Source organism: Mustelus asterias, unplaced genomic scaffold (genome assembly GCF_964213995.1).
Source record: "Mustelus asterias unplaced genomic scaffold, sMusAst1.hap1.1 HAP1_SCAFFOLD_1023, whole genome shotgun sequence".
Lineage (NCBI taxonomy): Eukaryota > Metazoa > Chordata > Chondrichthyes > Carcharhiniformes > Triakidae > Mustelus > Mustelus asterias.
Window position 1 is genome coordinate 1 of NW_027590968.1, and position 70,000 is coordinate 70,000.

A 70,000-nucleotide genomic window follows, 5' to 3' on the forward strand; every position below is an offset into this window, starting at 1 on the left:
CCTCACACTGTCACTCAGTAACGCCTCTCCACCAGCACCCTGTGTTACTGACTGTGTCTGTACTGATGTTAATCCAGCTCCCTCACACTGTCACTCTGTAACCCCTCTCCCCCAGCACCCTGTGTTCCTGACTGTATCTGTACTGATGTTAATCCAGCTCCCTCACACTGTCACTCTGTAACCCATCTCCCCCAGACCCTGGGTTACTGACTGTATCTGTACTAATGTTAATCCAGCTCCCTCACACTGTCACTCAGTAACCCCTCTCCCCCAGCACCCTGTGTTACTGACTGTGTCTGTACTGATGTTAATCCAGTTCCCTCACACTGTCACTCAGTAACCCCTCTCCCCCAGCACCCTGTGTTACTGACTGTATCTCTACTGATGTTAGTACAGCTCCCTCACACTGACACTCAGTCGCCCCCATACTCCAGCCCCTGTGTTACTGACTGTATCTGTACTGATGTTATTCCAGCTCCCTCACACTGTCACTCAGTAACCCCTCTCCCCCAGCACCCTGTGTTACTGACTGTATCTGTACTGATGTTAATCCCGCTCCCTCACACTGTCACTCTGTAACCCCTCTCCCCCAGCACCCTGTGTTACTGACTGTATCTGTACTAATGTTAATCCAGCTCCCTCACACTGACACTCAGTCACCCCTCTCCCCCCAGCACCTGTGTTACTGACTGTGTCTCTATTGATGTTAATCCCGCTCCCTCACACTGTCACTCTGTAACCCCTCTGCCCCCAGCACCCTGTGTTACTGACTGAATCTGTACTGATGTTAATCCAGATCCCTCACACTGTGACTGAGTAATCCCTCTCCCCCAGCACCCTGTGTTCCTGACTGTATCTCGACTGATGTTAATCCAGCTCCCTCACACTGTCACTGAGTAACCCTCTTCCCCAGCACCCTGTGTGACTGACTGTATCTGTACTGATGTTAATCCAGCTCCCTCACACTGTCACGCAGTAATCCCTCTCCCCCCCAGCACCCTGTGTTCCTGACTGTGTCTGTACTGATGTTAATGCAGCTCCCTCACACTGTCATTCTGTATCCCCTGTCCCCCCAGCACCCTGTGTTACTGACTGTGTCTGTACTGATGTTAATGCAGCTCCCTCACGCTGTCACTCAGTATCCCCTCTCCCCCAGCACCCTGTGTTACTGACTGAATCTGTACTGATGTTAATCCAGCTCCCTCACACTGTCACTCTGTCACCCCTCTCCCCCAGCACCCTGTGTTACTGACTGTATCTGTACGGATGTTAATCCAGCTCCCTCACACTGTCACTCAGTAACCCGTCTCACCCAGCACACTGTGTTACTGACTGTATCTGTACTGATGTTAATCCAGCTCCCTCACACTGTCAGTCAGTAACTTCTCTCCCCCAGCACCCTGTGTTACTGACTGTGTCTGTACTGATGTTAATCCAGCTCCCTCACACTGTCACTCTGTAACCCCTCTCCCCCAGCACCCTGTGTTCCTGACTGTATCTGTACTGATGTTAATCCAGCTCCCTCACACTGTCACTCTGTAACCCCTCTCCCCCAGCACCCTGTGTTACTGACTGTATCTGTACTAATGTTAATCCAGCTCCCTCACACTGTCACTCAGTAACCCCTCTCCCCCAGCACCCTGTGTTACTGACTGTGTCTGTACTGATGTTAATCCAACTCCCTCACACTGTCACTCAGTAACCCCTCTCCCCCAGCACCCTGTGTTACTGACTGTATCTTGACTGATGTTAGTCCAGCTCCCTCACACTGTCACTCAGTAACCCCTTTTCCCAGCACCCTGTGTTACTGACTGTATCTCTACTGATGTTAGTACAGCTCCCTCACACTGTCACTCAGTCACCCCTCTCCCCGCCAGCACCTGTGTTACTGACTGTGTCTCTAATGATGTTAATCCAGCTCCAACACATTGTCACTCAGTAACCCCTCTCCCCCAGCACCCTGTGTTACTGACTGTATCTTGACTGATGTTAGTCCAGCTCCCTCACACTGTCACTCAGTAACCCCTTTTCCCAGCACCCTGTGTTACTGACTGTATCTCTACTGATGTTAGTACAGCTCCCTCACACTGTCACTCAGTCACCCCGCTCCCCTCCAGCACCTGTGTTACTGACTGTGTCTCTAATGATGTTAATCCAGCTCCCTCACACTGTCACTCAGTAACCCCTCTCCCCCCAGCACCCAGTGTTACTGACTGTATCTGCACTGATGTTAATCCAGCTCCCTCACACTGTCACTCAGTATCCCCTCTCCCCCCCAGCACCCTGTGTTACTGACTGAATCTGTACTGATGTTAATGCAGCTCCCTCACACTGTCATTCAGTAACCCCTCTCCCCGCAGCACCCTGTGTTACTGACTGAGTCTGTACCGATGTTAATGCAGCTCCCTCACACTGTAATTCAGTAACCCCTGTCCCCCAGCACCCTGTGTTACTGACTGTGTCTGTACTGATGTTAATGCAGCTCCCTCACACTGTCACTCAGTATCCCATCTCCCCAGACCCCTGTGTTACTGACTGAATCGGTACTGATGTTAATCCAGCTCCCTCACGCTGTGACTGAGTAATCCCTCTCCCCCAGCACCCTGTGTTACTGACTGTATCTCTACTGATGTTAATCCAGCTCCCTCACACTGTCACTCTGTAACCCTCTTCCCCAGCACCCTGTGTTACTGACTGTATCTGTACTGATGTTAATCCAGCTCCCTCACACTGTGACTGAGTAAACCCTCTCCCCCAGCACCCTGTGTTACTGACTGTATCTGTACTGATGTTAATCCAGCTCCCTCACACTGTCACTCAGTAACCCCTCTCCCCCAGCACCCTGTGTTACTGACTGTGTCTGTACTGATGTTAATCCAGCTCCCTCACACTGTCACTCAGTAACCCCTCTCCCCCAGCACCCTGTGTTACTGACTGTGTCTGTACTGATGTTAATCCAGCTCCCTCACACTGTCACTCAGTAACCCCTCTCCCCCAGCACACTGTGTTACTGACTGTATCTGTACTGATGTTAATCCAGCTCCCTCACACTGTCATTCAGTAACCCCTCTCCCCCAGCACCCTGTGTTACTGACAGTGTCTGTACTGATGTTAATCCAGCTCCCTCACACTGTCACTCTGTAACCCCTCTCCCCAGCACCCTGTGTTCCTGACTGTGTCTGTACTGATGTTAATCCAGCTCCCTCACACTGTCACTCAGTAACCCCTCTCCCCCAGCACACTGTGTTACTGACTGTATCTGTACTGATGTTAATCCAGCTCCCCCACACGGTCACTCAGTAACCCCTCTCCCCCAGCACCCTGTGTTACTGCCTGTGTCTGTACTGATGTTAATCCAGCTCCCTCACACTTTCACTCTGTAACCCCTCTCCCCCAGCACCCTGTGTTCCTGACTGTGTCTGTACTGATGTTAATCCAGCTCCCTCACACTGTCACTCATTAACCCCTCTCCCCCAGCACACTGTGTTACTGACTGTATCTGTACTGATGTTAATCCAGCTCCCTCACACTGTCACTCAGTAACGCCTCTCCCCCAGCACCCTGTGTTACTGACTGTGTCTGTACTGATGTTAATCCAGCTCCCTCACACTGTCACTCTGTAACCCCTCTCCCCCAGCACCCTGTGTTCCTGACTGTATCTGTACTGATGTTAATCCAGCTCTCTCACACTGTCACTCTGTAACCCATCTCCCCCAGCACCCTGTGTTACTGACTGTATCTGTACTAATGTTAATCCAGCTCCCTCACACTGTCACTCAGTAACCCCTCTCCCCCAGCACCCTGTGTTACTGACTGTGTCTGTACTGATGTTAATCCAGCTCCCTCACACTGTCACTCAGTAACCCCTCTCCCCCAGCACCCTGTGTTACTGACTGTATCTTGACTGATGTTAGTCCAGCTCCCTCACACTGTCACTCAGTAACCCCTCTCCCCCAGCACTCTGTGTTACTGACTGTATCTGTACTGATGTTAATCCAGCTCCCTCACACTGTCACTCTGTAACCCCTCTCCCCCAGCACCCTGTGTTACTGACTGTATCTGTGCTAATGTTAATCCAGCTCCCTCACACTGTCACTCTGTAACCCCTCTCCCCCAGCACCGTGTGTTACTGTCTGTATCTGTACTCATGTTAATCCAGCGCCCTCACACTGTCACTCAGTCACCCCTCTCCCCCCAGCACCTGTGTTACTGACTGTGTCTCTATTGATGTTAATCCAGCTCCCACACATTGTCACTCAGTAACCCCTCTCCCCCCCAGCACGCTGTGTTACTGACTGTATCTGCACTGATGTTAAACCAGCTCCCTCACACTCACTCAGTAACCCCTCTCCCCCCAGCACCCTGTGTTACTGACTGTATCTGCACTGATGTTAAACCAGCTCTCTCACACTGTCACTCAGTATCCCCTCTCCCCCAGCACCCTGTGTTACTGACTGAATCTGCACTGATGTTAATCCAGATCCCTCACACTGCGACTGAGTAATCCCTCTCCCCCAGCACCCTGTGTTCCTGACTGTATCTCGACTGATGTCAATCCAGCTCCCTCACACTGTCACTCAGTAACCCTCTTCCCCAGCACCCTGTGTTACTGACTGTATCTGTACTGATGTTAATGCAGCTCCCTCACACTGTCACTCAGTAACCCCTCCCCCCAGCACCCTATGTTACTGACTGTATCTTGACTGATGTTAGTCCAGCTCCCTCACATTGTCACTCAGTAACCCCTTTTCCCAGCACCCTGTGTTACTGACTGTATCTCTACTGATGTTAGTACAGCTCCCTCACACTGTCACTCAGTCACCCCGCTCCCCCCAGCACCTGTGTTACTGACTGTGTCTCTAATGATGTTAATCCAGCTCCAACACATTGTCACTCAGTAACCCCTCTCCCCCCAGCACCCTGTGTTGCTGACTGTATCTGCACTGATGTTAAACCAGCTCCCTCACACTGTCACTCAGTATCCCCTCTCCCCCAGCACCCTGTGTTACTGACTGAATCTGTACTGATGATAATGCAGCTCCCTCACACTGTAATTCAGTAACCCCTGTCCCCCCAGCACCCTGTGTTACTGACTGTGTCTGTACTGATGTTAATGCAGCTCCCTCACACCGTCACTCAGTATCCCATCTCCCCCAGACCCCTGTGTTACTGACTGTATCTGCACTGATGTTAATCCAGCTCCCTCACACTGTCACTCAGTAACCCCTCTCCCCCAGCACCCTGTGTTACTGACTGTGTCTGTACTGATGTTAATCCAGCTCCCACACACTGTCACTCTGTAGCCCCTCTCCCCCAGCACCCTGTTTTCCTGACTGTATCTGTACTGATGTTAATCCAGCTCCCTCACACTGTCACTCTGTAACCCATCTCCCCCAGCACCCTGTGTTCCTGACTGTGTCTGTACTAATGTTAATCCAGCTCCCTCACACTGACACTCAGTCGCCCCCCTACTCCAGCCCCTGTGTTACTGACTGTATCTGTACTGATGTTAATCCAGCTCCCTCACACTGTCACTCAGTAACCCCTCTCCCCCAGCACCCTGTGTTACTGACTGTATCTGTACTAATGTTAATCCAGCTCCCTCACACTGTCACTCAGTCACCCCTCTCCCCCCAGCACCTGTGTTACTGACTGTGTCTCTATTGATGTTAATCCAGCGCCCTCACACTGTCACTCAGCAACCCCTCTCCCCCCAGCACCCTGTGTTACTGACTGTATCTGCACTGATGTTAAACCAGCTCCCTCACACTGTCACTCAGCAACCCCTCTCCCCCCAGCACCCTGTGTTACTGACTGTATCTGCACTGATGTTAAACCAGCTCCCTCACACTGTCACTCAGTAACCCCTCGCCCCCAGCACACTGTGTTACTGACTGTATCTGTACTGATGTTAATCCAGCTCCCTCACACTGTCACTCAGTAACCCCTCTCCCCCAGCACCCTGTGTTACTGACTGTGTCTTCACTGATGTTAATCCAGCTCCCTCACACTGTCACTCTGTAACCCCTGTCCGCCAGCACCCTGTGTTCCTGACTGTATCTGTACTGATGTTAATCCAGCTCCCTCACACTGGCACTCTGTAACCCCTCTCCCCCAGCACCCTTTGTTACTGACTGTATCTGTACTAATGTTAATCCAGCTCCCTCACACTGTCACTCAGTAACCCCTCTCCCCCAGCACCCTGTGTTACTGACTGTGTCTGTACTGATGTTAGTCCAGCTCCCTCACACTGTCACTCAGTAACCCCTTTTCCCAGCACCCTGTGTTACTGACTGTATCTCTGCTGATGTTAGTAGAGCTCCCTCACACTGTCACCCAGTCAGCCCTCTCCCCCAGCACCTGTGTTACTGACTGTGTATCTAATGATGTTAATCCAGCTCCCACACATTGTCACTCAGTAACCCCTCTCCCCCCAGCACCCTGTGTTACTGACTGTATCGGCACTGATGTTAAACCAGCTCCCTTACACTGTCACTCAGTATCCCCTCTCCCCCAGCACCCTGTGTTACTGACTGAATCTGCACTGATGTTAATGCAGCTCCCTCACACTGTCATTCAGTAACCCCTCTCCCCCCAGCACCCTGTGTTACTGACTGTGTCTGTACTGATGTTAATGCAGCTCCCTCACACTGTAATTCAGTAACCCATGTCCCCCCAGCACCCTGTGTTACTGACTGTTTCTCTCCTCATGTTTATGCACTTCAGCAGTCACGGGCATTCAGCCTTGGATCTTCAGGTTAGCGTTCTCCAAGGCGGCCTTCACGACACACGACAGCGCAGAGTCGCTGAGCAGAAAACGATAGCCAAGTTCCGCTCACACGAGGACGGTCTCAACCGGGATATTGGGTTCATGTCACACTATTTGTAACCCCCACAGCTTGCCTGGACCTGCAACGTTTCACTGGCTGTCTTGTCTGGAGACAATACACATCTTTTTAGCCTGTCTTAATGCTCTCTCCACTCTCGTCCTTTGTATCTTAAAGACTTGATTCGCTGTAAGTATTCGCATTCCAACCATTATTCATGTAAATAGAGTCTGTGTCTTTATAAGCCCTGTCTGTGAACAGAATTCCCACTCACCTGAAGAAGGGGCTTGGAGCTCCGAAAGCTTGTGTGGCTTTTGCTACCAAATAAACCTGTTGGACTTTAACCTGGTGTTGTTAAACTTCTTACTGTGTTTGGCTTTAGCCAGTGCATTATAACGGTTGGAATGCGAGTCTTTACAGGTAAGCAAGTCTGAAAGGTACAGACAATGTGAGTGGAGAGAGGGTAGAGCAGCGGTGAAAGATGTGTATTGTCTCCAGACAGGACAGTTAGTGAGATTCTGCAAGGCCAGGCAAGTCGTGGGGGTTAAAGATAGAAACATCGAAAACTACAGCACAAAACAGGCCCTTCGGCCCCACAAGTTTTGCCGAACATAACCCTACCTTTTAGGCCTACCTATAACCCTCCATCCTATTAAGTCCCATGGACTCAACCAGGAGTCTCTTAAAAGACCCTATTGAGTTTGCCTCCATCACCACTGACGGCAGCCGATTCCACTCACCCACCACCCTCTGTGTGAAAAACTTCCCCCTAACATTTCCCCAGTACCTACCCCCCCCCCCCCCCCCAGCAACTTAAACCTGTGTCCTCTCATAGCAGCCATTTCCACCCTGGGAAAAAGCCTCTCAACATCTTATATACCTCTATTAGGTCTTCTCTCATCCTACGTCTCTCCAAGGAGAAAAGACCGAGCTCCCTCAGCCTATCCTCATAAGGCATGCCACTCAATCCAGGCAACATCCTTGTAAATCTCCTCTGCACCCTTTCAATCTTTTCCACATCCTTCGTGTAATGAGGCGACCAGAACTGAGCACAGTACTCCAAGTGGGGTCTGACGAGGGTCTTATATAGCTGCATCATTATCCCCGGACTCCTGAACTCAATCCCTCGATTGATAAAGGCCAGCACACCATACGCCTTCTTAACCACCTCCTCCACCTGCAGGGCCAATTTTAGAGTCCTATGGACCCGGACCCCAAGGTCCTTCTGATCCTCTACAGTACTAAGAGTCTTTCCCTTAATATTGTACTCCTTCATCCCATTCGACCTGCTAAAATGGACCACGACGCATTTATCTGGGTTGAAGTCCATCTGCCACTTGTCCGCCCAGTCTTGCATCCTATCTATGTCCCTCTGTAACTTCTGACATCCCTCCAGACTATCCACAACCCCACCAACCTTCGTGTCGTCGGCAAACTTACCAACCCATCCCTCCACTTCCTCATCCAGGTCATCCAGATAGTGTGACATGAACCCAAGATGGCGGTTGGGGCCGTCCTCATGTGTGTGGAACTTGACTATCAGTCTCTGCTCAGTGACTCTGCGCTGTCGTGTGTGGTGAAGGCAGCCGTGGAGAACGCTTCCCCGAAGACTCACATTCCAACCGTTATTGTGTAAATTGAGTTAGTGTCTCTGTCGGCCCTGTTTGTGAACACATCTCCCACTCCCCTGATCAAGGAGCAGTGCTCCGAAAGCTCGTGTCTTGTGCTGCCAAATAGACCTGTTGACCTTTAACCTGGTGCTGTGGCCCCGCCCACCATCTCACACAGTCACAATGCCCGGCTGATTGACGGCAGCTCCGGACCAATAGGAGGAGAAGGGGGCGGGACTGGATTACCGAGCAGGAGGGGCTGGTCCTCCAACCAATCGGAGTGAATGAGAGGCGGGGCTGGGAGTGGAGCATGCGCAGTGTGCGGGATAGCGATGGGTGATTTGATGTGCAGTCAGTCAGTGGAATGGCGGCTCGGGGGGAGCGATGGATCCGGCGGGTGGGCGGAGAGGATTCATAACCAGGTTTGTGTACAGCGGAAACTCAGAGAATGAAATCGCCGGTTCCCCGTTTGGACCCAGCGGGAGCCCAGGATTGTTCCCCGTTTCTGCCCTGAGTTCACCGCCGCCATGTTTCCAGCGGGGCTGTGCGCCTGTGCTGCCGCCATCTTTGTGAGGGGCAATGTGAAGTGAGCGTATGCCCAGTGCCATGTTTGTGAGGGGCAATGTCAGGAGAGCGCATGCCCAGTGCCATCTTGGTCTGGGTTTGACCAAAGGGCAGAGGTTAAAGGTGAGAGTGTTTCAGAGGGGATGTGGGGACAATGTTGACGGGGGCTGAAGAAGGGGCTTGCAGCTCCGAAAGCTTGTGTGGCTTTTGCTACCAAATAAACCTGTTGGACTTTAACCTGGTGTTGTTAAACTTCTTACTGTGTTTTCCCCAGTCCAACGCCGGCATCTCCACATCATGACAGATTGTTGAGCAGACTGTGTTGCAAATCTGGAACTCGCTGCCTGAGTGGCTGCTGGAGGCAGGGACTCTCTGATTGAAGAAGCTTCTGGACAAACACATCAATACACAAGGTATCGTCGCTGATAGTCCAAGTACATTGATTGGACTCAATTGGTATTGAGGGGGCGAGTTGTGGGGGGAAGTGGGGCAAGGGGGAGGGGTTGAAGGGTGCGAGAGGTTGTGGGGAGGGGATGAGGGGTTGTGGGGGGGGGGTTGAAGGGTGTGAGAGGTTGTGGGGAGGGGGTGAGGGGTTGCGGGGGGGCAAGGGATGAGGGGTGGTGGGGGAAGGTAAGTTTGCTGATGACACAAAGGTTGGTGGATTTGTGGATAGCGATGAGGACCATCAGAGGATACAGCAGGATATCGATCAGTCCAAGACTTGGGCAGAGAGGTGGCAGATGGAGTTTCGTCCGGACAAATGTGAAGTAATGCATTTTGGAAGGTCTAACACAGATAGGAAACTTACAGTAAATGGCAGAAACCTTCAGAGTATTGATAGGGAGAGGGATCTGGGTGTACAGGTACACAGGTCACTGAAAGTGGCAATGCAGCTGGAGAAGGTAGTCAAGAAGGCATACGGCATGCTTGCCTTCATCGGCCGGGACATTGAGTTTAAAAATTGGCAAGTCGTGTTGCAGCTTTATAGAAGCTTAGTTCGACCGCACTTGGAATATAGTGTTCAATTCTGGTCGCCACACTGCCAGAAGGGTGTGGAGGCTTTGGAGAGGGAATAGAAAAGATTTACCAGGATGTGGTCTGGTCTGGAAATCAGCCTCCCACCATTCATTTGTTTATTTCTATGATTCAGGAATCCCAGTGGGTTGTGGCTGAGGCTTTTTTCCAAAGAGTGGGAGCTGAGAACTGAGCTCACACTGGAGACTCTGTGTCTTTTTTCACTGCACCCCCCCCCCCCTTGCATTGCTTTGCTTTGCTTTCAATCAATTTCTTGTGTTCCCTCGCACTCTTTCCTGTCCCCACCACTCTCTTCACTATCACTCCCACGCACTCTCAATTTCTCTCTCCACACCTTCATCCTCCCCCTGCTTCACTCATGCCCTTCAGAGACGGAAATCTGCCGTCCTTACCTGGTCTGGTCTACATGCCATTCCAGAGCCACAGCAACATGTCTGACTCTTAACTGTCCTCCCAAATTGCATAGCAAGCCATTTTGTTCAAGGGCACAGTGGGTTAACTCTGCTGCCTCACAGTGGCATGGTGACACAGTGGGTTAACACTGCTGCCTCACGGTGGCACAGTGGGTTAACACTGCTGCCTCACAGTGACACGGTGACACAGTGGGTTAACACTGCTGTCTCACAGTGACACGGTGACACAGTGGGTTAACACTGCTGCCTCACAGTGACACGGTGGCACAGTGGGTTAACACTGCTGTCTCACAGTGACACGGTGACACAGTGGGTTAACACTGCTGTCTCACTGTGACACGGTGACACAGTGGGTTAACACTGCTGCCTCACAGTGACACGGTGACACAGTGGGTTAACACTGCTGTCTCACAGTGACACGGTGACACAGTGGGTTAACACTGCTGCCTCACAGTGACACGGTGACACAGTGGGTTAACACTGCTGCCTCACAGTGACACGGTGACACAGTGGGTTAACACTGCTGTCTCACAGTGACACGGTGACACAGTGGGTTAACACTGCTGCCTCTCAGTGACACGGTGACACAGTGGGTTAACACTGCTGTCTCACAGTGACACGGTGACACAGTGGGTTAACACTGCTGTCTCACAGTGACACGGTGACACAGTGGGTTAACACTGCTGCCTCACAGTGACACGGTGACACAGTGGGTTAACACTGCTGTCTCACAGTGACACGGTGACACAGTGGGTTAACACTGCTGCCTCACAGTGACACGGTGACACAGTGGGTTAACACTGCTGCCTCACAGTGACACGGTGACACAGTGGGTTAACACTGCTGCCTCACAGTGACACGGTGGCACAGTGGGTTAACACTGCTGTCTCACAGCGACACAGTGGGTTAACACTGCTGCCTCACAGTGACACGGTGACACAGTGGGTTAACACTGCTGCCTCACAGCGACACGGTGACACAGTGGGTTAACACTGCTGTCTCACAGTGACACAGTGGGTTAACACTGCTGCCTCACAGTGACACAGTGGGTTAACACTGCTGCCTCACAGTGACACGGTGACACAGTGGGTTAACACTGCTGCCTCTCAGTGACACGGTGACACAGTGGGTTAACACTGTTGCCTCACAGTGACACGGTGACACAGTGGGTTAACACTGCTGTCTCACAGCGACACGGTGACACAGTGGGTTAACACTGCTGCCTCACAGTGACACGGTGACACAGTGGGTTAACACTGCTGTCTCACAGTGACACGGTGACACAGTGGGTTGACACAGTGACACAGTGGGTTAACACTGCTGCCTCACAGCGACACGGTGACACAGTGGGTTAACTCTGCTGCCTCACAGTGACACGGTGACACAGTGGGTTAACACTGCTGCCTCACAGTGACACGGTGACACAGTGGGTTAACACTGCTGCCTCACAGTGACACGGTGACACAGTGGGTTAACACTGCTGCCTCACAGTGACACGGTGACACAGTGGGTTAACACTGCTGCCTCACAGTGACACAGTGACACAGTGGGTTAACACTGCTGCCTCACGGTGACACAGTGGGTTAACACTGCTGTCTCACAGCGACACGGTCACACAGTGGGTTAACACTGCTGTCTCACAGCGACACGGTGACACAGTGGGTTAACACTGCTGCCTCACAGTGACACGGTGACACAGTGGGTTAACACTGCTGCCTCACAGTGACACGGTGACACAGTGGGTTAACACTGCTGCCTCACAGTGACACAGTGGGTTAACTCTGCTGCCTCACAGTGACACGGTGACACAGTGGGTTAACACTGCTGCCTCACAGCGACACGGTGACACAGTGGGTTAACACTGCTGCCTCACAGTGACACGGTGACACAGTGGGTTAACACTGCTGCCTCACAGTGACATAGTGGATTAACACTGCTGTCTCACAGCGACACGGTGACACAGTGGGTTAACACTGCTGTCTCACAGTGACACGGTGACACAGTGGGTTAACACTGCTGTCTCACAGTGACACGGTGACACAGTGGGTTAACACTGCACCCTCACAGTGACACGGTGACACAGTGGGTTAACACTGCTGTCTCACAGTGACACGGTGACACAGTGGGTTAACACTGCTGCCTCACAGTGACACGGTGACACAGTGGGTTAACACTGCTGCCTCACAGCGACACAGTGGGTTAACACTGCTGCCTCACAGTGACACGGTGACACAGTGGGTTAACACTGCTGCCTCACAGCGACACGGTGACACAGTGGGTTAACACTGCTGTCTCACAGTGACACAGTGGGTTAACACTGCTGCCTCACAGTGACACGGTGACACAGTGGGTTAACACTGCTGCCTCACAGCGACACGGTGACACAGTGGGTTAACACTGCTGTCTCACAGTGACACAGTGGGTTAACACTGCTGCCTCACAGTGACACGGTGAGACAGTGGGTTAACACTGCTGCCTCACAGCGACACGGTGACACAGTGGGTTAACACTGCTGTCTCACAGTGACACAGTGGGTTAACACTGCTGCCTCACAGTGACACGGTGACACAGTGGGTTAACACTGCTGCCTCACAGCGTCACGGTGACACAGTGGGTTAACACTGCTGTCTCACAGTGACACAGTGGGTTAACACTGCTGCCTCACAGTGACACAGTGGGTTAACACTGCTGCCTCACAGTGACACAGTGGGTTAACACTGCTGCCTCACAGTGACACGGTGACACAGTGGGTTAACACTGCTGCCTCTCAGTGACACGGTGACACAGTGGGTTAACACTGCTGCCTCACAGTGACACGGTGACACAGTGGGTTAACACTGCTGCCTCTCAGTGACACGGTGACACAGTGGGTTAACACTGCTGTCTCACAGTGACACGGTGACACAGTGGGTTAACACTGCTGCCACACAGTGACACGGTGTTACAGTGGGTTAACACTGCTGTCTCACAGCGACACGGTGACACAGTGGGTTAACACTGCTGCCTCACAGTGACACGGTGACACAGTGGGTTAACACTGCTGTCTCACAGTGACACGGTGACACAGTGGGTTGACACAGTGACACAGTGGGTTAACACTGCTGCCTCTCAGCGACACGGTGACACAGTGGGTTAACTCTGCTGCCTCACAGTGACACGGTGACACAGTGGGTTAACACTGCTGCCTCACAGTGACACGGTGACACAGTGGGTTAACACTGCTGTCTCACAGTGACACGGTGACACAGTGGGTTAACACTGCTCCCTCACAGTGACACGGTGACACAGTGGGTTAACACTGCTGCCTCACAGTGACACGGTGACACAGTGGGTTAACACTGCTGTCTCACAGTGACACGGTGACACAGTGGGTTAACACTGCTGCCTCACAGTGACACGGTGACACAGTGGGTTAACACTGCTGCCTCACAGTGACACGGTGGCACAGTGGGTTAACACTGCTGCCTCTCAGTGACACGGTGACACAGTGGGTTAAAACTGCTGCCTTACAGTGACACGGTGACGCAGTGGGTTAACACTGCTGCCTCACAGCGACACGGTGACACAGTGGGTTAACACTGCTGCCTCACAGTGACACGGTGACACAGTGGGTTAACACTGCTGTCTCACAGCGACACGGTCACACAGTGGGTTAACACTGCTGTCTCACAGTGACACGGTGACACAGTGGGTTAACACTGCTGCCTCACAGTGACACGGTGACACAGTGGGTTAACACTGCTGCCTCACAGTGACATAGTGACACAGTGGGTTAACACTGCTGCCTCACAGTGACACGGTGACACAGTGGGTTAACACTGCTGCCTCACAGTGACACGGTGACACAGTGGGTTAACACTGCTGCCTCACAGTGACACGGTGACACAGTGGGTTAACACTGCTGCCTCACAGCGACACGGTGACACAGTGGGTTAACACTGCTGTCTCACAGCGACACGGTGACACAGTGGGTTAACACTGCTGTCTCACAGTGACACGGTGAAACAGTGGGTTAACACTGCTGTCTCACAGCGACACGGTGACACAGTGGGTTAACACTGCTGCCTCACAGTGACACGGTGACACAGTGGGTTAACACTGCTGCCTCACAGCGACACGGTGACACAGTGGGTTAACACTGCTGCCTCACAGTGACACGGTGACACAGTGGGTTAACACTGCTGTCTCACAGTGACACGGTGACACAGTGGGTTACCACTGCTGTCTCACAGTGACACGGTGACACAGTGGGTTAACACTGCTGCCTCACAGTGACACGGTGACACAGTGGGTTAACACTGCTGTCTCACAGTGACACGGTGACACAGTGGGTTAACACTGCTGTCTCACAGTGACACGGTGACACAGTGGGTTAACACTGCTGTCTCACAGTGACACGGTGACACAGTGGGTTAACACTGCTGCCTCACAGTGACACGGTGACACAGTGGGTTAACACTGCTGCCTCACAGCGACACGGTGACACAGTGGGTTAACACTGCTGCCTCACAGTGACACGGTGACACAGTGGGTTAACACTGCTGTCTCACAGCGACACGGTGACACAGTGGGTTAACACTGCTGCCTCACAGTGACACGGTGACACAGTGGGTTAACACTGCTGCCTCACAGTGACACGGTGACACAGTGGGTTAACCCTGCTGCCTCCCAGTGACACGGTGACACAGTGGTTAACAGAGCTGCCTCACAGTGACACGGTGACACAGTGGGTTAACACTGCTGTCTCACAGTGACACGGTGGCACAGTGGGTTAACACTGCTGCCTCACAGTGACACGGTGACACAGTGGGTTAACACTGCTGCCTCACAGTGACACGGTGGCACAGTGGGTTAACACTGCTGCCTCACAGTGACACGGTGACACAGTGGTTAACACAGCTGCCTCACAGTGACACGGTGACACAGTGGGTTAACACTGCTGTCTCACAGCGACACGGTGACACAGTGGGTTAACACTGCTGTCTCACAGTGACACGTTGACACAGTGGGTTAACACTGCTGTCTCACAGCGACACGGTGACACAGTGGGTTAACACTGCTGCCTCCCAGTGACACAGTGACACAGTGGGTTAACACTGCTGCCTCACAGTGACATGGGGACACAGTGGGTTAACACTGCTGTCTCACAGTGACACGGTGACACAGTGGGTTAACACTGCTGTCTCACAGTGACACGGTGACACAGTGGGTTAACACTGCTGCCTCACAGTGACACGGTGACACAGTGGGTTAACACTGCTGCCTCACAGTGACACGGTGACACAGTGGGTTAACACTGCTGCCTCACAGTGACACGGTGACACAGTGGGTTAACACTGCTGCCTCACAGTGACACGGTGACACAGTGGGTTAACACTGCTGTCTCACAGTGACACGGTGACACAGTGGGTTAACACTGCTGTCTCACAGTGACACGGTGACACAGTGGGTTAACACTGCTGCCTCACAGTGACACGGTGACACAGTGGGTTAACACTGCTGTCTCACAGTGACACGGTGACACAGTGGGTTAACACTGCTGTCTCACAGTGACACGGTGACACAGTGGGTTAACACTGCTGCCTCACAGTGACACGGTGACACAGTGGGTTAACACTGCTGCCTCACAGTGACACGGTGACACAGTGGGTTAACACTGCTGTCTCACAGTGACACGGTGACACAGTGGGTTAACACTGCTGCCTCACAGTGACACGGTGACACAGTGGGTTAACACTGCTGCCTCACAGTGACACGGTGACACAGTGGGTTAACACTGCTGTCTCACATTGGCACAGTGGGTTAACACTGCTGCCTCACAGTGACACGGTGACACAGTGGGTTAACACTGCTGCCTCACAGTGACACGGTGACACAGTGGGTTAACACTGCTGTCTCACATTGGCACAGTGGGTTAACACTGCTGCCTCACAGTGACACGGTGACACAGTGGGTTAACACTGCTGCCTCACAGTGACACGGTGACACAGTGGGTTAACACTGCTCCCTCACAGTGACACGGTGACACAGTGGGTTAACACTGCTGCCTCACAGTGACACGGTGACACAGTGTGTTAAAACTGCTGCCTCACAGTGACACGGTGACACAGTGGGTTAACACTGCTGCCTCACAGTGACACGGTGACACAGTGGGTTCACACTGCTGTCTCACAGCGACACGGTGACACAGTGGGTTAACACTGCTGCCTCACAGTGACACGGTGACACAGTGGGTTTACACTGCTGCCTCACAGTGACACGGTGACACAGTGGGTTAACACTGCTGTCTCACAGTGACACGGTGACACAGTGGGTTAACACTGCTGCCTCACAGTGACACAGTGGGTTAACACTGCTGCCTCACGGTGACACAGTGGATTAACACTGCTGTCTCACAGTGACACGGTGACACAGTGGGTTAACACTGCTGCCTCACAGTGACACGGTGACACAGTGGGTTAACACTGCTGCCTCACAGTGACACGGTGACACAGTGGGTTAACACTGCTGCCTCACAGTGACACGGTGACACAGTGGTTAACACTGCTGTCTGACAGTGACACAGTGACACAGTGGGTTAACACTGCTGTCTCACAGCGGCACGGTGACACAGTGGGTTAACACTGCTGCCTCACAGTGACACGGTGACACAGTGGGTTAACACTGCTGTCTCACAGTGACACGGTGACAGTGGGTTAACACTGCTGCCTCACAGTGACACGGTGACACAGTGGGTTAACACTGCTGCCTCACAGTGACACGGTGACACAGTGGGTTAACACTGCTGTCTCACAGTGACACAGTGGGTTAACACTGCTGCCTCACAGTGACACGGTGAGACAGTGGGTTAACACTGCTGTCTCACAGTGACACGGTGACACAGTGGGTTAACACTGCTGCCTCACAGTGACACGGTGACACAGTGGGTTAACACTGCTGCCTCACAGTGACACGGTGACACAGTGGGTTAACACTGCTGTCTCACAGTGACACGGTGACACAGTGGGTTAACACTGCTGCCTCACAGCGACACGGTGACACAGTGGTTAACACTGCTGCCTCACAGTGACACGGTGACACAGTGGGTTAACACTGCTCCCTCACAGTGACACGGTGACACAGTGGGTTAACACTGCTGTCTCACAGTGACACGGTGACACAGTGGGTTAACACTGCTGCCTCACAGTGACACGGTGACACAGTGGGTTAACACTGCTGCCTCACAGCGACACGGTGACACAGTGGGTTAACACTGCTGTCTCACAGTGATACGGTGACACAGTGGGTTAACACTGCTGTCTCACAGTGACACGGTGACACAGTGGTTAACACTGCTGCCTCACAGTGACACGGTGACACAGTGGGTTAACACTGCTGCCTCACAGTGACACGGTGACACAGTGGGTTAACACTGCTGTCTCACAGTGACACGGTGACACAGTGGTTAACACTGCTGTCTCACAGTGACACGGTGGCACAGTGGGTTAACACTGCTGTCTCACAGTGACACGGTGACAGTGGGTTAACACTGCTGTCTCACAGTGACACGGTGACACAGTGGGTTAACACTGCTGCCTCACAGTGACACGGTGACACAGTGGGTTAACACTGCTGCCTCACAGTGACACGGTGACACAGTGGTTAACACTGCTGTCTCACAGTGACACGGTGGCACAGTGGGTTAACACTGCTGCCTCACAGTGACACGGTGACACAGTGGGTTAACACTGCTGCCTCACAGTGACACTGTGACACAGTGGGTTAACACTGCTGTCTCACAGCGACACTGTGACACAGTGGGTTAACACTGCTGTCTCACGGTGACACAGTGGGTTAACACTGCTGTCTCACAGTGACACGGTGACACAGTGGTTAACACTGCTGTCTCACAGCGACACTGTGACACAGTGGGTTAACACTGCTGTCTCACAGTGACACGGTGACACAGTGGGTTAACACTGCTGCCTCACAGTGACACGGTGACACAGTGGGTTAACACTGCTGCCTCACAGTGACACGGTGACACAGTGGGTTAACACTGCTGCCTCACAGTGACACGGTGACACAGTGGGTTAACACTGCTGTCTCACAGTGACACGGTGACACAGTGGGTTAACACTGCTGTCTCACAGTGACACGGTGACACAGTGGGTTAACACTGCTGTCTCACAGTGACACGGTGACACAGTGGGTTAACACTGCTGCCTCACAGTGACACGGTGACACAGTGGTTAACACAGCTGCCTCACAGTGACACGGTGACACAGTGGGTTAACACTGCTGTCTCACAGTGACACGGTGACACAGTGGGTTAACACTGCTGCCTCACAGTGACACGGTGACACAGTGGGTTAACACTGCTGTCTCACAGTGACACGGTGACACAGTGGGTTAACACTGCTGCCTCACAGTGACACGGTGACACAGTGGGTTAACACTGCTGTCTCACAGTGACACGGTGACACAGTGGGTTAACACTGCTGTCTCACAGTGACACGGTGACACAGTGGGTTAACACTGCTGCCTCACAGTGACGCGGTGACACAGTGGGTTAACACTGCTGTCTCACAGTGACACGGTGACACAGTGGGTTAACACTGCTGTCTCACAGTGACACGGTGACACAGTGGGTTAACACTGCTGCCTCACAGTGACACGGTGACACAGTGGGTTAACACTGCTGCCTCACAGCGACACGGTGACACAGTGGGTTAACACTGCTCCCTCACGGTGACACGGTGACACAGTGGGTTAACACTGCTGTCTCACAGTGACACGGTGACACAGTGGGTTAACACTGCTCCCTCACGGTGACACAGTGGGTTAACACTGCTGCCTCACAGTGACACGGTGACACAGTGGGTTAACACTGCTGCCTCACAGCGACACGGTGACACAGTGGGTTAACACTGCTGCCTCACAGTGACACGGTGACACAGTGGGTTAACACTGCTGTCTCACAGTGACACGGTGACACAGTGGGTTAACACTGCTGCCTCACAGTGACACGGTGACACAGTGGGTTAACACTGCTGCCTCACAGTGACACGGTGACACAGTGGGTTAACACTGCTGCCTCACAGTGACACGGTGACACAGTGGGTTAACACTGCTGTCTCACAGTGACACGGTGACACAGTGGGTTAACACTGCTGTCTCACAGTGACACGGTGACACAGTGGGTTAACACTGCTGCCTCACAGTGACACGGTGACACAGTGGGTTAACACTGCTGCCTCACAGTGACACGGTGACACAGTGGGTTAACACTGCTGTCTCACAGTGACACGGTGACACAGTGGGTTAACACTGCTGTCTCACAGTGACACGGTGACACAGTGGGTTAACACTGCTGTCTCACAGTGACACGGTGACACAGTGGGTTAACACTGCTGTCTCACATTGGCACAGTGGGTTAACACTGCTGCCTCACAGTGACACGGTGACACAGTGGGTTAACACTGCTGCCTCACAGTGACACGGTGACACAGTGGGTTAACACTGCTGCCTCACAGTGACACGGTGACACAGTGGGTTAACACTGCTGTCTCACATTGGCACAGTGGGTTAACACTGCTGCCTCACAGTGACACGGTGACACAGTGGGTTAACACTGCTGCCTCACAGTGACACGGTGACACAGTGGGTTAACACTGCTGTCTCACATTGGCACAGTGGGTTAACACTGCTGCCTCACAGTGACACGGTGACACAGTGGGTTAACACTGCTGCCTCAGAGTGACACGGTGACACAGTGGGTTAACACTGCTCCCTCACCGTGACACGGTGACACAGTGGGTTAACACTGCTGCCTCACAGTGACACGGTGACACAGTGTGTTAAAACTGCTGCCTCACAGTGACACGGTGACACAGTGGGTTAACACTGCTGCCTCACAGTGACACGGTGACACAGTGGGTTCACACTGCTGTCTCACAGCGACACGGTGACACAGTGGGTTAACACTGCTGCCTCACAGTGACACGGTGACACAGTGGGTTTACACTGCTGCCTCACAGTGACACGGTGACACAGTGGGTTAGCACTGCTGTCTCACAGTGACACGGTGACACAGTGGGTTAACACTGCTGCCTCACAGTGACACAGTGGGTTAACACTGCTGCCTCACGGTGACACAGTGGATTAACACTGCTGTCTCACAGTGACACGGTGACACAGTGGGTTAACACTGCTGCCTCACAGTGACACGGTGACACAGTGGGTTAACACTGCTGCCTCACAGTGACACGGTGACACAGTGGGTTAACACTGCTGCCTCACAGTGACACGGTGACACAGTGGTTAACACTGCTGTCTGACAGTGACACAGTGACACAGTGGGTTAACACTGCTGTCTCACAGCGACACGGTGACACAGTGGGTTAACACTGCTGCCTCACAGTGACACGGTGACACAGTGGGTTAACACTGCTGTCTCACAGTGACACGGTGACAGTGGGTTAACACTGCTGCCTCACAGTGACACGGTGACACAGTGGTTTATCACTGCTGCCTCACAGTGACACGGTGACACAGTGGGTTAACACTGCTGTCTCACAGTGACACAGTGGGTTAACACTGCTGCCTCACAGTGACACGGTGAGACAGTGGGTTAACACTGCTGTCTCACAGTGACACGGTGACACAGTGGGTTAACACTGCTGCCTCACAGTGACACGGTGACACAGTGGGTTAACACTGCTGTCTCACAGTGACACGGTGACACAGTGGGTTAACACTGCTGTCTCACAGTGACACGGTGACACAGTGGGTTAACACTGCTGCCTCACAGCGACACGGTGACACAGTGGTTAACACTGCTGCCTCACAGTGACACGGTGACACAGTGGGTTAACACTGCTCCCTCACAGTGACACGGTGACACAGTGGGTTAACACTGCTGTCTCACAGTGACACGGTGACACAGTGGGTTAACACTGCCGCCTCACAGTGACACGGTGACACAGTGGGTTAACACTGCTGCCTCTCAGTGACACGGTGACACAGTGGGTTAACACTGCTGCCTCACAGTGACACGGTGACACAGTGGGTTAACACTGCTGCCTCACAGTGACACGGTGGCACAGTGGGTTAACACTGCTGTCTCACAGTGACACGGTGGCACAGTGGGTTAACACTGCTGCCTCACAGTGACACGGTGGCACAGTGGGTTAACACTGCTGTCTCACAGTGACACGGTGACACAGTGGTTAACACTGCTGCCTCACAGTGACACGGTGACACAGTGGGTTAACACTGCTGCCTCACAGTGACACGGTGACACAGTGGGTTAACACTGCTGTCTCACAGTGACACGGTGACACAGTGGTTAACACTGCTGTCTCACAGTGACACGGTGGCACAGTGGGTTAACACTGCTGTCTCACAGTGACACGGTGACACAGTGGGTTAACACTGCTGTCTCACAGTGACACGGTGACACAGTGGGTTGACACAGTGACACAGTGGGTTAACACTGCTGCCTCACAGCGACACGGTGACACAGTGGGTTAACTCTGCTGCCTCACAGTGACACGGTAACACAGTGGGTTAACACTGCTGCCTCACAGTGACACGGTGACACAGTGGGTTAACACTGCTGCCTCACAGTGACACGGTGACACAGTGGGTTAACACTGCTGCCTCACAGTGACACGGTGACACAGTGGGTTAACACTGCTGCCTCACAGTGACACGGTGACACAGTGGGTTAACACTGCTGCCTCACAGTGACACAGTGACACAGTGGGTTAACACTGCTGCCTCACGGTGACACAGTGGGTTAACACTGCTGTCTCACAGCGACACGGTCACACAGTGGGTTAACACTGCTGTCTCACAGCGACACGGTGACACAGTGGGTTAACACTGCTGCCTCACAGTGACACGGTGACACAGTGGGTTAACACTGCTGCCTCACAGTGACACGGTGACACAGTGGGTTAACACTGCTGCCTCACAGTGACACAGTGGGTTAACTCTGCTGCCTCACAGTGACACGGTGACACAGTGGGTTAACACTGCTGCCTCACAGCGACACGGTGACACAGTGGGTTAACACTGCTGCCTCACAGTGACACGGTGACACAGTGGGTTAACACTGCTGCCTCACAGTGACATAGTGGATTAACACTGCTGTCTCACAGCGACACGGTGACACAGTGGGTTAACACTGCTGTCTCACAGTGACACGGTGACACAGTGGGTTAACACTGCTGTCTCACAGTGACACGGTGACACAGTGGGTTAACACTGCACCCTCACAGTGACACGGTGACACAGTGGGTTAACACTGCTGTCTCACAGTGACACGGTGACACAGTGGGTTAACACTGCTGCCTCACAGTGACACGGTGACACAGTGGGTTAACACTGCTGCCTCACAGCGACACAGTGGGTTAACACTGCTGCCTCACAGTGACACGGTGACACAGTGGGTTAACACTGCTGCCTCACAGCGACACGGTGACACAGTGGGTTAACACTGCTGTCTCACAGTGACACAGTGGGTTAACACTGCTGCCTCACAGTGACACGGTGACACAGTGGGTTAACACTGCTGCCTCACAGCGACACGGTGACACAGTGGGTTAACACTGCTGTCTCACAGTGACACAGTGGGTTAACACTGCTGCCTCACAGTGACACGGTGACACAGTGGGTTAACACTGCTGCCTCACAGCGACACGGTGACACAGTGGGTTAACACTGCTGTCTCACAGTGACACAGTGGGTTAACACTGCTGCCTCACAGTGACACGGTGACACAGTGGGTTAACACTGCTGCCTCACAGCGACACGGTGACACAGTGGGTTAACACTGCTGTCTCACAGTGACACAGTGGGTTAACACTGCTGCCTCACAGTGACACAGTGGGTTAACACTGCTGCCTCACAGTGACACGGTGATACAGTGGGTTAACACTGCTGCCTCTCAGTGACACGGTGACACAGTGGGTTAACACTGCTGCCTCACAGTGACACGGTGACACAGTGGGTTAACACTGCTGCCTCTCAGTGACACGGTGACACAGTGGGTTAACACTGCTGTCTCACAGTGACACGGTGACACAGTGGGTTAACACTGCTGCCTCACAGTGACACGGTGATACAGTGGGTTAACACTGCTGTCTCACAGCGACACGGTGACACAGTGGGTTAACACTGCTGCCTCACAGTGACACGGTGACACAGTGGGTTAACACTGCTGTCTCACAGTGACACGGTGACACAGTGGGTTGACACAGTGACACAGTGGGTTAACACTGCTGCCTCTCAGCGACACGGTGACACAGTGGGTTAACTCTGCTGCCTCACAGTGACACGGTGACACAGTGGGTTAACACTGCTGCCTCACAGTGACACGGTGACACAGTGGGTTAACACTGCTGTCTCACAGTGACACGGTGACACAGTGGGTTAACACTGCTGCCTCACAGTGACACGGTGACACAGTGGGTTAACACTGCTGCCTCACAGTGACACGGTGGCACAGTGGGTTAACACTGCTGCCTCTCAGTGACACGGTGACACAGTGGGTTAAAACTGCTGCCTTACAGTGACACGGTGACGCAGTGGGTTAACACTGCTGCCTCACAGCGACACGGTGACACAGTGGGTTAACACTGCTGCCTCACAGTGACACGGTGACACAGTGGGTTAACACTGCTGTCTCACAGCGACACGGTCACACAGTGGGTTAACACTGCTGTCTCACAGTGACACGGTGACACAGTGGGTTAACACTGCTGCCTCACAGTGACACGGTGACACAGTGGGTTAACACTGATGCCTCACAGTGACATAGTGACACAGTGGGTTAACACTGCTGCCTCACAGTGACACGGTGACACAGTGGGTTAACACTGCTGCCTCACAGTGACACGGTGACACAGTGGGTTAACACTGCTGCCTCACAGTGACACGGTGACACAGTGGGTTAACACTGCTGCCTCACAGCGACACGGTGACACAGTGGGTTAACACTGCTGTCTCACAGCGACACGGTGACACAGTGGGTTAACACTGCTGTCTCACAGTGACACGGTGAAACAGTGGGTTAACACTGCTGTCTCACAGCGACACGGTGACACAGTGGGTTAACACTGCTGCCTCACAGTGACACGGTGACACAGTGGGTTAACACTGCTGCCTCACAGCGACACGGTGACACAGTGGGTTAACACTGCTGCCTCACAGTGACACGGTGACACAGTGGGTTAACACTGCTGTCTCACAGTGACACGGTGACACAGTGGGTTAACACTGCTGTCTCACAGTGACACGGTGACACAGTGGGTTAACACTGCTGCCTCACAGTGACACGGTGACACAGTGGGTTAACACTGCTGTCTCACAGTGACACGGTGACACAGTGGGTTAACACTGCTGTCTCACAGTGACACGGTGACACAGTGGGTTAACACTGCTGTCTCACAGTGACACGGTGACACAGTGGGTTAACACTGCTGCCTCACAGTGACACGGTGACACAGTGGGTTAACACTGCTGCCTCACAGCGACACGGTGACACAGTGGGTTAACACTGCTGCCTCACAGTGACACGGTGACACAGTGGGTTAACACTGCTGTCTCACAGCGACACGGTGACACAGTGGGTTAACACTGCTGCCTCACAGTGACACGGTGACACAGTGGGTTAACACTGCTGCCTCACAGTGACACGGTGACACAGTGGGTTAACCCTGCTGCCTCCCAGTGACACGGTGACACAGTGGTTAACACAGCTGCCTCACAGTGACACGGTGACACAGTGGGTTAACACTGCTGTCTCACAGTGACACGGTGGCACAGTGGGTTAACACTGCTGCCTCACAGTGACACGGTGACACAGTGGGTTAACACTGCTGCCTCACAGTGACACGGTGGCACAGTGGGTTAACACTGCTGCCTCACAGTGACACGGTGACACAGTGGTTAACACAGCTGCCTCACAGTGACACGGTGACACAGTGGGTTAACACTGCTGTCTCACAGCGACACGGTGACACAGTGGGTTAACACTGCTGTCTCACAGTGACACGTTGACACAGTGGGTTAACACTGCTGTCTCACAGCGACACGGTGACACAGTGGGTTAACACTGCTGCCTCCCAGTGACACAGTGGGTTAACACTGCTGCCTCACAGTGACATGGGGACACAGTGGGTTAACACTGCTGTCTCACAGTGACACGGTGACACAGTGGGTTAACACTGCTGTCTCACAGTGACACGGTGACACAGTGGGTTAACACTGCTGCCTCACAGTGACACGGTGACACAGTGGGTTAACACTGCTGCCTCACAGTGACACGGTGACACAGTGGGTTAACACTGCTGCCTCACAGTGACACGGTGACACAGTGGGTTAACACTGCTGCCTCACAGTGACACGGTGACACAGTGGGTTAACACTGCTGTCTCACAGTGACACGGTGACACAGTGGGTTAACACTGCTGTCTCACAGTGACACGGTGACACAGTGGGTTAACACTGCTGCCTCACAGTGACACGGTGACACAGTGGGTTAACACTGCTGCCTCACAGTGACACGGTGACACAGTGGGTTAACACTGCTGTCTCACAGTGACACGGTGACACAGTGGGTTAACACTGCTGTCTCACAGTGACACGGTGACACAGTGGGTTAACACTGCTGTCTCACAGTGACACGGTGACACAGTGGGTTAACACTGCTGCCTCACAGTGACACGGTGACACAGTGGGTTAACACTGCTGCCTCACAGTGACACGGTGACACAGTGGGTTAACACTGCTGTCTCACAGTGACACGGTGACACAGTGGGTTAACACTGCTGCCTCACAGTGACACGGTGACACAGTGGGTTAACACTGCTGCCTCACAGTGACACGGTGACACAGTGGGTTAACACTGCTGTCTCACATTGGCACAGTGGGTTAACACTGCTGCCTCACAGTGACACGGTGACACAGTGGGTTAACACTGCTGCCTCACAGTGACACGGTGACACAGTGGGTTAACACTGCTGTCTCACATTGGCACAGTGGGTTAACACTGCTGCCTCACGGTGACACAGTGGGTTAACACTGCTGCCTCACAGTGACACGGTGACACAGTGGGTTAACACTGCTCCCTCACAGTGACACGGTGACACAGTGGGTTAACACTGCTGCCTCACAGTGACACGGTGACACAGTGTGTTAAAACTGCTGCCTCACAGTGACACGGTGACACAGTGGGTTAACACTGCTGCCTCACAGTGACACGGTGACACAGTGGGTTCACACTGCTGTCTCACAGCGACACGGTGACACAGTGGGTTAACACTGCTGCCTCACAGTGACACGGTGACACAGTGGGTTTACACTGCTGCCTCACAGTGACACGGTGACACAGTGGGTTAACACTGCTGTCTCACAGTGACACGGTGACACAGTGGGTTAACACTGCTGCCTCACAGTGACACAGTGGGTTAACACTGCTGCCTCACGGTGACACAGTGGATTAACACTGCTGTCTCACAGTGACACGGTGACACAGTGGGTTAACACTGCTGCCTCACAGTGACACGGTGACACAGTGGGTTAACACTGCTGCCTCACAGTGACACGGTGACACAGTGGGTTAACACTGCTGCCTCACAGTGACACGGTGACACAGTGGTTAACACTGCTGTCTGACAGTGACACAGTGACACAGTGGGTTAACACTGCTGTCTCACAGCGACACGGTGACACAGTGGGTTAACACTGCTGCCTCACAGTGACACGGTGACACAGTGGGTTAACACTGCTGTCTCACAGTGACACGGTGACAGTGGGTTAACACTGCTGCCTCACAGTGACACGGTGACACAGTGGGTTAACACTGCTGCCTCACAGTGACACGGTGACACAGTGGGTTAACACTGCTGCCTCACAGTGACACGGTGACACAGTGGGTTAACACTGCTGTCTCACAGTGACACGGTGACACAGTGGGTTAACACTGCTGTCTCACAGTGACACGGTGACACAGTGGGTTAACACTGCTGTCTCACAGTGACACGGTGACACAGTGGGTTAACACTGCTGCCTCACAGTGACACGGTGACACAGTGGGTTAACACTGCTGCCTCACAGTGACACGGTGACACAGTGGGTTAACACTGCTGTCTCACAGTGACACGGTGACACAGTGGGTTAACACTGCTGCCTCACAGTGACACGGTGACACAGTGGGTTAACACTGCTGCCTCACAGTGACACGGTGACACAGTGGGTTAACACTGCTGTCTCACATTGGCACAGTGGGTTAACACTGCTGCCTCACAGTGACACGGTGACACAGTGGGTTAACACTGCTGCCTCACAGTGACACGGTGACACAGTGGGTTAACACTGCTGTCTCACATTGGCACAGTGGGTTAACACTGCTGCCTCACGGTGACACAGTGGGTTAACACTGCTGCCTCACAGTGACACGGTGACACAGTGGGTTAACACTGCTCCCTCACAGTGACACGGTGACACAGTGGGTTAACACTGCTGCCTCACAGTGACACGGTGACACAGTGTGTTAAAACTGCTGCCTCACAGTGACACGGTGACACAGTGGGTTAACACTGCTGCCTCACAGTGACACGGTGACACAGTGGGTTCACACTGCTGTCTCACAGCGACACGGTGACACAGTGGGTTAACACTGCTGCCTCACAGTGACACGGTGACACAGTGGGTTTACACTGCTGCCTCACAGTGACACGGTGACACAGTGGGTTAACACTGCTGTCTCACAGTGACACGGTGACACAGTGGGTTAACACTGCTGCCTCACAGTGACACAGTGGGTTAACACTGCTGCCTCACGGTGACACAGTGGATTAACACTGCTGTCTCACAGTGACACGGTGACACAGTGGGTTAACACTGCTGCCTCACAGTGACACGGTGACACAGTGGGTTAACACTGCTGCCTCACAGTGACACGGTGACACAGTGGGTTAACACTGCTGCCTCACAGTGACACGGTGACACAGTGGTTAACACTGCTGTCTGACAGTGACACAGTGACACAGTGGGTTAACACTGCTGTCTCACAGCGACACGGTGACACAGTGGGTTAACACTGCTGCCTCACAGTGACACGGTGACACAGTGGGTTAACACTGCTGTCTCACAGTGACACGGTGACAGTGGGTTAACACTGCTGCCTCACAGTGACACGGTGACACAGTGGGTTAACACTGCTGCCTCACAGTGACACAGTGGGTTAACACTGCTGTCTCACAGTGACACAGTGACACAGTGGGTTAACACTGCTGCCTCACAGTGACACGGTGAGACAGTGGGTTAACACTGCTGTCTCACAGTGACACGGTGACACAGTGGGTTAACACTGCTGCCTCACAGTGACACGGTGACACAGTGGGTTAACACTGCTGCCTCACAGTGACACGGTGACACAGTGGGTTAACACTGCTGTCTCACAGTGACACGGTGACACAGTGGGTTAACACTGCTGCCTCACAGCGACACGGTGACACAGTGGTTAACACTGCTGCCTCACAGTGACACGGTGACACAGTGGGTTAACACTGCTCCCTCACAGTGACACGGTGACACAGTGGGTTAACACTGCTGTCTCACAGTGACACGGTGACACAGTGGGTTAACACTGCTGCCTCACAGTGACGCAGTGACACAGTGGGTTAACACTGCTGTCTCACAGTGACACGGTGACACAGTGGGTTAACACTGCTGTCTCACAGTGACACGGTGACACAGTGGGTTAACACTGCTGCCTCACAGTGACACGGTGACACAGTGGGTTAACACTGCTGCCTCACAGTGACACGGTGACACAGTGGGTTAACACTGCTGCCTCACAGTGACACGGTTACACAGTGGGTTAACACTGCTGTCTCACAGTGACACGGTGGCACAGTGGTTCGCACTGCTGCCTCACAGTGACACGGTGACACAGTGGGTTAACACTGCTGTCTCACAGTGACACGGTGACACAGTGGGTTAACACTGCTGTCTCACAGTGACACGGTGACACAGTGGGTTAACACTGCTGTCTCACAGTGACACGGTGACACAGTGGGTTAACACTGCTGTCTCACAGTGACACGGTGACACAGTGGGTTAACACTGCTGCCTCACAGTGACACGGTGACACAGTGGGTTAACACTGCTGCCTCACAGTGACACGGTGACACAGTGGGTTAACACTGCTGTCTCACAGTGACACGGTGACACAGTGGGTTAACACTGCTGTCTCACAGTGACACGGTGACACAGTGGGTTAACACTGCTGCCTCACAGTGACACGGTGACACAGTGGGTTAACACTGCTGCCTCACAGTGACACGGTGACACAGTGGGTTAACACTGCTGCCTCACAGTGACACGGTGACACAGTGGGTTAACACTGCTGCCTCACAGCGACACGGTGACACAGTGGGTTAACACTGCTGCCTCACAGTGACACGGTGACACAGTGGGTTAACACTGCTCCCTCACGGTGACACGGTGACACAGTGGGTTAACACTGCTCCCTCACGGTGACACGGTGACACAGTGGGTTAACACTGCTGCCTCACAGTGACACGGTGACACAGTGGGTTAACACTGCTGCCTCACAGTGACACGGTGACACAGTGGGTTAACACTGCTGTCTCACAGTGACACGGTGACACAGTGGGTTAACACTGCTGCCTCACAGCGACACGGTGACACAGTGGGTTAACACTGCTGCCTCACAGTGACACGGTGACACAGTGGGTTAACACTGCTCCCTCACGGTGACACGGTGACACAGTGGGTTAACACTGCTCCCTCACGGTGACACGGTGACACAGTGGGTTAACACTGCTCCCTCACGGTGACACGGTGACACAGTGGGTTAACACTGCTGTCTCACAGTGACACGGTGACACAGTGGGTTAACACTGCTCCCTCACGGTGACACGGTGACACAGTGGGTTAACACTGCTCCCTCACGGTGACACGGTGACACAGTGGGTTAACACTGCTCCCTCACGGTGACACGGTGACACAGTGGGTTAACACTGCTGCCTCACAGTGACACGGTGACACAGTGGGTTAACACTGCTCCCTCACGGTGACACGGTGACACAGTGGGTTAACACTGCTCCCTCACGGTGACACAGTGGGTTAACACTGCTGCCTCACAGTGACACGGTGACACAGTGGGTTAACACTGCTGCCTCACAGCGACACGGTGACACAGTGGGTTAACACTGCTGCCTCACAGTGACACGGTGACACAGTGGGTTAACACTGCTGTCTCACAGTGACACGGTGACACAGTGGGTTAACACTGCTGTCTCACAGTGACACGGTGACACAGTGGGTTAACACTGCTGTCTCACAGTGACACGGTGACACAGTGGGTTAACACTGCTGCCTCACAGTGACACGGTGACACAGTGGGTTAACACTGCTGTCTCACAGTGACACAGTGGCACAGTGGGTTAACACTGCTGCCTCACAGCGCAAGTGAATTGCGTTCGATTCTCGGCTTTGGTCACTGTCTGTGTGGAGTTTTCACGTTCTCCCCGTGTCTGCAGGGGTTTCCTCCGGGTGCAGCGTATAATGTGACCTCAGTATTGTAATTTTGGAATTCTGCAATCACCCTGCGTACACAAAGATCACCAAAATAGTGGGATTATTAAAATTCAGCTTTCTCACAGTGGATCTTTCTCTCTCTCAGTTTCTGCAGGATTGCTCTAATGTCGAAAATGACAGCAGGCATATAAATTGGAAATATTTTATTTTTGAGTAAATGTTTACAGACATCGACAGGCAGAGAGAATGAGGCAGAGAGAAAGAGAATGTGACAGACAGAGATAGAATAAGACTGAGAGAGAGATTGAGACTGACAGAGAATCAGACTGAGAGAGAGATTGAGACTGACAGAGAATCAGACTGAGAGAGAGACTGAGACTGACAGAGAATCAGACTGAGAGAGAGACTGAGACTGACAGAGAATCAGACTGAGAGAGAGAGACTGAGACTGACAGAGAATCAGACTGAGAGAGAGATTGAGACTGACAGAGAATCAGACTGAGAGAGAGACTGAGACTGACAGAGAATCAGACTGAGAGAGAGACTGAGACTGACAGAGAATCAGACTGAGAGAGAGAGACTGAGACTGACAGAGAATCAGTCTGAGAGAGCGTGGGAAAAAGAGACTGAGACTGACAGAGAATCAGACTGAGAGAGAGACTGAGACTGACAGAGAATCAGACTGAGAGAGAGACTGAGACTGACAGAGAATCAGACTGAGAGAGAGACTGAGACTGACAGAGAATCAGACTGAGAGAGAGAGACTGAGACTGACAGAGAATCAGTCTGAGAGAGCGTGGGAAAAAGAGACTGAGACTGACAGAGAATCAGACTGAGAGAGAGACTGAGACTGACAGAGAATCAGACTGAGAGAGAGACTGAGACTGACAGAGAATCAGACTGAGAGAGAGACTGAGACTGACAGAGAATCAGACTGAGAGAGAGACTGAGACTGACAGAGAATCAGACTGAGAGAGAGAGACTGAGACTGACAGAGAATCAGTCTGAGAGAGCGTGGGAAAAAGAGACTGAGACTGACAGAGAATCAGACTGAGAGAGAGACTGAGACTGACAGAGAATCAGACTGAGAGAGAGAGACTGAGACTGACAGAGAATCAGTCTGAGAGAGCGTGGGAAAAAGAGACTGAGACACGATCCCAACACGACCCTCAGAATTAAAATGGAGGGTGTGTCCCTCATTGAAGCCCCCCTCCCACTAACAGCCTCAGTTTCACCCACCACATCCAGCTGTTTCCACATCCGCCTCGTTTCTCCTCTCTCTCTCTCTCTCTCTCCACCTGTTTCTGCTGCATTTGTTGTCATGTTGGAATCTGTGAAGAAACCACATTTCCACCACTGTTTTCACAATCTCTCTCTCTGTCACCTTTCCTTCATTTCCTTCAATCACAAAGATACATAAAGGGACGCAGAGAGAGAGAGAGAGAGAGAGAGTAAAACCCTCAATAACATCCCAAAAGAAGAATTAAAGAGGCTGCTACAGTTTTTATTGAATCATTCATCCCATCCAATTTAGCACAGACACTGTTTGGGGATGAAGCAAATGGAGGAGGCTTCCTGAGGGCCCTGTGAGATTAGGGCTTGAATTGAGGCCTAGTCACAGAGGCTGCATTAAACCTTGGGGCAAAGAGCAGGAATCGTTCCACTCCAGTGAAACACAACAATCCTGAAAGCTGGAGTGACAGAGGCAGTGATATTAAACCCCTGTCCCGACCCCCTGCCCCTGGCCATTCTCCAATTCACACCACCCCATCTAAAAACACAATCCGGACTCTGGAATTGGGGACAAGCCATTTCCAAGGCCGGGGAATTTTAATTTCATCCTTACCTCCTCCTTCCCAAGTGTTTTACAGTCACTGAGCCAGTTCCATTTTAAATTTGCGTGTTTACAAGTTGGAGTTCAGGAAAGGCAGCTGGTTATTGATGCACAGCCAGATCCCATGGGCAATAATTTGACGATATCCGGATGGGACAAAGGGGAGAAATGTAATTCTCCCAGCCTCATGTCTGGTGTAATCCTCCCACCCACACACTGAACGCCACGTATATTCCGAGTCTGAATAGACAACATCTCAGTCACAGAAAGAGATAAACTCCCTTCTTTAAACTGGGAACAAGCTGTGTCCATTCCTTGGAGACTTTTTAAAATCAGCCTCCCAACATTTATTTATTTGTTTATTTAGTTGTTTAATTCTGTAAATCAGGAATCCCACAGGGCTGTGACTGAGACTTTTCTCCAGAGACAGTGAGCTGGGCACTGAGTCCATAACTCCACATGTCCTTAAAGGTGACATCACAGGTGGAGAAGCTAGTGAATAAGGCATATGGCATGCTTGCCTTTATTGGACGGGGCATCGAGTATAAAAGTTGGGGTCTGATGTTGCGGTTATATAGAACGTTGGTTCGGCCACATTTGGAACACTGCGTCCAGTTCTGGTCGCCACACTACCAGAAGGACGTGGAGGCTTTGGACAGAGTACAGAGGAGGTTTACCAGGATGTTGCCTGGGATGGAGGGTATTAGCTATGAGGAGAGATTGAGTAAACTGGGATTGTTCTCCCTGGAAAGACGGAGGTTGAGGAGCGACCTAATAGAAGTTTTCAAAATTATGAAGTGCACAGATAGGGTGAACAGGTGGAAACATTTTCCCAGGTCAGAAATGACAAACACAAGGGGTCACAAGTTCAGGTAAGGGGAGCAAGGTTCAAGACAGATATGCGGGGGATGTATTTTACACAGAGGGTGGTGGGGGCCTGGAATGTTCTACCAAGCAAGTTGGTTGAGGCAGACACGCTAGGATCATTTAAGACTTATCGAGACAGCCACATGAACAGCACCACATGATTGCTACCTGTGCCACGTGCCAGTGAGGGTAAGAGTAGGATGCTCGGACGGATGAACACGTGGCTGAGGAACTGGTGTAGGAGGTAGGGTTCCAGATTTCTAGGTCACTGGGACCTCTTCTGGGGCAGGTGGGACCGGTACAAGAGAGACGGGATGCACCTGAACTACAAGGGGACCAATATACTTGCAGGGTGGTTTGCCAGTGTTATTGGGGAGCGTTTAAACTAGATTTGCAGGGGGATGGGAACCAGAGTGCCAGAACAGATAGTGGAGCAGGGGTGAAAGTAAATGATGTTAATAGTTCATGAAATATCACAAATAGAAGGGTTGTGTGTGGTGGTAATAATCTTCTGAGGTGTGTCTATTTCAATGCCAGGAGTATTGTGGGGAAGGCAGATGAGCTGAGGGCGTGGAATGACACATGGAATTATGACATTATAGCCATTAGTGAAACTTGGCTGCAGGAGGGGCAGGACTGGCAGCTCAATGTTCCAGGGTTCCAATGTTTCAGGCGGGATAGAGGCAGAGGGATGAAGGGTGGGTGGGTGGTATTGCTAGTCAGGGAAACTGTTACAGCAGTGCTCAGGCAGGACAGATTCGAGGGTTTGTCTCCCGAGGCCATATGGGTGGTATGACCACATTAATGGGGTTGTATTATAGACCACCCAATAGTCAGCGAGAATTGGAGGAGCAAATCTGCAGAGAGATAGCAGACAACTGCAGGAAACATAAAGTTGTGATCGGAGGGGATTTTAATTTTCCCCATATAGATTGGGACTCCCATACTGTTAAAGGTCTAGACGGATTAGAGTTTGTAAAACGTGTTCAGGAAAATTTTCTAAATCAATATATAGAGGTGCCAACCAGAGAGGATGCAAAATTAGATTTCCTTTTAGGAAACGAGTTAGGACAAGTGACGGAAGTGTGTGTAGGGGAACACTTTGGTTCCAGTGATCATAACGCCATTAGTTTCAACTTGAGATCCTAAATGAATACTTTGCGTCGGTATTCACAAAGGAGATTGATGTGTTGATTGGGAGTGTCTCGGAGGGGACTGTTGACCCGTTAGAGAAAATCTCCATTACAAGAACATAAGAACATAAGAAATAGGAGCAGGAGTAGGCCATCTAGCCCCTCGAGCCTGCCCCGCCATTCAATAAGATCATGGCTGATCTGACGTGGATCAGTACCACTTACCCGCCTGATCCCCATAACCCTTAATTCCCTTACCGCTCAGGAATCCGTCCATCCGCGCTTTAAACATATTCAGCGAGGTAGCCTCCACCACCTCAGTGGGCAGAGAATTCCAGAGATTCACCACCCTCTGGGAGAAGAAGTTCCTCCTCAATTCTGTCTTAAACCGACCCCCCTTTATTTTGAGGCTGTGTCCTCTAGTTTTAACTTCCTTACTAAGTGGAAAGAATCTCTCCGCCTCCACCCTATCCAGCCCCGCATTATCTTATAAGTCTCCATAAGATCCCCCCTCATCCTTCTAAACTCCAACGAGTACAAACCCAATCTCCTCAGCCTCTCCTCATAATCCAAACCCCTCATCTCCGGTATCAACCTGGTGAACCTTCTCTGCACTCCCTCCAATGCCAATATATCCTTCCTCATATAAGGGGACCAATACTGCACACAGTATTCCAGCTGCGGCCTCACCAATGCCCTGTACAGGTGCATCAAGACATCCCTGCTTTTATATTCTATCCCCCTCGCGATATAGGCCAACATCCCATTTGCCTTCTTGATCACCTGTTGTACCTGCAGACTGGGCTTTTGCGTCTCATGCACAAGGACCCCCAGGTCCCTTTGCACGGTAGCATGTTTTAATTTGTTTCCATTGAGATAGTAATCCCACTTGTTATTATTTCCTCCAAAGTGTATAACCTCGCATTTCTCAACGTTATACTCCATTTGCCATATCCTCGCCCACTCACTCAGCCTGTCCAAATCTCTCTGCAGATCTTCTCCGTCCTCCACACGATTCACTTTTCCACTTATCTTTGTGTCGTCTGCAAACTTCGTTACCCTACACTCCGTCCCCTCCTCCAGATCATCTATATAAATGGTAAACAGTTGCGGCCCGAGTACCGATCCCTGCGGCACGCCACTAGTTACCTTCCTCCAACCGGAAAAACACCCATTTATTCCGACTCTTTGCTTCCTGTCGGATAGCCAGTCCCCAATCCACTTTAACACACTACCCCCAACTCCGTGTGCCCGAATCTTCTTCAGCAGCCTTTTATGGGGCACCTTATCAAACGCCTTTTGGAAATCCAAAAACACCGCATCCACCGGTTCTCCTCCATCAACCGCCCTCGTCACATCTTCATAAAAATCCAACATGTTCGTCAAGCACGACTTTCCCCTCATGAATCCAAGAGAGGAAGTGTTAGGTTTTTTAGGGAACATTAAAACTGACAAAGCCCCAGGGCCTGATGGCATCTATGCTCGACTGCTCAGGGAGACGAGAGATGAAGTAGCTGGGCCTCTGACGGAAATCTTTGTCGCTTCTTTGGACACGGGTGAGGTCCCTGAGGATTGGAGGATAGCGAATGTGGTCCCGTTGTTTAAGAAGGGTAGCAGGGATAACCCAGGAAATTATAGGCCGGTGAGCTTGACGTCCGTGGTAGGGAAGTTGTTGGAGAGGATTCTTAGAGACAGGATGTATGTGCATTTAGAACGGAACAATCTCATTAGTGACAGACAGCATGGTTTTGTAAGAGGGAGGTCGTGCCTTACAAATTTGGTGGAGTGTTTTGCGGAAGTGACAAAAACGGTTGATGAAGGAAGGGCCGTGGATGTCGTCTATATGGATTTCAGTAAGGCATTTGACAAAGTTCCACATGGCAGGTTGGTTAAGAAGGTTAGGGCTCATGGGATACAAGGAGAAGTGGCGAGATGGGTGGAGAACTGGCTTGGCCACAGGAGACAGAGGGTAGTGGTCGAAGGGTCTTTTTCCGGCTGGAGATCTGTGACCAGTGGTGTTCCGCAGGGCTCTGTACTGGGGCCTCTGCTATTTGTGATAAAAATAAATGATTTGGAAGAAGGTGTAACTGGTGTAATCAGCAAGTTTGCGGATGACACGAAGATGGCTGGACTTGCGGACAGCGAAGAGCATTGTCGGGCAATACAGCAGGACTTATCTAGACAGCTATATGAATGGAGTGGGAATGGAGGGATACAAAAGAGTGGTCTAGTTTGGACCAGGGAGCGGCGCGGGCTAATTGTTCCTGGTTTCTCGTTTCAAGGCTTCATTCTATGATCATCTTGCTGGTGCCAGTACAGAGTGAGACTGCGGATAGTTGGGAACCTGTCTCGGGGGCAGGGAATTCATATGGTGTTCGTGGAAGTGGAAATGACTAGGGTTGGGAAGCATTTTCCGATCGGGGCCATTGTGATCTCCTGGACTCGTTTCGATCGCCTCAGGGGGTCGGAGAGGAATTTCCCAGATTTTCTTTCCCCATATTGGCCCTGGGGTTTTTCACTCTGGGTTTTCGCCTCTCCCTGGAGATCACATGGTCTGGAATGGGGGGGTGGGGGTGAGTTAATAGGTTGTAATGAACAAAGCATCGTAGCTGTGAGGGACAGCTCGGTGGATAGGATATTGGTATGTAGATAGGCTGGAAAATTGGGCGGGGATCCTGGATTCAGGATTCAATCCTGGACCGGGGAGCGGCGCGGGCTTGGGGGGCCGAAGGGCCTGTTCCTGTGCTGTATTGTTCTTTGTTCTTTGTTCTTTGATATAGATAGGCTGGAAAATTGGGCGGAGAGGTGGCAGATGGAGTTTAATCCGGATGAATGCAAAGTGATGCATTTTGGAAGAAATAATGTAGGGAGGAGTTATACAATAAATGGCAGAGTCATCAGGAGTATAGAAACACAGAGGGACCTAGGTGTGCAAGTCCACAAATCCTTGAAGGTGGCAACACTGGTGGAGAAGGTGGTGAAGAAGGCATATGGTATGCTTGCCTTTATAGGACGGGGTATAGAGTATAACAGCTGGAGTCTGATGATGGAGCTGTATAGAACGCTGGTTAGCCCACATTTGGAGTACTGCGTGCAGTTCTGGTCGCCGCACTACCAGAAGGACGTGGAGGCGTTAGAGAGAGTGCAGAGAAGGTTTACCAGGATGTTGCCTGGTATGGAGGGTCTTAGCTATGAGGAGAGATTGGGTAAACTGGGGTTGTTCTCCCTGGAAAGACGGAGAATGAGGGGAGATCTAATAGAGGTGTACAAGATTATGAAGGGTATAGAAAGTGTGAACAGTGGGAAGCTTTTTCCCAGGTCGGAGGTGACGATCACGAGGGGTCACGGGCTCAAGGTGAGAGGGGCGAAGTATAACTCAGATATCAGAGGGACGTTTTTTACACAGAGGGTGGTGGGGGCCTGGAATGCGCTGCCAAGTAGGGTGATGGAGGCAGGCACGCTCACATCGTTTAAGACTTACCTGGATAGTCACATGAGCAGTCTGGGAATGGAGGGATACAAACGATTGGTCCAGTTGGACCAAGGAGCGGCATAGGCTTGGAGGGCCGAAGGGCCTGTTTCCTGTGCTGTACTGTTCTTTGTTCTTTATGACTACATTAATGGGGTTGTATTATAGACCACCCAATAGTCAGCGAGAATTGGAGGAGCAAATCTGCAGAGAGATAGCAGACAACTGCAGGAAACATAAAGTTGTGATCGGAGGGGATTTTAATTTTCCACATCTAGATCGGGATTCCCATACTGTTAAAGGTCTAGACGGGTTAGAGATTGTAAAATGTGTTCAGGAAAATTTTCTAAATCAATATATAGAGGTACCAACCAGAGAGGATGCAAAATTAGATTTCCTTTTAGGAAACGAGTTCGGACAAGTGACAGAGGTGTGTGTAGGGGAACACTTTGGTTCCAGTGATCATAACGCCATTAGTTTCAACTTGAGATCCTAAATGAATACTTTGCGTCGGTATTCACAAAGGAGAGGGATGTGTTGACTGGGAGTGTCTCGGAGGGGACTGTTGACCCGTTGGAGAAAATCTCCATTACAAGGGAGGAAGTGTTAGGTTTTTTTAGGGAATATAAAGACTGACAAATCCCCAGGGCCTGATGGAATCTATCCAAGGCTGCTCAGGGGGACGAGAGATGAAATCGCTGGGCCTCTAACGCAAATCATTGTCTCGTCACTGGACACAGGTGAGGTCCCAGAGGATTGGAGGATAGCTAATGTGGTCCTGTTATTTAAGAAAGGTAGGAAGGATAAGCCGGGAAATTATAGGCCGTTGAGCTTGACGTCCGTGGTAGGGAAGTTGTTGGAGAAGATTCTTAGAGATAGGATGTATGCGCATTTAGAAAGGTATAAACTCATTCACGATAGTCAGCATGGTTTTGTGAGAGGGAGGTCATGCCTCACTGACCTGGTGGAGTTTTTTGAAGAAGTGACTAGAATGGTTGACGAGGGAAGGGTCGTGGATGTCGTCTATATGGACTTTAGTAAAGCGTTTGAAAAAGTCTCTCATGGCAGGTTGGTGCAAAAGATTGTATTTCATGGGATAAAGGGGGAGGTGGCTCGATGGGTGGAGAACTGGCTGGGTCACAGAAGACAGAGGGTGGTCGTGGAAGGGTCTTTTTCCGGCTGGAGGCCTGTGATTAGTGGTGTTCCGCAGGGCTCTGTATTGGGACCTCTGCTGTTTGTGATTTATATAAACGATCTGGAAGAAGGTGTAACTGGGGTGGTCAGTAAGTTTGCGGACAACACGAAAATGGCTGGACATGCAGATAGTGAGGAACATTGTCAGAGGCTACAGAAGGATATAGATAGGCTGGAAATTTGGGCAAAGAAGTGGCAGATGGAGTTCAATCCTGATAAATGCGAAGTGATGCATTTTGGTGGAACTAACGTAAGGGGAGCTATATGATAAATGGCAGAACCATAAAGGGTGTAGATACGCAGTAGGACCTGGGTGTGCAAGTCCACAGATCCTTGAAGGTGATGTCACAGGTGGAGAAGGTAGGGAATAAGGCATAGGGCATGCTTGCCTTTATAGGACAGGGCATAGAGTATAAAAGTTGGGGTCTGATATTGCAGATGTATAGAACGTTGGTTCGGCCGCATTTGGAATACTGCATCCAGTTCTGGTCGCCACACTACCAGAAGGACGTGGAGGCTTTGGAGAGAGTACAGAGGAGGTTAACCAGAATGTTGCCTGGTATGGAGGGGCTTAGCTATGAGGAGAGATTGGGTAAACTGGGGTTGATCTCACTGGAAAGATGGAGGATGAGGGGTGAACTGATAGAGGTGTATAAAATTATGAAAGGATTAGATAGGGTGAACGGTGGGAAGCTTTTTCCCAGATCGGTGCTTACGTTCACAAGGGGTCATAGGTTCAAGGTGAGGGGGGGGGGGGGGTGGAGGTTTAACAGGGATATCCGAAGGACGTATTTTACACAGAGGGTGGTGGGGGCCTGGACTGCGCTGCCGGGCAAGGTGATGGAGGCGGACACACTGGGAATGTTTGAGACTTATCTAGACAGACATATGAACGGAGTGGGAATGGAGGGATACAAAATAATGGTCTAGTTTGGACCAGAGAGCGGCGCGGGCTTGGAGGGCCCACGGGCCTGTTCCTGTGCTGTATCGTTCTTTGTTCTTTGTTTTGTTCTTGGTCATGGATGAAGATAGATCTGGTCCTCGGGTTGAGGTTCTAAACCGGAAAAAGGCCAAATTTGAAGAAATGAGAAAGGATCTAAAAAGCGTGGATTGGGACAGGCTCTTCTCTGGCAAGGATGTGATTGGTAATTGGGAGGCCTTCAAAGGAGAAATTGTGAGAGTGCAGAGTTTGTATGTTCCTGTCAGGACTAAAGGCAAAGTGAATAAGAATAAGGAACCTTGGTTCTCAAAGGATATTGGAACTCTGATGAAGAAGAAGAGAGAGATGTATGACATGTATCGGCAACAGGGAGCAAATAAGATGCTTGAGGAGTATAAAAAGTGCAAGAAACTACTTCAGAAAGAAATCAGGAGGGCTAAACGAAGACATGAGGTTGCTTTGGCAGACAAGGTGAAGGATAATCCTAAGAGCTTCTGCAGGTGTATTAAGAGCAAAAGGATAGTAAGGGATAAAATTGGTCCTCTTGAATATCAGAGTGGTCGGCTATGTACGGAACCGAAAGAAATGGGGGAGATATTAAATGGGCGTTTTGCATCCGTATTTACTAAGGAAACTGGCATGGACTCTCTGGAAATAAGGCAAATAAGTAGGGAGGTCCTGGAACCGATACAGATTAAAGGGGAGGAGGTGCTTGCTGTTTCGAGGCAAATCAGAGTTGATAAATCCCCAGGACCGGACAGGGTATTCCCTCGGACCTTGAAGGAGTCTAATGTTGAAATTGCAGGGGCCCTGGAAGATATATTTAAAATGTCGGTATCCACGGGGTGAGTTGTTGGATGATTGGAAGATAGGTCATGTTGTTCCGTTGTTTAAAAAAGGCTCAAAACGTAATGCGGGAAATTATAGGCCGGTAGGTTTGACGTCAGCAGGAGGTAAATTAATGGAAGGAGTACGAAGAGATAGGATCGACAAATAATTGGATAGACAGGGACTTATTAGGGAGAGTCAACATGGCTTTGTGCGTGGTAGGTCATGTTTGACCAATCTATTAGAGTTTTTCGAGGAGGTTACCAGGAAAGTGGATGAAGGGAAGGCAGTGGATGTTGTCTACATGGAATTCAGTAAGGCCTTTGACAAAGTCCCACATGGGAGGTTAGTTAGGAAGTTTCAGTCGCGAGGGAAACATGGAGAGGTCGTAAACTTGCTTAGACACTGGCTCAATGGAAGAAGCCAGAGAGTGGTAGTGGAGGATTGCTTCTCTGAGTGGAGGCCTGTGACTAGTGGTGTGCCACAGGGATCAGTGCTGGGTCCATTGTTGTTTGTCATCTAAATCAATGATCTGGATGATAATGTGGTAAATTGGATCAGCAAATTTGCTGACGATACAAAGATTGGAGGTGTCGTGGACATTGAGGAAGGTTTTCAAAGCTTGCAGAGGGATTTGCTCGCAAAATGGGCTGCAAAATGGCAGATGGAGTTTAATGCAGACAAGTGTGAGGTGTTGCACTTTGGAAGGACAAACCAAGGTAGAACATACAAGGTAAATGGTAGGACACTGAAGAGTGCAGTAGAACAGAGGGATCTGGGAATATAGATACATAATACATAAAAGTGGCGTCACAGGTAGTTAAGGCCGGAAAGAGTGCTTTTGGTACATTGGCCTTTACAAATCAAAGTATTGAGTATACGAGTTGGAATGTTATGGTGAGGTTGTATAAGACATTGGTGAGGCCGAATTTAGAGTATTGTGAGCAGTTTTGGGCACCTAATTACAGGAAGGATATTAATAAGGTTGAAAGAGTGCAGAGAAGGTTTACAAGGATGTTGCCGGGACTTGAGAAACTGAGTTACAGAGAAAGGTTGAATAGGTGAGGACTTTATTCCCTGGAGCAGAGACAAATGAGGGGAGATTTGATGGAGGTGTATAAAATTGTGATGGATATAGATAGAGTGAATGGAAGCAGGCTTTTTCCACTGAGGCTAGGGGAGAAAAAAACTAGAGGATGTGGGTTAAGGGTGAAGGGGGAAAAGTTTGAAGGGAACATCAGGGGGCAGGGGGCTTCTTCACACAGAGAGTGGTGCGAGTGTGGAATGAGCTGTCAGATGAAGTGGTGAATGCGGGCTCACTTTTACCATTTAAGAAAAACTTGGACATGTACATGGATGAGAGGTGTGTGGAGGGATATGGTCCAGGTGCAGGTCAGTGGGACTCGGCAGAACAATGGTTCGGCACAGGCAAGAAGGACCAAAAGGTCTGTTTCTGTGCTGTAATGTTCTATGGTTCTCGGTTCTAACAGACTGGGAATAGATCGGGGCAGGCTTGGAGGGCCGAAGGGCCTTTTCCTGTGCTTAATTGTTCTTTGTTCTGAGCCCACACTGGACACCGCCCCCCCCCCCCCCCAGATCCTGTGTCTCATCCCACCATCTCACTTCAACCCTCTGTTTTGCTGTCAATGTCTGTATTCCCCTTACCCCCGCTCTCGATTTCTTTGTTCTGTAACTCTCCCCAACGCCCTACCATTAACTCAGTAAATCCTGCCCTGATTCGATCAACCAAAATGCATCATCTCGCATTTATCTAAATTAAACTTCATCTGCCATTTGTCAGCCCACTGGCCCAATTGATCAAGATCCCGTTGCAATCGGAGATAACCTTCACTGTCCACTAAGCCACCAATCTTGGTGTCATCTGCAAACTTACTAACCATGCCTCCTAAATTCTCACCCAAATCAATGTAACCCGGGACATGGAGAAATCAGACATTGGTATAGTTAATGCTGGTATTTAGCATCATGCTTCAACGCCGCTACCTTTCCCTGACCTGAAATAGATGCTCTATTCAGAAATTATTTAACACTCGGGTATTCCTGGAGGAACAGACGGACGGTGCACAGTGAAACTTTATGCTGTTGATGGCAGCCTAGAATCAGAAAGATTGAAGGAACTCACAAGATCAATCCTATTTTTGATGTGAGTGGGGTGAGAGAGAGAGTGTTGAGGTGAAGGGGAATTTTGAGGTGAGAGGGTCAGTGTTGAGGTGAGGGTGTTGCTGTGGACGGTGGGAGTTGAGGTGAGAGGCGGTTACTGAGGTGAGAGGGAGTGTGTTGATGTGAGGAGGGAGCTTTCAGATGAGAGGGGAACAACATGGTGTTATATCAATACACACTGATCCAACAAACACTCCCAGGATATTTACTGCAGGGATTAGGTGCGAAGTCAGTCTGTCCCCTCACGCTGCCAGCCAGAGTGCGGAGGGAACGGTGACAGCCCTTAAACACGGAGCAAACATCATCTGCAACATCCCATCAAACACTCCAATGTCAGCGACAGAGGTCCAGTGTCACTCCCACCCCATCTTAACTGTGTGACCAGGCTGTCTCATGGCTGCTAAAGTGAAGGTTCAACTTAGTCAGGCAACCTTCAGGCTCGATATCCGTAAGCTTGCGCCCATCAGACATTTACAAGGATAAGCTGCCTCTACACTCCCATCAAATACCCTCATTGTAGATGCAGCACAGGCCCAGATACACAAACTATCTCCCTCTACACTGTCCAAACACGAATCTCCAGTGCAGGTATAGCAGAGGGTGAGATACACAGTGTGTACAGGTGAGAGGGGGAGAGGGCTCAGGCGAGAGGGGGAGAGGGTTGAGGCGAGAGGGGGAGAGGGTTGAGGCGAGAGGGGGAGAGGGTTGAGGCGAGAGGGTTGAGGCGAGAGGGGGAGAGCGTTGAGGCGAGAGGGGGAGAGGGTTGAGGCGAGAGGGGGAGAGGGTTGAGGCGAGAGGGGGAGAGGGTTGAGGCGAGAGGGGGAGAGGGTTGAGGCGAGAGGGGGAGAGGGTTGAGGCGAGAGGGGGAGAGGGTTGAGGCGAGAGGGGGAGAGGGTTGAGGCGAGAGGGGGAGAGGGTTGAGGCGAGAGGGGGAGAGGGTTGAGGCGAGAGGGGGAGAGGGTTGAGGCGAGAGGGGGAGAGGGTTGAGGCGAGAGGGGGAGAGGGTTGAGGCGAGAGGGGGAGAGGGTTGAGGCGAGAGGGGGAGAGGGTTGAGGCGAGAGGGGGAGAGGGTTGAGGCGAGAGGGGGAGAGGGTTGAGGCGAGAGGGGGAGAGGGTTGAGGCGAGAGGGGGAGAGCGTTGAGGCGAGAGGGGGAGAGCGTTGAGGCGAGAGGGGGAGAGCGTTGAGGCGAGAGGGGGAGAGCGTTGAGGCGAGGGGGGGAGAGCGTTGAGGCGAGGGGGGGAGAGCGTTGAGGCGAGGGGGGGAGAGCGTTGAGGCGAGGGGGGAGAGGGTTGAGGCGAGGGGGGGAGAGGGTTGAGGCGAGGGGGGGAGAGGGTTGAGGCGAGGGGGGGAGAGGGTTGAGGCGAGGGGGGAGAGGGTTGAGGCGAGGGGGGAGAGGGTTGAGGCGAGGGGGGGAGAAGGTTGAGGCGAGGGGGGAGAGGGTTGAGGCGAGGGGGGGAGAGGGTTGAGGCGAGGGGGGAGAGGGTTGAGACGAGGGGGGAGAGGGTTGAGGCGAGGGGGGGAGAGGGTTGAGGCGAGGGGGGGAGAGGGTTGAGACGAGGGGGGAGAGGGTTGAGGCGAGGGGGGGAGAGGGTTGAGGCGAGGGGGGGAGAGGGTTGAGGCGAGGGGGGGAGAGGGTTGAGGCGAGGGGGGGAGATGGTTGAGGCGAGGGGGGGAGAGGGTTGAGGCGAGGGGGGGAGAGGGTTGAGGCGAGGGGGGGAGAGGGTTGAGGCGAGGGGGGAGAGGGTTGAGGCGAGGGGGGAGAGGGTTGAGGCGAGGGGGGAGAGGGTTGAGGCGAGGGGGGAGAGGGTTGAGGCGAGGGGGGGAGAGGGTTGAGGCGAGTTTGGAGAGGGTTGAGGCGAGGGGGGGAGAGGGTTGAGGCGAGGGGGGAGAGGGTTGAGGCGAGGGGGGGAGAGGGTTGAGGCGAGGGGGGAGAGGGTTGAGGCGAGGGGGGAGAGGGTTGAGGCGAGGGGGGGAGAGGGTTGAGGCGAGGGGGGAGAGGGTTGAGGCGAGGGGGGGAGAGGGTTGAGGCGAGGGGGGGAGATGGTTGAGGCGAGGGGGGGAGAGGGTTGAGGCGAGGGGGGGAGAGGGTTGAGGCGAGGGGGGGAGAGGGTTGAGGCGAGGGGGGAGAGGGTTGAGGCGAGGGGGGAGAGGGTTGAGGCGAGGGGGGAGAGGGTTGAGGCGAGGGGGGAGAGGGTTGAGGCGAGGGGGGAGAGGGTTGAGGCGAGTTTGGAGAGGGTTGAGGCGAGGGGGGGAGAGGGTTGAGGCGAGGGGGGAGAGGGTTGAGGCGAGGGGGGGAGAGGGTTGAGGCGAGGGGGGAGAGGGTTGAGGCGAGGGGGGAGAGGGTTGAGGCGAGGGGGGAGAGGGTTGAGGCGAGGGGGGGAGAGGGTTGAGGCGAGGGGGGAGAGGGTTGAGGCGAGGGGGGGAGAGGGTTGAGGCGAGGGGGGAGAGGGTTGAGGCGAGGGGGGAGAGGGTTGAGGCGAGGGGGGAGAGGGTTGAGGCGAGGGGGGGAGAGGGTTGAGGCGAGGGGGGAGAGGGTTGAGGCGAGGGGGGAGAGCGTCGAGGCGAGGGGGGGAGAGGGTCGAGGCGAGAGGGGGGGAGAGGGTCGAGGCGAGGGGGGGAGAGGGTTGAGGCGAGGGGGGGAGAGCGTCGATGCGAGGGGGGGGGAGACCGTCGAGGCGAGGGGGGAGAGCGTCGAGGCGAGGGGGGGAGCGTCGAGGTGACAGTGGGAGTGTGGAGGTGAGAGGGGAATTTTGTGGTGGCGGTGAGGTTCTGTCACACACTGGTTGACGCTGCTGCCTCATGGCGCCAAAGACCCGGGTTTGATTCCAGCCTCGGCTCACTCTCTGTGTGGAGTGTGCACGTTCTCCCCTGTCTGTGTGGGAATCTATCCCAGATTTTGGTAAAGAAAAGTTCAATACAGATACATCTCCTCTTGATACTGCCCTCTGAAACCCTCCCAGAACAGTTACACATGGGATTGCAGACAGAGCAAAGCTCACTCTGCAGTGTCCCATTGAATAGTTCACTGCAAAGGGTGTTTAGTCTGTGTCGAACCCCATTCTGAACCATGTTTCTGTATTTGCCATTGGGTTACTGTAAATTGTGCTTCCATTGAACATTTCCAAGGATAGGGACAGCACTGGGTAAAGTATACGGTCTTGCTGCACTGCCAATTCAAACAGGCTGATAAAAGGGACGTGTATCTTCTGTATCAAACACGTTTCCATCACTGTCCATGAAGTAATCCCAAAACAGCCCCACTGATATTGATATTTTCCATTTGTGCTTTTATAATAACGGTCTTCTGTTAATTTGTTGTTATAGTTTGTGAATTACTCCTTCAGATCTTTCCGAAATACAGTTCAGACATTTGGGAATTCGAATGAATTAATTGCAAACATTTTCTGTTGTATAGAACATAGGAAAGCTACAGCACAAACAGGCCCTTCGGCCCACAAGTTGCGCCGGTCATGTCCCTACCCACCTAGGCTTATATATAGGCTTACCTAGAACCCTCAATCCTATTAAGTCCCATGTACTCATCCAGGAGTCTCTTAAAATACCCCATCGAGTTTGCCTCCACCACCACTGACGGCAGCCGATTCCACTCACCCACCACCCTCTGAGTGCAAAACTTACCCCTCACATCTCCTCTGTACCTATTCCCCAGCACCTTTAACCTGTGTCCTCTCGTAGCAGCCATTTCAGCCCTGGGAAAAAGCCTCTGTGAGTCCACCTGATCTATACCACTCAACATCTTATATCCCTCTATCAGGTCACCTCTCATCCTTCTTCTCTCCAAGGAGAAAAGACCGAACTCTCTCAACATATCCTCATAAGGCATGCCAACCAATCCAGGCAACATCCTTGTAAATCTTCTCTGCACCCTTTCAATAATTTCCACGTCCCTCCTGTAATGAGGCGACGAGAACTGAGCACAGTACTCCAAGTGGGGTCTGACGAGGGTCTTATATAGCTGCATCATTATCCCCGGACTCCTAAACTCAATCCCTCGATTGATGAAGGCCAGGTGAAAACTGCCCCAGTTAAGTAAATCAGATTGATCAACTGGTTGCAATCAATGCCAAATGGGGAATAATTGTCCCGTGTAGAAGTGAGAACCCGTTCCATATTGTGATTGTTTGCAGTATTGGGACAGTGAGATGACCCGATCCAACACAAGAACACTTTGCAATATCTCCCAGTAACAGTGAGTCTGTGTGTCAGCGTTAACCAAGCGGGGTGACATTCCCGGTGGTGCTGACATCTCACGCAGAGTGAAAACCAGAATTCAATTGGTGGGGATTGCCTTGTTAAATTCAGCTGGGGATTTATTGAGGGAATTTGTGAAAATGCATGTGGAGATCTTATACAATCTAATTGAAAAACATTTCGAAATCCGTTTCTCGAACTGACTGTACAGAACAGAAGAGGTACATTTATAGAGATCTCAAGGTGAATAACATTAGTTGCAGTCACTGAACACCAGCAGTAACTTTTTAATGCATATCATTTTATACATGTTTCACATGCAGTGAATATATTTATTTTAATTCCGGTCTCTGAGCAGTCAGATATTGATACAGATAATTCTGATATTTAGCACCATGCTCCCACACTGCCACCTCTGCTTGACCTGAAATAGATGCTCTGTTCCGCAATTATTTAATCCAAGTGTATTCGTGGAGGAACAAACTTACATTCTGCATTCAAACTTTATGTTGTTGAGATCAGCCCAGGATTAGAATGATTGAAGGAGCGGAAGGTTTTTGAGACAGTTTGTGTGACGCTGCTGCTGTGTTGCCTTTATTCGTTTTGTAACGTGGGGGTCGCAGGGAATCAGGAGCGACAATAAGAGTGAGGTCAGTGATGTATCTGTTTGTCAGTTGGTAATAAGAATGAAGTCGGTGATACACCTGGAAGGTAAAGGCAGTAGGGATGAGGTTAGCCATGCACCTGGATGTGTATTGACAATCAGAGCAATTCAGTAATGTATCTGTGCAGGTTGTGAAAGGAGAGTGCGGTCACTGCTGTTCCTAAATACCTGGTTCCAATAAGAATCAGGTTATTTCTGCATCTGCAGGGATAGGTGTAGCATCGGGGAAACACAAGATAAAACTCCAACTGCAATTTCCCCAGCAAACACACCCAGGGCAGGGACAGCGGGCGGATGTTTGAGTTGTGTGGAGTGGGGGGCTGTGTGTGGAGTGAAAGTTTATTTTGGAAGTGAGGGGGAGAGTGATGAGTTGAGAGGCGGTGTATTGAGATGAGGGGGAGTTTGTTGAGGTGAGGGGGAAAGTTAAAATGAGATGGCGGGAGCTGAGGCGAGACAGAGTGCTGAGATGAGAAGAGAGAGCTGATATGAGAGAGGGAGAATGTTGATGTGAGACAGAGTGTAGGATTTGGCCCCGCGCTCTCCCCAAATTCGGATAATCCCACCAGAGGTAATTGGATCTTGACACGGTCTGTGCCCATCTGCTCCGACTCCCATGCGGTGTGGGACGGGAAATTCATATCTTGGGGATCTTGAGGTGAGCAGCGTCGAGATGAGATGGGTAGTGTTGTGGTGCGTGGGGTAATGTAGAGGTGAGTGGGAGGATTGATGTGAGGAGGGAACATGTTAAGGTGAGAGGGGGAGAGTTCTGTTGATTGGGAGAGTGTTGAATTGAGAGCACGTGTTCTGGTGAGAGGAATTGATGTTAACCCTCTATGGGACAATGTAAATGTGAGAGGGAGAACTTAGAAGCGAGACGGATCGTGTTGAGGAGAAAGGGTGTAATGTCTGTGTGATGGAGATTGTGTAGAGATGGGAAGGGGAGTATTGAGGTGAGCGGGAGTGTGTTGAGGTGAGGGAGTGTGTTGACGTGACAGGATAGTGTTGGTGTGAGAGAGAGAGTGTTGGGGTAATGGGGAGTGCTGAGTTGAGAGTGAGAGTGTTAATATTGTCATGTGAGTGGACCTTTAAGCAATTTTGTTTAAATCATGCAGCTTACATGGAGGTGGAGCTAAGATGTGGCAGTCAGGTGGTGGTTTTCTTTTGGTCTTTTAGTTTTGTTTTGGGAAGCAGTTTAGCAGCAAGCTCAGAAGCAATCTCTCTCCCTCTCCCTGTCCTTCTCTTTTGAAAAGGCTGTGTTTTGTGGAACAGACTCGACTGCAACTTCTGCTGAGTTTCTCAAGGGATTTTGAGCATTCAGCCCAGGAGGCTGGACACGTGTAATAATTCGGCATTAACCTCTGTTGTATTGTGGTGATTTGGAGGGTTTTGTGGATTGGATGTTGGCTTTGGTTGGAACACACCAGAGATATTTCCTTCAGAGTTGTACATTATTGTGGTTGTTGTGTTTCTTGTTTGTAATTGTTAAATGTTCTTGCTAATTGTCTTACTATACATGTCAACAATATTCTCAATTAAACTTTGTATTGAATAAGAGTTCTTCCTGGGTCAGGTCACTCCCACCTGAAGTGAAACCTCCCATGCTCCTTCTAGCCAGATTCAAGGTAAAGAGTTACAGGTCACTCGAGCTTCATGGAACAACTGGGAGTATCCAACCTGACTGAGAACAACTGGGGGCTCCGGGATTGAAACCTGTATTTCTTGATTGATTTGGGATTTTTGAACTCAAAGACAGTGAGCGGTGAGCAGATTTGTGTTTCCTTTTCAGGTGTTGTATTCCAGTTTAAATAGGGAGTGTGGTTTGGATTAATGTCTCTTTCAGAGGCTCAGAAGTTTCTGCGGGTGGAGGAAGTCACGCAAGTTACCTGACAGATAGTGACTAAAGCAAAGCTTTTGGAATTGGAAACACATTCCAGTTGACATTGCCTGACAGAGTACAGAAAGGAGAGATCATTGTGGCAATAGCACAACATTTGGAATTGTCAGAAGCTCAGTCAGAATCGTTGGAAATTCAGTTACAAATGAAAGTGACTCAATATAAAAAATAATTAAAACTATTTGAATTACAGGGAAAAGAAAAGGAAAGGGAGGAACAGCAAGCAAAATAATTGAATCAATCTGAATTACAGGCAAAAGGGAAAAAGGAGGCAAGGGAAAAATAGAGAGACTTTGAATATTGGAAACTGGCCTTCAAATGTAAACATCGTGTCTGATTGGCGGAGGTAAAGGGTAAAGTACAGTCTGAGGGTAGGGATGAGGATAGTGAGAGAATGAGGGGCAGAAAATACATCAGGAGATAGAAAAGGCAATGTTACAATCATCATGGGGGACTTCAATATGTAGGTTTCTAAGATTCTAAGGTGGACTGGGAAAATCAGATAGGTCGTGGATCCCAAGAAAAGGAATTTGTGGAATGTCTAAGAGAGGGTTTTTGGAGCAGCTTGTGACAGAGCCTACTACGGAACAGGCAATTCTGGATTTGGCGATGTGTAATGAGGCAGACTTGATTAGGGAACTTAAGGTGAAGGAACCCTTAGGGAGCAGTGACCACAATATGATAGAATTTACCCTGCAGTTTGAGAGGAAGAACCTGGAATCAGATGTAAAGGTATTTGAATTAAATAAAGATAACTACAAGGACATGAAGGTGGAGCTGGCCAGAGTTGATTGTAAAGGGAGCCGAGCAGGGGAGAAAGTGGAACAGCAATGACAGGAGTTCTTGAGAGTTATTTGCGAGGCACAACAGAAATTCATCCCAAGGAGGAGGAAACATGCCACAGGGAGGACGAGGAATCCATGGCTGACGGGGAAGCCAAGGGCAGCAAAAACACAAAAGGGAAAGCATCCTTAGTGGCAAGGATTAGTGGGAAGGCAGAAGATTGAGAAGCTTTTGAAAGCAAGCAGAGGACAACTTAAAAAAGCAATAAGAGGGGAGAAGATGAAATATGAGTGTAAGCAAGCTTGTATTATAAAAGAGGAGAGGAGAAGGTTTTCCAATATAAGTTAAGAGAGAGGCAAAAATAGCCATTGGATCACTAAAAAATGAGGCTGGAGAAGGAATAATAGGAAACAAAGAAATGGCAGAGGAACTGAATAGTTTGCATCAGTCTTCACGGTGGAAGACACCAGTGGGATGCCAGAGCTCCAGGAGAGTCGGGGGACACAGGTGGGTGTAGTGGCCATCACTCAGGAGAAGGTTCTGGGGAAACTGAAAGGTCTGTGGGTGGTAAATCACCTGGACCGGATGGAGTACACCCCAGGTTTCTAAAAGACATAGCTGAGGAAATTGTGGTGGCATTGGTGGTGATCTTTCTTTGATAAGGCGCAGCATAGGAGACTGTTATATAAGTTAAGTGCCAATGGTGTTGAGGGTAAGATCCTGGCATGGAGAGAGGATTGGCTGACTGGCAGAAGGCAGAGAGTGGGGATGAAGGGATCTTCTCTCAGGATGGCAGCCGGTGACAAGTGGTGTGCCTCGGGGGTCGGTCCTGGGACCACAACCTTTCACAATACACATTAATAATTTGGAAAAACGAAATGAAGGCGCTGTTGCTAAGTTTGGTGATGATACAATTATATGCAGAGGGACAGGGAGTATTGCGGAAGTGGGAGGGGGGAGGGGGAGGAGGAGGGCTGCAGAAGGACTTGGACAGGTTAGGACAGTGGATAAAGAGGGGGCAGATGGAATACAAGGAGGAAAAGTGTGAGGTTATGCACTTTGGAAGGAGGAATGGAGGCAGAGACTATTTTCGAAATGGGGAAATGCTTAGAAAATCAGATGCACAAAGGAATTTGGGAGGCCTTGTTCAAGATTCTCTAAAGGTTAACCTGCAGGTTCAATCGGCAGTTAGGAAGGCAAGTGGAATACTGGCAATCATGTCGAGAGGCCCCGCACCAGGTTCAGACCCACCCAGGTTCAGACAGAGACGCTGTTCAGATTCACACAAGGTTCGGACTCGGATCATGTTCAGATTCACACCGTGTACAGACTCACCTCAGCTTCACAATCATAGAAACATTGAAATATAGGAACAGCAGGAGCAGGCCATTCGGCCCTTCGACCCAGCTCCGACATTCAGTTTGATCAGGGATCATCATCAACTTCAATATCCTGACCATCCCTTGCTCCCATATCCCGTGATCACTTTAGCCCCAAGAGCGATACATAATTTCTTCCTGAAATCACGAAAGGTTTTGGCCTCAGCTACATTCTGTGGTAGCGAAGTCCATAGGTCATCAGAGTGGAGAAATTTCTCCTCACCTCTGTTCTAAAAGGTTGATGCTTATCCTCAAACCATGAACACTCGTCCTCAACTCCCTGAGCATCAGGAACATTCTTTCTGAATCTACCCTGTCTAAACATGGTCCAATATTATATGTTTCACTCGAATGAACTCCAATGAATAAAGCCCTAACCGACTTAGTCTCTCTTCATATCACAGACTTGCCATCCCAGGAATCAGCCTGGTAAACATTCGCTGTACTCCCTCTATAGCGAGGATATCCTTCCTCAGATAAGGACACCAAAACTGCACACAATACTCGAAATGTGGCCTCAGCAATGCCCTGTACAACTGCAATGACACATCTCTCTTCCTGTACTCCAATCTTATCCCTATGAAGGGCAGCATTACAGTTGTCTTCTTTACTGCCTGTTGTACATGCGCGCTGACTTTCACTTACTGATGCATACGGACACCAAGGCCTCGCTGAGTATCCACCTCTCTCAATTTACACCCATTCAAATAATAATCTGTCTTCCTATTATTGCTGCTAAATTGGATAACTTCACATTGATCCACATTTTACTGCAACTGCTTTGCACATCCCCACACATTGAGCCTGTTCAAATCACACTGAAGCATGTCTGCATGTTTCTCATAGCTCACCCTCACACACCTTTTATCATCTGCAAATTTGGAGATGATACATCTAGTTCCATTTTCAAAATAATTAATATATAATGTGAGCAGTTGGGGTCCGTGCACAGATTCCTGCAGAACCCCACTAGACACTGACTGCTAATCAGAAAAAGGCCCATTTATTGCCAACTCTTTGCTTTCTATCAGTGAACCAGCTTTCTATCCGTCTCAAAACATTGCCTGTAATCCCATGTGCTTTCACTTTACATGGCAGTCTGCGATGTGAGACCTTGTCGAAAGCCTTCTGAAAGTCTCAATAAACACATCTGCTCACGTCACTTTCTGAACAGTAATGTCTGGGGGACACCTACCCGCCCTGGACCTGGCCGTAAGGGACCGGGCAGTAAGGGACACAAGACACAGCAATACCTCTCCACCCACTTCCCTAAACTCCCACACTTACCCCAGCTCTCAGTGCTTCACTCTCTGCAGCTTGCACTCTGTGGAGCTCCCTGAGTGGGCACATTTCACAGGCCTCAGTTTGGTAGTTTATATTTGCCCGTGTCCAACACATGAACCTGATTGAAGTCACTGCCCCCCCTCCCCCTCTAGGTCTGAGTAACCGCCGAGGGCTGACCACCTTGGAAGCATTTTTTGGAGTTTCAATGCTGGGTCCGGTTCCTGCTGCTCAGCCTCGGAAGTGAGTGGGGTTCAGCAGACCGGAGCTCGCCTCTTCCACCATGAGCGTGTGGCCCGAGTTCCCTTAATCGGGTGACAATGTGGTCGAGAGGCTAAACCCACTGTGTCCATTTCAGACTCCGAGGTTCCCACTGGCGGAGATGGGGAACAGGAGCCGGAGTGCCTGGAATTCTTTCCAAAGTTCCCGGTCTGCTGGGAATTGCTTTTTCCTGCACGGCTTGGGGCTGCATGGCTTGTAGATGATTGAAGCATTCCCATAGGATGGTATCTCCCAAGCGGACTTGATAGGAAACTGGCCCTGTTCCAGACTCGACCGTGCCTCATAACCACGTGGATCCATTGCCATGATTCTTTACCAATAACCTATCTCCTGCCTTTAGGTGCCTCTCCCGGCTGGTGGGAACGGCACTGGGTGTTAGCTCCCGCCCTCAGAAGGTCAGACTTAACATTGGGCGGAGTGAACTTCCCATCAACAACTCTGCTGGGGCTATTCCAGTTGTTGAAGAGGGGAGGTCGGGGGGAGGGTTGGAGGGTGTCATTCTGTAATTGAAGATGAAATCTGGATGGTTTGGTGTCCAAAGAGACTGAGGGATGGTATTTTGAACCTGCTTTTACTGTTTGGGCCGCTCTTTCTGCCAGGCCGTTGGATGATGGGTAATATGACACTGCCCTAACGTGTCAGATTCTGTCCAACTTCATCGAATGCACAAATTCCTGGCTGATGAGGAGTGGTCCATTTTCAGAAACAAACACCTGCGGGATCCCTGGTGTCATGAAAGAGGTGTGAAGTTTCTCCACTCTTGTCCTTGTGTTTGAGTAACTCACCCTGTGTACGGCCATCCATTTTGAATCAGCATCTACCATTATCAGGAACATAGACCCCATGAACGGACCGGCACTCTCCGTGTGCAGCCACGTCTACGGATGTCCTGGCCATTCCCACGTGTGAAGAGTAGTAATTGGTGGTACTTCTGCCCTTGTTGATATTGCCAACACTGACCCATGGGCAAATATCCGTCCCCATACCTGGCCACCAGACAGGGCAACTTGGAGGATCTTCAGTTTGCCACTCCTGGGTGGCCATGGTAAAGTTCACCATGGGATGGTGACCCTGGGTTTCCCCCCCCCCCCTGGGTTTTGCCCCCCCCTGGGTTTCCCCCCCCCCCCCTGGGTTTTCCCCCCCCCTGGGTTTTCCCCCCCCCCCCTGGGTTTAGCCCCCCCCCTGGGTTTTGCCCCCCCCCTGGGTTTTCCCCCCCCCCCTGGGTTTTGCCCCCCCCCTGGGTTTTGCCCCCCCCCTGGGTTTTGCCCCCCCCCTGGGTTTTGCCCCCCCCCTGGGTTTTGCCCCCTCCCTGGGTTTTCCCCCCCCCCCGGGTTTCCCCCCCCCCTGGGTTTCCCCCCCCCCCCCTGGGTTTCCCCCCCCCCTGGGTTTCCCCCCCCCCGCCTGGGTTTCCCCCCCCCCGCCTGGGTTTCCCCCCCCCGCCTGGGTTTCCCCCCCCCGCCTGGGTTTCCCCCCCCCGCCTGGGTTTCCCCCCCCCGCCTGGGTTTCCCCCCCCCGCCTGGGTTTCCCCCCCCCCCCTGGGTTTTCCCCCCCCCCTGGGTTTTGCCCCCCCCCCTGGGTTTTGCCCCCCCCCCTGGGTTTTGCCCCCCCCCCCTGGGTTTTGCCACCCCCCCTGGGTTTTGCCACCCCCCCCTGGGTTTTGCCACCCCCCCCTGGGTTTCCCCCCCCCCCCCTGGGTTTGCCCCCCCCCCTGGGTTTGCCCCCCCCCCTGGGTTTTCCCCCCCCCCGAATTGCCCGCCCCCGAATTGCCCGCCCCCGAATTGCCCGCCCCCGAATTGCCCGCCCCCGAATTGCCCGCCCCCGATTGCCCGCCCCCGATTGCCCGCCCCCGAATTGCCCCGCCCCCGAATTGCCCCGCCCCCGAATTGCCCCGCCCCCGAATCCCACTCTAATCACCCCCCCACTCACTCTCTCTCAGGAACTCACCGCCAAAGCCCTCTGAGCCACTCCCAATCCTTCTCAACCCGCTGCCCTCAATCTCCACTAATTCCCCCCCAAAACTCCCCTTTCCCCCACCTGATTCCCTGTCCCTCTGCCCGATCTGCTTCAATCCGACTCTGTAAGCACCCCCTCCCCCCGCTCAATCTCTCTGACACCCACTGCCAATCTGACTCTCAGCCCCCTGAATCCTCCAAGTTCCTGCCCCAAATCCTCAGCCCCCCCCCAAAGGCTCCCTTTGCCCCCCCTGCCAAAATCAAGCCACCCAATCCTTCCTCAGTCCTCCCCACCCCTGAATCCCTCTGAGTCACCCCCCCCACTCCGAATCGCTCGACACCCCCCCCAATTCTAACCCTGATGCAAGGCCCCACCCTAAATCCCTCTCTGAATTTCCCCCCTCCCAAATCCCTATAAATCCACCCCGCCCTCAATCCCTTTCCCTCCACCCCGACTCGCCCCCCCGCCATCTCCCTCTGACTCCCTACCCCATCCAGACCCTCCCCAGATTCTAAGCCCCTGAGATTCCTCTGGAATCCCCCCTGAATGTCTCCCGAGATCGCACCCACCCTCGCCACATTCCTCTGCCCCCGAATCCTGCTCCCTCTCCAATCCCACCCCTTCAATCTGTCTGAGCACCAAACCATGTCTTTTAATCCCCGTAAACCCCCCAATCCCTCCTGTATCCCTCAGAACCCCAGAAATTCCCCTCTGAGCCCCCTCTTCCCAAATCCCCCTCAATTCCCCCCGATTCCCTCCCTCTCAGCCCCGCTAAATCCCAAAGTCCCCATGAGACCCTTAAATCCCCCTGAATCCCTCTAATTCCCGACCACAATCCCTGAGTCTACCCCTACATCCCTCTCCACTCTCCCCCTTTAATCCCCCTCAATCCCCCCCCCACTCCAGCCAAATCTGTCGTCCCTCCTCACAATCCCTCTAAATCTCCCGATCCTTCCCTCTGAGCCCCGTATCCCTCTAAGTTCCCCTCTTTCCCCCCCCGCCCCTCTCAACCTGGCAAATTCCCACTCCCTCCCTGTGAACAGCCTCTGGACTGACAGATCCCCCCCTTTCTAATTAGTACCCCCCCCCCCCCCCCTCCGCGTGTCCATCCCCGTCCACCACCCCCCTGTAAACAGCTCCTGGTGGAGTTGGATGTGGAAACTCTGCCCATTTTAAACATTAACGTTCAAATGACTAATTCCCTTGACACTGAGCAGCCTGTGTTATAACATCCCCCACCCCCATCCTGTACAACAGACCCCCTGTCTGATTCCCCCTCCCCCCTCCTCCATTGCCCCCTTTCTCTGATAACCCCTGGTCAGCCCTTTCAGCAGTGCTGAATCCCTCTGAATTGCCCCCGATTCCCTCCCTCTGCGTTCCTGGGCCCTTGCTGCTTGTGAACAGCAAACCCGTGATCTGGCCCGTCCCCCACGAGAGAGCAGAGAGAGAGAGAGATATAAGAGACAGAGAAGTAGAGATATGGAGATAGAGAGAATGCTGCTGTAATTCAGACAGAATGATTCACAGAGAGGGGGAAGCAGAGATCAGAGAGATGGAGATGGGGAGGATGCGACTGTAATTCAGACTGATTCACAGAGAAGGAAGCAGAGATCAGAGAGAGGGGGAAGCAGATAGAGAGAGGGAAGCGATAGAGAGAGAGATAAGAGACAAATAAAAGCAGAGTTAATGTTAAAATTTTATTTGTTAATCACAAGTAGGCTTACATTAACACTGCAATGAAGTTATTGTGAAAAGATATAGAGATGGGGAGTGAGAGAGAATGCTGCTGTACTTCAGACAGAATGAGTCACAGAGAGGGAGCAGAGATAGACAGAGGGGGGAGCAGAGATAGAGAGAGAGAGACGGAGAGGAGGCTGCTGTGATTGAGATAAAATGATCCACAGAGAGAGGGAGAGGCTGAGATACAAAGTGAGATGTCGAGATAAATAGAAAGTGGGGCTTTGGCAAGACAGAGTGACAAAGTTTCAGAGAGAGAGTGAAAGATAGAGAGAAGGAGAGAAAAAGGGAAAGATGCTGCCATTGTGAGAGGCTGAGGTATAAAGGATGGGGAGAGACCGGGATTGGAAAGATGTGGAGAAACAGTTCTGAGGATGGGGGAGTTGCACAGACAGAGCTTCAGGGAGAGGGATTGAAATCTGTGGGATTACATTGGAGCAGGGATCACTGGGAATGCCCCCTCCCCCTGACACACAGACCACTAACCCTCCGTGTAAAAGCCCCACCAGTCTATCTGTGAATAAAAATGAACGACAAAGACACGGGGACTTTTATTAATATTTTTCTCTCTGGTTATAGCTCTTGTCCGAGGATTCCTCACGGCAAAACTATTCGCTCTCTGCATCGCCAAAGTTTCCAAAGGAATTCTCCTTGGAAGAGAGAAAGAGAAAATAAAGTGAAATTTGATTAAACACAAAACAAAAGCTGATTATAAACAATAAAAGGCACAGCAAGATCCCAGGACTTGCTGAAATTCACAATCTCACTGGGGGGGGTGGGGGAAACATTCATTTTCACCTCCTCATTATTAAACCCTGACAAAATGGGAACAAGTTTCAAATGCAATGAACTTCCAACTGCCTCCTGACTGTCCCGATATTGAATTTATTAAACACATCAAAGCATTCTGGGGGCTTTACTCCAGAGACAGGCCAGTGAATAAACACAGGAGGCCCCAATGAAGTTCCCACTTCTGTCAGTCACCTCTCCCCCCCCCCCCCCCCTCTGTTTCTCCCTCTCCGTCTCTTACACACTTCCCCCAGATCTATATCTGTCCAATACCCCGTCTCTGGATAACCTGTCCTGATCTCTGCTCTGTTTCTCTCTCTCGAGGTGAAGCAGGATTGAAATGCTCTCTCTAAGTTTCTGTCTGACCGTTTAAAATAAAACTCACAATCAAAAGGGAAATGAGAGGGGGGCGGGGGGGCAGGAAAATCCACAATCCCACCCTGAAGCGGCTGCTTCACATTTTATTGAACCATTGAATTCAGCCACTTAAACCCTGTTGGGGAATTAAGCGAATGCAAAAGTGCTGCTGAGATTTAGGCCGTGAAGTGCGGCCTAGTCACAGAGGCTGCATTATTCCTCAGGTGGAAAGAACAAACCCCCCTCTCTCCCACCCCCCAGTTAAACAGAACAATCTTCTCCATCCACACCCACAAATCCCAGCGCCCTGTCTAAAAACACAAGCAGGACTCTGGGATTGAGAACAAGCCTTTCCCCCAGGCTCAGGAATTTGAATTTCAGCTCCCTCTCCCTCCTGAGTGCTTCACAGTGAGAGGGAGAGAGACTGGGAATGCTGCAATCAGGATCCCACAGGGAGTCCCACACTGCAGGAGGACACCTCCCCCCCCCCCAGAGCCTCTGTCTCTATCCCCCTACCCCCCTCCACTGAGCACTCAACACTCCCCACCCCTTCTCTGTTCACCCTGTTTCTCTCTCTCTACCCCACCCTCCTTCCCCTCCATCTTTTTATGTTTAAAGCATGGGGCTCTGTCATAGTGTGAGGAATATGGGGCAGGGGGACGGAGCATGAGTGCACAGCAAGATCCCACACACACACAGCTTGAACACGGCCAGATACAAAGTGATTTTGAAGTGAGGATTGGGGTAAAGTGAGTGGGAAATGAGGGAACCACACGTCTCCCTCTCTTTCCCCTCCATCTCTCCCCCACCGCAAATGAAAATAATAAGTCACTCCAGCATTGGTGCTGTTTGTACATTCGATATGAACAGGGAACCTTCCACTTCGAGCAGAGTCACACCCTTCTCCCATTCCCTCTGTCTCTCGCTGTTTCTCTCTTTCTCTGCCTCTATCTCTGAACCTGTCCAGCCCCCTCTGTGTCTCTTTTGCTTTCCCCCCAGATCTATATATATATCCAATACCCCATCTTTGCCCCGGTCTCTCTTACTCTGGATAATCTGTCCTGATCTCTGCTCTGTTTCTCCGTCTGGGGATGAATGGGGATTAAAATGCTCTCTCTGATAAGTTTCTGTCTGACCGTTTCAAATAATGACGTGTTGTGAGCCACGTTTGCTATTTCTCAGTGATTTCCATGGGGAAATGGGGAGGGAAGCTCCTGCAAAGCCACATCTCTCTCTCACTGCAATGTGGCAGCAGCCACATTCCAATATCTTTATATTGGGAAAAAATCTATTCAAACACAACAGCACAGATTCAGCCTCAGTCACACAGCCGCTGGTTACAAATCCCACCTTCTGGGAGGGTGTGAGTGAGGGTCTTTTCCCCAGAGACTGGGGAGCTGGGCTGTGAGTGCAGAGCAGAGGACCCACCCCTAACCCACCCCCCCCCTCCAGTGTGTCTCCTCTCCCTGCCCCTCTGCCTTTGATCTCCCTCTGTTACCCTCCCTTTCTCTCTCTCTCCTTCCCTGATAACTCACAATCAAAGGAGAAAGATGGGAGAGAGAGAGAGATAGCAGGAAAACCCACAATCACATCCCCAATCCGATGGAATAAAGCGGCTGCTGCAGGTTTTATTCGGCTGCTTTTCTCTCTCTCTCTGTCTGTCTCTCCTTCCCCCACTCCCTGTCTTTCTCTGTCTCTGTCTGTCTTTCCCTCCCTCCCTGTCTCTCTCTTTCTCTCTCTCTGTCTTTCCCTCCCTGAAATTAAATCCAAAAAATTCACATTGGTGTTTTCCATCACATTTTATTGAAAGATGAAATATAGACAGGAATGTCTGGGGAGAGAGAGAGGGGAGGGGTGCTGGGATTGGTAAGAACGCTGGAGAGACAGAGACAGGGAAATTATGAACGCCCCCCCATCCAAATAGAAATTCCTGGGAAAAGAGGGAGGAGAATCTGGAGTCACACAGCACAGAAACAGGCCCTTTGGCCCACCAGGTCTATGCTGGCCATCAAATTCCAATCTATACTCCCCCCATTCCCCAGCACTCGCTGCACAGCCTACGATGCCTCGGCGATTGAAGTGCTTTAATTTACCCGACCCCGTTTACACTTCTTCCTTTGAACCCACTTTGCGGTCCGTGAGCGAGATTTTGTTTAATAAAGTGTGGTCACTGTTGCAGTGCGAGCAAAGGCCACAGGCCCAGTGTGTGCACAGCAAGATCCCACAACAACAGCAGCAGCAGCAACAATGTGAACCTGAATCAAATGGGACACAGTCCTCCCCAACACACCCCCAACACTCTCGCCTGCTGTGAGCCCCCTTCCCCACTCACTACCCTGTGTGTCTCATCCCAAATTCCCAGAAAGGGTTGAACTCCCTCTTAAAACAAAGCCAAACCCTTTTTAAAACAAAGTCTCTGTGGTGCTCTGGAAGATCCCAGAAGGTGCAGTTCGCTGTGTTGAGTGTGTTTTAATTTGGGAAATGTTTATACAGAGGGAGAGTGAGGCAGAGAGGGGCTGAGGCTGTGAAATCCACCCCCCCCCCCTTCGCCCCGGGACCCTCAGAATTGAATCATAACATGTAGGGCCACACGGGGGCACAGTGGTTGGCGCTGCTGCCTCACAGCTCCAGGGACCCGGGTTCAATTCCCAGCTCGGGTCACTGTGATCCTGTGTCTCTTCCCCCACCCCCTCACTGCACCCCCACAAACCTCACCTCTTGCTGTCTTTTCCTGTTTTCCTCCTCACTCTCCCCCTCTCTCTCTCCCACTCCCTCCATCTTTCTCTCTCACTCCCTGTCTGCCTTTCTCTCTCTCTCCGTCCATCTTTCTCTCTCTCTCTCCCTCCATCTTTCTCTGTCTTTCTCTCTCTCTCCCTCACACTGTTTCTCTCTCTCTTTCTCCCTGCCTGTCTCTCTCTCTCTCTCTCTGTCTTTCCCCCTCTTTCTCTTTCTGTCTCTCTCTTTCTCTCAGAGACTGGGAATGCTGCAATCAGGATCCCACAGGGAGTCCCACACTGCAGGAGGACACCACCCACCCCCAGAGCCTCTGTCTCTATCCCCCTACCCCCCTCCACTCAGCCCCCGACACTCCCCACCCCTTCTCTGTTCCTCTCTCTACCCCACCCTCCTTCCCCTCCATCTTTTTATGTTTAAAATGTGGGGCACTGTCACGGTGCGGGGAATATGGGGAGGGGAGGAGGGGAGACAGAGAGCATGAGGGCACAGCAAGATCCCACACACAGTCTGAGCAGGGCCAGATACAAAGTGATTTTTAAATGAGGATTGGGGTAAAGTGAGTGGGAAATGAGGGAACCACACGTCTCCCTCTCTCTCCCTCCACACGAGAGACCCCCAGATCCTGTGTCTCTTCCCCCACCCCCTCACTGCACCCCCCCACAACCCTGACCTCTTGCTGCCCTTTCCTGCTTTCCCTCACTCTCCCGTCTCTGTCTCTCTCTCTCCCTTTCTCTCTCTCTCTCTTTCTCTCCCTCTCTGTCTTTCTCTCTCCCTTTCTTTCTCTCTGTCTCTCTCTAATATGGTTATGAAGTTGCATCTAGGGTAAAACATCTGGTGTTTGACAAATGTAAATATTGAAAAGAAATGCTGAGAAAACCAAAACGAACCATCCAGCGTTGTGTCTTTAGAAAGCCTGTGTCTTTGTGCTGGGGATTTTAAACTGCAGAAAGCAGGCTGCAGAAGACAACTTTACAACATTTGTGTCCAAAGCAGCAGCCAGAGTCCCAGCAGAGCAAAACAGGCTTTGAATTGGGTCAATGATTTTAAAACAAGCTCTCAAACACACACAACCAATTGCATTCAAATTGGAGCGTTGGTGACAGCCTCAAGCCACTCAAATTGCAGGAATACTGTGAGGAAATTCTGGGTATTTAAACCCGGGACAGGGGGAAATAACGGGGAGGGAGCGACCTTGCTGCCTCTTTAGATTGAAGGAGGGAGAGTCTGATACTGAATCCTGCAGTAATATATACAGCTTCATCACATCACCATCTAAATAGAAGCAGAAACCAACTCAGAAAGTATTCCAGACCCAAGCAGCAGAAGAAAGTTCACACTTCCAACAGACGCCTGGTATTATATTATTTGAGAGTGACTCTATTCTGTAATGATTTATTTCATTATTCCTGAGTGAGTCTTGTCATTGGAACAGCTTTCTACTGGGGAGTTTATTCAGTTTGTTCATTGTTTTAATAAGGATGTCACCCAGTCTAAATTAAAGACCTGTTAGTTGTTCCTGATACAGAGAGTGTCAGATCCTGCTTTAATTTACCAATTCCTCCGACAGCACAAAGCTGTGCGGGTTCGGTGGATTGGCCGTGTTAAATTGACCCTAGTGTCAGGGGGATTAGCAGGTTAAAAGTGTGGGGTCATGGGAATAGGGCCTGGTTGGGATTGTGGTCGGTACAGACTAGATGGGCCGAATGACCTCCTTCTGCACATCTGTCTAAAACCAGTAGCTTCCTCCTGTCTCACACACACTTAAGATTACGAGGCAAGGTGTATCTCTTTGGGGGGGTTACAAAATAGCGCAGAGGGAAACATCACCTCAGCGTGGTAACAATATTTATAATCCCACAATCACACCCCCACCCTCCCTTAGTCAATGAATGAATGATTCAAATGACAATGAAGGTAATTCTGCACAGCAAGATCCCACTGCCAGTCCCACGATGGAGGAGGGCAGCCCCAGACTCTGTGTCTCTTTCCCCCTGCCCCTCCTGAGACCCTCTCACACCCCTCCCCCCCACACCCTCTCTGTTTAGCTCTCCCTCCATTTCTCTGTCTCTCTCTCTGCCTCCTCCGCCTCCCCAACATCTTTCCTGTTTAAAGTTCTGCTCACGGTCACAGTGCGAGGAATAGGGAGCCAGACCCACCTGTGTGCACAGCAAGATCCCACACACACAACCTGGTGAGGGCCAGATTAAATAAATGTTGTGGGTGAGGACTGCAGGAGAGTGTGTGGGAAATGGGATCCACTCCTCTCTCTCTCTCTCTCTCTTCCCAAATTAAATTGACAACAATTCACATTGGTGTTTTCTTAAACATTTTATTGAAAGATGAAATATAGACAGGAATGTCTGGGGAGAGAGAGAGAGGGGAGGGGTGCTGGGATTGGTAAGAACGCTGGAGAGACAGAGACAGGGAAATTCTATACCCACCCCCCATCCAAATAGAAATTCCTGGGAAAAGAGAGAGAGAAAAGAATCTGGAGTCACACAGCACAGAAACAGGCCCTTCGGCCCACCAGCTCCATGCTGGCCATCAAATCCCAATCTATCCTCCTCCCATTCCCCAGCACTTGCTCCAGAGCCTACGATGCCTCGGCGATTAAAGTGCTTGAATTTACCCGACCCCTTTTCAAGCTTTTTCCTTGAACCCACTTTGCGGTCCCTGAGCCAGATTTTGTTTGAAAATAAAAAGTGCGGTCGCTGTTGCAGTGCAGCCAAAGGCCACAGGCCCAGTGTGTGCACAGCAAGATCCCACAGCAGCAGCAGCAATGTGAACCTGAATCAGATGGGACACAGTCCTCCCCCCACCCCCCACTCTCTCGCCTGCTGTGAGCCCCCTTCCCCACTCACTACCCTGTGTGTGTGTGTGTGTGTGTGTCTGCATCATCCCAAATCTCCAGAAAGGCCGGAACTCCCTCTTAAAAGTAACCCTTTTTAAAACTAAAATCACTGTGGTGCACAGCAAGATCCCACAAAGTGCAGTCAGCTGTGTTGAGCGTTTTTTAAATTTGGGAATTGTTTATACAGAGTGAGGGAGCCAGAGAGGGGCTGAGACAGTGAAATCCCTCTCTCAGGACCCTCAGAATTAAACTGGAGACCCTGTCCCTCACTGAAACCCCCCCTCCCTCTAACAGCCTGTGTCTCTCCCCCTGCATCTAACCCACAACTCCAGCTGTTTCCATCCCTCCCTCTTCCTCTCTCTCCCTGCCTCTCTGTCTCCACCTGTTTCTGCTCGAGAAGAGACAGGGAGAGAGAGAACAGGGAGAGAGAGAGACGGGGAGAGACAGAGATAAAGCGAGAGAGACAGATATTTGATAATTAATTGTGTATGGTCGCATTATTGAGTGTGGTTTAATTTGGTGATTTTTTTATACAGAGAGGCAGAGAGAGAGGTGAAGACAGTGACATTCTCTCCCTGGCACCCTCGCAAGTTCAAAGACACAAAAGCTGCAGACACTCTCACACACAAACTGGGTTTGGTAAGTTTCCCAATCTCTGCAGCTTCCCATGTGGCCCAGGGTTTGAATTGAAATTTAAAAGCAGCTTGGAGAGACTGCAGGATTTTTGAGTTGAGTTTCTCCCCCCCCCTCACCCTGTAAATATAAAATAGAAATTCCTGGATTACAATATTCCCTTGGACAGAGCAGAGGGAATGTGTGAGTGGTGTGTGTGTGTGTCTGAGACCTAGGCTGGATTTGGGAATATCTGCCTGCTGAAGAGGGTCAGTGAAACCATCCTGGCTGAATATCTCATCGCTAAAGGGTCACAGAGAGAGATATCTGATCAATAAATGTGTTACTGAACCCACTCTGGATGCTCCCTCTATCTCTGCCTTTCTCACTAACTTCATTGCAGTGTTAATGTAAGCCTTGTGACACTAATAAATAAACTTTAAATCTTTCAACTTTAAAAACTCTCTCTTTCTGTCTCTCTCAGTAACTGCAGCGTTAATGTGAGCCTTACTTGTGACAGGAATAAACAAACTTTAAACATCCTCTCTGTCTCTTTATCTCTCTGTCTCTTTCTGTCTCTTTATCTATGTCTCTGTCTCTGTGTGTCTCTGCCTCTCTCTGTCTCTCTCAGTAACTTCATTGCAGTGTTAATGTAAGCCTTACTTGTGACACTAATATATAAACTTTAAAACTTTCAACTTTAAAAACTCTGTCTGTGTGTCTCTGTCTCAATTCAGACACTAGTTCAGTGCAAGGTTGAGAGGGGGTCAGTATTGAGCAGAATGGGAGGCAGTTTGATACAAAGTTTGCAGAAACTGCAGCGAGTGTTTGTAAACATGTTGGGGTTTGTGGAAAGGTCAGTGTGTAACAAGCTGAGGGAAGGTGTTTCCACTTCACATGTGGCTACTTTTTGGCAATGGGAGTTACCTTTGCATCTACAGGGAGCTCTGAAGCCTCATGGCTTTCTGCCTGCCTCTGTTTGAACAGTTTAATATGTTTCAGCACTGAGACCTCTGGCCCTTGTTGGGAATATCAGTCTCCCAGAATACCAGTATACCTGACTGCCCACCTCCCCCCCACCCGCCACCCCCAGCCCCCAACCCTGTGTGTGTGTTGTCCCAAGTCTGGAGACTTCCCCACAGTCCCCTGAAAGGTTTAAACTGCCTCTGAGAAAACACCCTTTTTAAAACAAAATCCCCAGCAAGATCCCACAAGGTGCAGTCAGCTGTGTTGAGTGTTTTGTAATTTGGGAAAAGTTTATACAGAGAGAGAGTGAGGCAGAGAGGGGCTGAGACAGTGAAATCAAACCCCCCGGGACACCCAGAATGAAAATCACACAGCACAAAATCCCAGGATTGCCCCTTTCCAGGTTTTACTGAGAGATTGTCCAACTAAATATTAATTCCTGGGAAAAAGAGGGAGAGAGAGAGAATAAAGAGAGGCAGATAGCGGAAGGAAATGGAGAGAAAAGCAGAGAGAAATAGACAGAATGGGGGAAAAGCTGTGGAGAGGATGAAATGAAAATCTGAACATCTGTAAACTGAATTGTAAAGGCCTCTGTGAATTTTATTCAACAATTAGGTTCATTGCTCTGTCTCCGACCCCTGTTATTTTAGATTTAAAACAAACTTATAGACAGTTTCATACATAATTTACTCTGCCACCCACCAAAGGGTTAACGTGCTTGTGACTAATTGCAAAGCCGGGATATTTTAACCCCAGCATTTTAAACTCCAGCCCCCCACACATCCCACAATCGAACCAGAACTGGTTCATCCGAGGAAGCGAGATTAAATTTAAACCTGGATCAGGGTAATAAAGAGACGACAACTCACTTGCAGCCTATAGAACAGGCCTCAGTCCATCCATCCTCCTCTGGAGAAAAGCCCCTTGTCCAAGGATCCCGAGTCATGTTGCAGTCTTCAAAATTCAAATTCCTGGGGAGAAGAGAAAATAATTAATTAAAGTACAAGAAAATGTTTAAATTAAATAGCACAAGAGCCCAGGATTCCCCCTTCTAAGATTTCACTGAGAGATTGTCTAACTAAATATGAATTCCTTGGGAAGAGATAGAATATAATTAATTTAAATACAAGAAAATGTTTAAATTGAATCCACAAGAGCCCAGGATTCCCCTTTCTCAGTTACACAATCTCTCAGTAAAATCTAAATATTAATTCTTGGGTAAAAGAGAGAGAAATATATTAAAATACCAGAAAATGTTTAAATTAAATCGCACAAGAGCCCAGGATTCCCCTTTCTCAGATTTTACTGAGAGATTGTCCAACAAAATATTATTTCCTGGGAAAAAGAGGGAGAGAGAGGGAATAAAAAAGAGAGACAGATAGAGGAAGGAAAGGAATGGAGAGAGAGAAAGCAGAGAGGAAATAGACAGAATGGGGGAAAAGCTGCAGAGAGGACGAAATGAAATTCTGAACTTCTGAAAACTGAATTGTAAAGGCCTCTGTGAATTTTATTCAACAATTAGGAGCAGCGGTCTGTCACCCATCCCTGTTACCTTGGATTTAAAACAAATTGAGACAGTTTCATATCACAGACATTTAATTTACTCTTTGCCACCCACCTAAGGGTTAATGTGTTTGTAACTAATTGCAAAGCCGGGATATTTTAACCCCAGGGTTTCAAACTCCAGCCCCCCCACACCCCACAATCGAACCAGAACTGGTTCATCCGAGGAAGCGAGATTAAAATTAAACCTGGATCAGGGTAATAAAGAGACGACAACTCACATGCGGCCTATAGAACAGGCCTCAGTCCATCCATCCTCCTCTGGAGAAAAGCCCCTTGTCCAAGGATTCCGAGTCATGTTGCAGTCTTCAAAATTCAAATTCCTGGGGAGAAGAGAAAATAATTAATTAAAGTACAAGAAAATGTTTAAATTAAATAGCACAAGAGCCCAGGATTCCCCCTTCTAAGATTTCACTGAGAGATTGTCTAACTAAATATGAATTCCTTGGGAAGAGATAGAATATAATTAATTTAAATACAAGAAAATGTTTAAATTTAATCCACAAGAGCCCAGGATTCCCCTTTCTCAGTTACACAATCTCTCAGTAAAATCTAAACATTAATTCTTGGGTAAAAGAGAGAGAAATATATTAAAATACCAGAAAATGTTTAAATTAAATCGCACAAGAGCCCAGGATTCCCCTTTCTCAGATTTTACTGAGAGATTGTCCAACAAAATATGACTTCCTGCGAAAAAGAGGGAGGGAGAGGGAGGGAATAAAAAAGAGAGACAGATAGAGGAAGGACAGGGAGAGAAAGAGAGAGAGAAATAGACAGAATGGGGGAAAAGCTGCAGAGAGGACACAATGAAAGTCTGAACATCTGAAAACTGAATTATAAAGGCCTCTATGAATTTTATTTAACAATTAGGAACAGCGCTCTGTCTCCCATCCCTGTTATCTTGGATTTAAAACTAACTTTTAGACAGTTTCATGTTACAGATATTTAATTCACTCTTTGCCACCCAGCAAAGGGTTAACCTGTTTGTGACTAATTGCAAAGCCGGGATATTTTAACCCCAGGGTTTTAAACTCCAGCCCACCCCACAATCGAACCAGAACTGGTTCGTCCGAGGAAGCGAGATTAAAATTAAACCTGGATCAGGATAATAAAGAGACAACAACTCACATGCGGCCTATAGAACAGGCCTCAGTCCATCCATCCTCCTCTGGAGAAAAGCCCCTTGTCCAAGGATTCCGAGTCATGTTGCAGTCTTCAAAATTCAAATCCCTGGGGAGAAGAGAAAATAATTAATTAAAATACAAGAATTCTTTAAATTAAATAGCACAAGAGGCCAGGATTCCCCCTTCTCAGTTACACAATCTCTCAGTAAAATCTAAATATTAATTCTTGGGGAAAGAGAGAGAAAATAATTAAAATACAAGAAAATATTTAAATTAAATAGCACAGCAAAAACCCAGGATCTCCTCTCAGTTACACAATCTCTCAGTAACACCCAAACACAACAAGTCAGTTGTAAAGCAGAGACTAAAGAGTTAGGGTGGCACGGTAGCACAGTGGTTAGCACTGCTGCTTCACAGCTCCAGGGACCTGGGTTCGATTCCCGGCTTGGGTCACTGTCTGTGTGGAGTTTGCACATTCTCCTCGTGTCTGCATGGGTTTCCTCCGGGTGCTCCGGTTTCCTCCCACAGTCCAAAGATGTGCGGGTTAGGTTGATTGGCCATGCTAAACATTGCCCTTAGTGTCCTGAGATGCCTAGGTTAGAGGGACTAGTGGGTAAATATGTAGGGATATGGGGGTAGGGCCTGGGTGAGATTGTGGTCGGTGCAGACTCGATGGGCCGAATGGCCTCTTTCTGTACTGTAGGGTTTCTATGATTCTATGAGACAGTTCCCTCCCTGTGTGTTTCTCTCTCTCTCTCTATTCCACTCTCATTCAGATCTCGCTCCCTCTGATATGAAACATTAAATCTGGATCAGGTTAATAAACAGACACAACTCACTCAGGGTGAAGCCTGAGCAACAGGCCTCAGTCAGCCCTCCCTCTGGAAGAAGCTCCTCTCCTTCATCCTGGTCACAAACATTCCCGTCCTTTGGATCCTCGACACATCCCCAGTTTTCAAAATTCCTCAGGAGAAAAAGAGATAAAAATTGGTTAAAAAGAGAGAGAAAAAGAGACACGGCCATTTTAACAATAAGACACACAACATATCACAGCGAGGAGTCCAGCATTTCCATTCAAGTCCATTCAGCATCATGTCCACACAAGCAAAGCACAGGTCAAAAAGCAGATTGACACACACACTGACACACACACACACTGAATCAGAGTGGGAATGTTTTCAGTGCAGGGGGATTATTGGTGTGGGGACTGAAGGCTCTCAGATTCACATTTATCCTGAGTGTGCTGGATGCAAACCCCACCCTGAGTCTCTGACATGTTTACAATGTCTGTCTCTCTATTGAGATGCTAATTCACCCCCCCCTCCCCCTCTCACCCCAGAGGAGTTTGTGGCAATGTCAGAC

General features: G+C 50.9%; 1 long non-coding RNA gene across 1 annotated transcript; it reads left to right on the forward strand.

Annotated features, from left to right (window-relative positions):
* Positions 1 to 8,767: 8,767 nt before the first annotated feature.
* Positions 8,768 to 40,937, forward strand: LOC144487758 (uncharacterized). Its single transcript, XR_013496458.1, has 3 exons — positions 8,768 to 8,859; positions 9,276 to 9,414; positions 40,538 to 40,937. It is a non-coding gene; the product is annotated as an uncharacterized LOC144487758 (long non-coding RNA).
* Positions 40,938 to 70,000: the final 29,063 nt, after the last annotated feature.